Below are 72,089 nucleotides of genomic sequence, written 5' to 3'. Positions count from 1 at the left end.
TGCAGTTTCCTAATGAGGATTTTGAAAGCTGGAAGCAGCGGTGAAGCACAGTTTGTCGTGTGCTCTTCTTATGCCACTCTCATGCGAGACTGAATCTTTGGTGTAGTGATTACTAGCACTGCAGACATGCCGTTTACAAATGAAGAGAAAGCAGACATGGTTCTGGCTCTAGGTGCATGTCATGGGAACAGAAGGCGCGCTGCAGACCTTATGCAACAATGGCACCCAGGCAGGCGGCCAAGTTCAGTAACGATCCTGCGTGCCTTCGAGACGCTGCGACGGATGGGCAGTTTTACGTCCACACGACACAGAGCACCTGTTTTTGACGAGGACTTCGAGACGCATATTTTATCGCTGTTCGCTCTGGAACCCCAAGCAAGCGTGCGCAGCGTGAGCGAGGATACCGGAGTCTCCAGGTCATCAGTTTGGCGAATACTGCGCAAACACCGCCTGCATCCGTACCACGTACAGCTTCATCAAAATCTGTTGCCACGGGACTTCCAAAACAGGACCGATTTTGCTAATTGGATTCTGATAAAGATGCAGGACGACCCGGATTTTTTGAACAAAGTGATATGGAGTGACGAAGCTAGTTTTTCGCGCAATTCACAGGTGAACCTGCACAATGCTCATTACTGGAGCGATTCAAATCCCTACTGGGTTTTACAGACGCAGCACCAGTACCAGTGGTCATTTAGTGTTTGGTGTGGACTTTTCGACGGTAGTTTGATCGGGCCTGTGTTTTTCGACCAGACGCTGACAGCAGATCGCTACACCAATGATATCCTCAGAGGACCCGTTGACGACTTCCTTTCGGATCTACCGCTCGCCAGGGCCACAAATGTGTGGTTTCAACACGATGGCGCCCCCGCGCACAGCAGCGCCAAGGCTCGGACCTGGCTCGACGCAGCGTTCCCGCAGAAATGGATAGGACGACTAGGTCCCGTGAACTGGCCAGCCAGGTCTCCTGATATGACACCTCTGGACTACTTTTTGTGGGGTCATATCAAGGACAAGGTGTACAGCACACCAACTTCCACACCGCAAGACCTTAAAGACAAAATAACGGAAGTCTGTTTAAACATGCCTGAGGCTGTCATACGAAATGCAACGGCTGATTTGGTTACAAGATGCCATAGCTGTATCGTCGCACAAGGTGACCTATTCGAGCACTTTTTATAATTGGTAAGAAACCGAAATGAAATGGAGTCAGGACAACCGCATGCCACGGCTGTCATCGCCGCACAGCCAAGCCATAAACCGCCACTTTTATTTTCTTTGCAACTGGCAAATAAAACTCCTCTCATTTGAAAACTTCGAGCTTGGCAGTCTTTATCGCGACTGCAAAGCGCAGCGCACTCGCTGCAATTTACACCGTCACGCGCGAACTGGCTGACACGGCCGAAGAAACCACCACCAAGATATCGGCCTGCCTCTGAAACGGGGCCGCCGAATGAATACCGGAGCTGATTTCGTTCACTGAAAGCACGGTTGAGAGCAGCACGATCGCGGCGCGCGAATGCGCTCGTCACGTGGTTTTTTTTTGTATTTCGCGGGCTTTCTTTCGAGCTCGAAAAAAGAGGTACACGTAAGGTTTTCTTTATGGCGAATAATGGAATGGGGGTTTCTGAAAGTGCTCTCCAACTTTGCGAATCACACTTAGTGTCTAAAGTCAATATTAAAAATTTAAAAAAAATTATTTTAATTACTAGTTAAGTAATTGCAATACAAAAAATTTCCTGTGGTGCGCCAAATGCCTGTCACCAATATGCAGGTAGTTTCACTCTCCTGACCCCAATATTTCATTTTTAAACCCTTGGTTCAAGTTAGCTGGGACACCCGGTATAACGTCTAAGGTATAAACTTCGTCGCGATCAAAGGCTGGATTTGACGCACGGGGGTGATTTTTTTTGTACGTTTACAGATTTGTATTTCAAAAGCTATGAGAGATAGGTCTGTGTTGTCTGACAAGGCGAGTTGAACAGCAATGTGACATCATCTAATGTCGCGATAGAAAGAAACACGAACACAGCGCTCCCGCCTTTCTTTTCACCATGCTTTTACTTCAGTGGTAGCAAAACGACGCTAGAATCGTCCCTGATGCATTCTAGGAAGATTCTGACGTCTTTTTCTTGGAACCCAGGTAAAAGCGCCATCAGAACGAATTCCAACAGCTGAGCGCGTAGGCACCGCGTTGTTCGGGTTTCTTTCCATCGTGATAGCGCCTAACAGAGCTTAATAATTGGACGAATAGTTAACTGCAATTAACTTTTAAAATTCTATTTTTTTTGGGTGGGGGGGGGGGGCGGGAGGAGGGTGAGAAGCAATGTTATACTAAAAGACTGAAAGCCTTCAACGTCTAAGGTGAGCACAAAGTTTAAGTTTGCTTAATTGGCAATGTGGTCCAACATAACAAACGTAAAAAAGACACATTTGAAAAGTCGTTCAGTTGGCGTTCCCGCATTGCATATTTTTTAACTTGCTTTAAGTATGAATAAACTGCACTCACAGTTTATGTATTTGACGACTTGGAAGAAGTTAACATAATTTTCACGATGCCACCACGTGCAGCGACGTCATTTTACAAATTTACAACGCGAGAAAGTCTGCCCTGCTCAACGAGCCTTCAAATGTGCATATTTGACACTCGATATTTCGTACTATATAAAAGATTAAGAAAATTTATCAACTGACCTCGGCTTCAACGTCGACGCCCTTGAATAATGTGGTACTGTCGCTTAAAACCAAAAATAAAAAAGTTGTGTATTTAAGTTTAAATTGTTCACCTCACTATTGTACTCTATCAAGCAAGTAATGTCCCCCTTACAATCCACCTGCATTGACCGCACTGATGCGTCTCTCGAAAGTTTAAAATTAATATGCGGCACGTGTAAAAAATATCACCCTATACAGGGTGTTTCACGTAACTTGACCCAAGGATTTAAAAAAAAAGCGGTAAACCGCATACCGCTGAAACCAACGATACATTGTTCTCCATCATGTGCCGTTCCTCAGAATATTTTTTTGTTGCGCTCAATTCGTTAATTAACTAAGATGAATTATGCAAATTTCCAAATATTCATTTTAGTGCCAATTCGTTACGTTTGGTTGTAGAGCTGGTTTGTAAACAAGCGATCTAGATTATTGTAGCATCGTATCTACTACGGGGTCCTTTTTTCCGGCATCTTTTTTCCGGCCCACGAAATATGAAAAAAATGGCTGAGTCTTAACTTGGTTAAGCCTGGAGAATGCGAAGCATCATCGTGTCGCGTAATTTGGAGGCGCACAACCACAGCGACGGCGCGAGGTGGGCCCCCGTTTCTCCAGTGTCGTGACGTCAACGTGTCACGTGGTGTGACGTCATGTATCACGTGATTTGGAGGCGCACAACCACAGCGACGGCGCGAGGTGGGCCCCCGTTTCTCCACTGTCGTGACGTCATCGTGGTGTGACGTCATGTATCACGTTATTTGGAGGCGCACAACCACAGCGACGGCACGAGGTGGGCCCCCGTTTCTCCACTGCCGTGACGTCATCGTGTCACGTGGTGTGGCATCATCGTGTCACGTGATTTGGAGGCGCACAACCGCAGCGACGGCGCGAGGTGGGCCCCCGTTTCTCAGCTGTCGTGACGTCATCGTGTCACGTGGTGTGACGTCATGTATCAGGTGATTTGGAGGCGCACAACCACAGCGACGGCGCGAGGTGGGCCCCGTTTCTCTACTGTCGTGACGTCATCGTGTCACGTGGTTTGACGTCATGTATCACGTGATTTGGAGGCGCATAACCACGGTGAAGGGCTGAAGTGGTAGCTAAAGTAGTATGCTTCGCATAAAAATACCACATGACTGCGCTCGTGCGCTACCATATTTGAGCACTCTCAACCGCGTTTCGAGCAAACGGAGCATGCCCGCTGACCGTGGCTGAATGAACGGCCGCCGCTCTTAGGAGCGGCTTGACAGTGCGTAAGCGTTTTCCGCAGTGGCGCGGCGGCCGTTCACTTCGCCACGGTCAGCGGGCACGCTCCGTTTGCTCGAAGCGCCGCTGAGAGCGACGCAATTTGGTAGCGCACGAGCGTAGTCACGCGGTATTTTTTCATATTTCGCGGTCTTTCTTTAGATGCCGTAAAAAAGGACCCCGTAGTAGATACGATGTTACAATAAACTAGATCGGTTGTTTATAAATCTGCTCTACAACCTAGCGCAACGGTCTTGGCACTAAAATGAATGTTTGAAAAATTGCAAAATTAATTTCAGTTAATTAACTAGTTCAGCGCAATAAAAATATATTCTGAAGAGCGCCACATGGTGGCCAACAATGTATCGTTGGTTTCAGCGGGATGCGATTACCGCTTTTTTTTAATCCTTGGTTCAAGTTACGTGAAACACCCCGTATACATAGGTTGTCGTGCGCATGTCAGCAATACGACGTGGTTGGTGGACTATCGCCCCTTGCCGTGACCCCCCATAGCTCCTTTGGCCCCCCGAGGCCCCCCGGGATGCCAAGGGAGGCAGCCAGCACATACTGCACCATAAGTGTCTACCTTGAACTTTAATGCCTCCCATTCGGCCAAGTTTCTTTTCAGCTATGTGGGCGAAACCGGACTTCACGTGGTGCTCCGCCGGTCGACCGCGGAAGCTGCGGATCGACAGACCGAGAGGCCAGTTGTGAGCGAAAATACATGTGCCGCAGACCCATTTTGTCGGCACTATTTTTTTATGCGAAGCATACTACTTAGCTACCACTTCAGCCCTTCACCGTGGTTATGCGCCTCCAAATCACGTGATACATGACGTCAAACCACGTGACACGATAACGCCACGACAGTGGAGAAACGGGGGCCCACCTCGCGCCGTCGTTGTGGCTGTGCGCCTCCAAATCACGTGATACATGACTTCACACCACGTGACACGTTGACGTCACGACAGCGGAGAAACGGGGGCCCACCTCGCGCCGTCGCTGTGGTTGTGCGCCTCCAAATTACGCGACACGATGATGCTTCGCATTCTCCAGGCGTAACCAAGTTAAGCCTCAGCCATTTTTTTTTTCGCATTCAGTTCGGTTTTGTTCAATCCCAGTGAGGTATTCTTTCTAATTGCTCTGTTGCAAGCGCGGCTCTCGTGGTCGGACACGGGGCGACGCTGCGACAGGCTTAAATTCGCCCCCTATACTCCACTCGCGTCGACTCGAGATAGCGCCGACCGACGAGCGGCGCGCATGCGCAGAAATCCATTCGTCCGGCCTGCTGCCTGCGAGTAGCGGCTACCCCATAGAGTTAATACGGGTTACGCGCTCTGCAGACGACGCGCGCGGTGCGTTCCGGGTTCGCGTCTTCGACGCGCCCGGCGCAGAATAGGCACATGTTCCGTTTCGACGCCAGCACCGTAGGAGCGCGCCGAAGCCATGGCCATGAACCGAAGCCATGCACGTGGGTAACCGCCGCCGTGGTGGCCCACATTCTACTTCCAGCCACCGTGCGTGACGGACGCAGAATCATGGGCTCCCACGGAGCGGCGATAGCGGCCGTTGCCGGCCGCGGAAACAGGTTCGCCAGCGACGCAGATAAGGATTACGAGATCGTTCTGCCTACCCTGCCCACCGGACGTGTTGTGTTAAACACGGTTTTTCTGCACGGGGACGTGCGTGTGAGACCCTACAGGGTCGAAGACTTCAGGGACGCCCTAGCCAACGTTGGTGCGCTCCCCGACGTCGTGGCGTTGGGAGCGTACCAGATAAACCACGTGTGGGCTGTGACCTTCAGCAGCGCCGACGCCGCAAAGAAACTGGCCGCCATGAAGGAGCTGGAAGTCAAGGGACGCCGCTGTATCGTTTTTGACCCAGAGGACCGCCAAGTCAAGCTGCGACTGCACTGGATGCTTCACGGCGTCGCCGACGAGGACATCCGTACGGCATTCGCGGCGTTCGGCAACGTGACCGAGGTCACCCGGGAGCGTTGGCGCGTCGCTGGCATGAAGGAGAAGGGTTCCACCACGAGGACCGTGCTCCTAAAGATGAAGCCAGGCATTAAGGTAGACGACCTGCCCCACCAGGTTCGAGTTGCTGGCGAGTTGGCTCTCGTGGTGGTGCCCGGGCGGCCGATGCAGTGTCTGCGGTGTGGCGGCGCGGGGCACGTGCGCCGTGATTGCAAGGTGCCCAGGTGCTCGAAGTGCCGACGCTACGGTCACTCCGAGGCCGACTGCGTGCGCACCTACGCGTCGGCTACCGGGCGTGTAGCGGCGAGCGACTCCGCAGAGCTCATGGACGTTGTCGAGGCGGAGGAAGCAGCCAGCGGCATCGACGACACGGGCAAAACGGCGCGGGTTGAGCCTGCGGTTTCGACCAGCAACACCGACGCGGCTGGCGCAAAGGAGAGCGGGTCGCCCATCTGTGACCAACCTTTGACGCCTCTGGAGACGCCCAAAGATAACCCGAGCCCCCCTGAGCACGTGGAAGCGGAAACAAAGGCGGCCAGCGAGAACCGCGACGAGAAGGCCGACGCCCGCGTGAACACCGGCGTGACCACCCCTGCGAAGCGTCCGCACACCGAGACCAAGGCCGACGGGGAGAAGGCAGCAGAGTCCAGCGTGGAGGAACCGCCGACAAAGACGCCCCAAGCACGACGACTCAGTCTGCGACCGCGCCCGAAGGTTCCGGATGACAGGCGTGGCGGCGGCAAGGCGCCGCCTGACCAGGTCCATGTGCTCGCGCCGGATGACACCGGCGGCGACGGCATCGTCTAGCGATATGCTGGGCGCGGGAGGTAAGCACCATGCTTTCGGTCCCTTCTTCTTAAGTTGAAATGGCTTCCGCAACTCCGTTCAAAGTCGCCACCTTAAATGTCAGAGGCCTGGCAGGCAAAAGAAAACAAAGCCAGCTGTACCGACTTATAACGGAGCAAGATATTGATATATTAGCGGTGCAGGAAACTAAAGTCGATGGTGAGGAAGAGACCGGGAGCATGGTGCGACGTTTCACGTCTAGATATTTTGCCGTTGTCAGCCATGCGGTGGGCACATCGGCTGGTTGTGTCCTGTTTGTCAAGAAGTTGCCGGGGCTAGAGGTACACGGGCATCATTCGTGTTTGTCGGGTCGATACGTGTCCATCGATTTTTCGCTCTGTAACATCGACTGGCGCATTGTTTGTCTGTATGCACCTAATGTGGTTGATGGCCGAGCCGCGTTTTTTGAAAGCGTCGAAGAACGGCTTCGCACGGACAGGCAGCTCATTGTTATGGGCGATTACAACTGTGTCCTTAGTGCGCGCGACAAGACAAGCGTCCGAGGTTTCAGGGATAAAAGCACCGAAGTGTTGTTACGAATGATTGTCAACTGCAACCTCGAGGATGTAGCAGAGTGTCTTGAAGGAACGCGTGCTGTAAGGTACACACGATTCGAGGGCACAAGTCACGCACGGCTAGACCGAATTTATGCATCCGCGGAAACGGTCCCTAAATGCAATAGTTATGTAGTTCTGCCGGTTTCATTTTCTGACCACTGTTTGGTTCAATGCTGTATAGGATTCATTAAGAAGGGGAATGGTTTTTCATGGGAAATGTGGAAGTTAAATGAGAAGCTACTCCAGGACGAATTTTATAACCGTGCTGTAAGGGAAGAAATAGCAAAAATAGAACCAAGTAGTAACATGAGGATTTGGCAGCAGTGGGAGCTCACTAAAGAAACTTTAAAATTAAAAGCAATAGATAGAGCTACCTGTATACGTCATAAAGCAAAAAAAGAGGAAATGGAGCTAAAGGCACTGCTTCAGAAGATGATAAAACAGGAATGCCGAGCGCCTGGTAAATGGATAGAAGACATAAGGAAAACCAAACAAAAGTTACAGCTTATCGAAGAAGAACGTTATCGGGGAGCGCTGGTGAGGGCAAGGGCAGAAGACATGGCCGCAGGGGAAGCGCCAACGAAACGAGCGCTTGGTTTAGAAAAAGCCCGTGCCGAAAGAAACCACATAAACGAAATAGAATGGAGAGGTGTTTCTAAAACGGACATCGATCATATCAAAGCAGCTTTTTTCGAGCATTACCAGGCGCTCTTCGCATTGCATCCGGTAGACGTTGTCACTTTTAAGGAGGCGTTTCTGGCCGAGATGCCGCGCCTGGACGACGAAACTAAAGACAGATTAGAGCAGGCGATAACTCAATTGGAAGTTGAGCAAGCAATAGACAGCTTAAACCCTGGTAAGTCGCCTGGACCGGACGGGTTCAGCGCGGCATTCTACAAAGAATTTAAGCATGTAATTTCCCCGGTCTTGACAGTCATCTTTAATGAAGCCTTTAAACTAAAATCACTGCCTCCGTCCTATGGCTCTTCCCATACTGTGCTGATTCCGAAAACGGACGACACAGACAGATTACGACTGGTATCAGCATATCGACCCATAGCACTCACTAAAGTCGAGTACAAAATTTACATGAAGGTTTTGGCACGAAGGTTGCAGACCGTGATCCATTTATTAGTTGGTCCGCATCAGACCTGCGGGATTAAAGGGCGGTCCATTTTTACAAATATCCACGTTGCGCGCAGTGTATTAGAATGCTGTGATGACACTAATGATCAGGTAGCTATACTCCAGATAGATTTAGAAAAGGCTTTTGACTGCGTTGCCCATGAACTTTTGTTTGCAGTATTAGGCCATGTTAACGTTGGTTCTGTTATTCGCGAGGGTGTGGCCCTGGCATACCGGAACTGCACGACGAGATTGATCGTTAACAAGAGTCTGGGGGCCCCCATTAGCGTGCAGCGTTCGGTGCGCCAGGGCTGTCCCCTCAGCCCCCTTTTATTTTGTATTTATGTGGAGACCCTTTGTTTAAAGATACTGAAAAACAGGAGTATTACCGGATTCAGATTACAAGCCGCCGAAGTGAAGCTCTTGGCGTACGCTGATGACATTGCTGTGTTTGCCGTTGACGAGGGAGGCATAAGCGAGGCTGTTCAATGTGTACGCGATTTCAGCCAAGCTACAGGCAGCGGGGTTAACTGGTCGAAGTGCCTCGGGCTTTGGCATGGAAGGTGGGCATCTACGCCTGAAAGGTTTGCTAGTGTGCCGTGGACGACAACACCAGATAAGTACTTGGGCGTTCCGCTCGATGCTTACCGTGACAGTGAACATTATTGGACAGGACAGGTCAAAGAGACACGGGAGAGAGCTGATAAGTGGAAAGGTACGACCTTGTCGATTTTCGCCAGAGCCACTGTTTGCAACCTGTTCTTTATCAGCAGGCTCTGGTATGTAATGCAGGTGTTGCACTGTTCACGGTTAAGTATTCAAAAGCTACACCGAATTTTCGCCGTCTTTATCTGGTCGTCTGAATGGGAGCGCTGCAGCCGGACCAACCTGTTCCGACGGGTACAAGACGGCGGGTTGGGATTGGGCCATTTGTTTTTGCGACAGCTGGTCAATCGTTTTTTGTTTTTTAGGGACACAAGAGACCCTTTTTTGCGTACCGTATGCCAAGTCAGGCTGCGGCATCTACTTCCAGAGTACATAGTCGGAACTGCTGAGGTGTATAGTAGGGTCACCGGTTTTTACCGGGAAGTCGTAGCCAGTGTAAGGTTTCTTTCCGCGCGATTTTCCAATGACTTTCTGTCCAGTGTGAAACGAAAGAAACTGTACCGTGCCTTGTGCGATGTAGTTTTCCCTGAGCCCTTGTACAGGGCCTTGTACAGTGGAGGCCCAGGCAAAGATGTTTTAAAGAGAGTTAAAAAAATGCAGGTGCCGCCTGGAACAAAAACCTTCTTTTTTAAGTTGCACACCGGGACCTTACCGGTTAAAAAATTTTTAGAGGGAAAGGAATTGTTTTTACCCTGGGGATCTCACTGTTTAATTTGCAGAAAGCCGGAAACAATAGACCATGTATTTTTACACTGTTGGGAAGGGGTTTATTTTTGGGATGTATTGCAGCGAACATTAAAGAAAGAATTTCCACTAGACCCGTATGGCATCCGGTTCTTATGTGTTGAAAATGAGGATGGGGTGCCTTTCGATTTAATAATGCTGACAGGCCTCCACTGTATATGGCGCTCCAGAATGGCAGGCTGGCATTGTGACAGTGCCGCAAGACCTGCCAGAATTTACTTTCGCGAAAGTATGGAGATGTTTCTGGCCATTCAGAAAGCCGCTGCGGAGCCTCCGGAGTGGCTCTCAAGACTAGAGCCGCTCTGTACGTTGCGTGAATTTTAATTGGACGAAGCCAGATTTATGCTGGCTGACCACAAGTCGTGTGTACATAGTTATTGTCTTTTGTTGATTGTTTGTGTTGTCCAGTTTTTTGTGTCAAAGCCAGGCAATAAAGAAAAAAAAAAAGCCGTGGTGGCCCAGTGGTTACGGCGCTCGGCTGCTGACCCGAACGACGCGGGTTCGATCCCGGCCGCGGCGGCTGAATTTCTATGAAAGCGAAATTACAGAGGCCCGTGTACTGCGAGATGTCAGTGCACATTAAAAAGTGCACACTACTGCGAGATGTCAGTGGCCAAAATTTCCGGAGCCCTTCACTACGGCGTCCCTCATAGCCTGAGTCACTTTGGGACATTAAACCCCAATGAACCATACCAACATGGGTGACCGCCGTGACATGACCAAGTAAGACCGGCTGAAGATTAAGCACAATATTTTTGGAATCCCATGGCCAGGAACAACTGCCAAAAACATCATATATAGCTCAAAACGCTTGCTTGCCACGACTTCAGCCAAAAACATCTATCAGCTTGTGGTGGTAATTATTCGGCTGCTTTAGCCCGGCCAACCGCTAATCATGAATGAGGCAAGAACCAAATATCTCTGAGAAGGAACTCATACAATTGACAATATACAGATCAGAAAATATGTTTCTGACGCAACTGGGCCAGCTATTGAACACAAAAAAAGTTTTGCTTTCGGACTGTTGCTGTATAAAAAATACCAAATAAAATTTCACATCCCATAAGGCCTAAAGCGCAAGAAATTCCTCAAAATATTCTCGGACTTCCTGTTTAGCCCAAGTTTAAACGAAACTCTTGCCAATAAATATACGAAGAGCCTGCGGGGAGTCGCATTTCTGATGCACAGCTAAGTGGGTAACTTTTAAGCTGAGTTAGAGCCGCTCTGGCGAATGTAACGTGTTAGCGTCGAGTTAGAAGAGATACGAAACGACGTTAGCAGCCATGTAAAAGGAGGTCTGAGGAAAGAAAAAGCACATATTACTTTCCTTGCCAAGTTGCATGTGGTGGGTCAAAATTGCGCGCACTTCGCAGCAGTAAAAAAATTGAGACTGACGCCGCTATTAACGTAAATTAGAATACCGGGTGAGGTAACTGAATCGCATTTGTAACGGGTCCAGGTTGAAATAAGCGCTAGACGCATTGTTAGTCTTTGGCAACAGTTGACCCGTGTTAAAGAAGCCGCTTAACGCATTCAAAGAGTTTGGTTTTAGTCCTCAGATCCCATATGACAAGCTAACTTACGAATGAAAAATGTAGCAGGCAGCTTTTTCGCTCCTATCTCTTGGAATAAAATTTCAGAAAACAATACGCAATAAAAACTCGTTTACTTTTTAAGACATATCTACTCGCATGCACAGCATCGCTAAGCTACAAGTGAGCTATAACAGACGCTATAGTGTAGAGTTTGCGGATTATCATTAACATGCAGTCTGATCTCAGAGCTCTTGAACCTAGGGTAATTTCTGCCCGGAAATGCAGCCGTCGGCTTCCTGACTCCATCCCGTAACCATAGGATGAGGAGCCTAATGCTGTACCTTAACACTGAACTGCCTGGGCACATTGCGTTGAGCAATTTGTCACTGCAGTTGACGAACCGTTAACTTTTACTATTAGTTTCTTGTAGGATGGGACGCAAAAAATTTTGTGCCTTTTTGTTACGAAAACGCATGCAGCTGCCTGCGTTAAAATAATTGCGGATTAATCTTTGAGTTACGCAACTGTTCAAACCGTTCGGTGATTTGACAATTACGATTACTCAAGCTAGTATGACAGCTAATTGATAGCTGCAGAGTTGGGGTTATAAACATTAGCTTCCGTTACCAACGGGACGACTACAATGATGGCACAGGAACAGGATCCCATATGTGAACTAGGATTTGAAGATAACATTAGCTCTTTTTAATCACTAAAAGTCGGTCCTGGATTCTATGAACCCTCTAGCTTCAATACTTGGAAATTAAAGATAAGCTGCTTTAATTAACCTCTCTCAAATGCAAAGGCGCAGTGCCCACTGCTTTGAAGGTACAGTATATATGTCCACACGTTTTTCGTTTCATCTGAACTGCTGCGTTTGGCAATGAAAATAAAGAGCTGTCATAAAAAATGACCAGGAAAACGAAAATAACCAATTACACTTTATTATTTCTGTGCACGCTGGATGCCATCGTCGCAACAGAAAAAACGACAGGAACTTGTAATTTGGACTTCGATGATGGCAGTGATGAGACTGGGTACAGTGGCAGTTTCTGAAATAGATAATAAACGGAATGAGCACAACTTTATAAAATAATGAGTAAACAAAGTATGCTCAGTACAATATTACAATTAATTGTTTATATTATTCTTTCATCCTAACGTTCTGCGCAGCCTACGTTCAACCGGGGAATATGTCAAATAAAACAAGCTGGATTCTGAACTTACACTTCTTGCGGAGGAGAGCACCGTAGTGGAATGGAGTGCCAAGGCCGTAGCCGTAGTTCAGACCGTAGCCGAGAAGACCGTGGCCGAAACCGTAGTGGCCGACACCGTAGCCGAGGGTGCCAACACCGTAGCCGTAGACTGGGGCGGCGTGGTAGGCAGCGAGGGCTGGGGCAGCGTGGGCAACGGTGGCCACCGCAGGGGCGTGGTGGACGGTGGTGGTGGCAACAGCTGGGGCAGCGTGGACGGCAGCGATAGCTGGAGCAGCGGCGTAAGTGGCGACTGGGGCCGCGGCCACAGTGGCGACTGGAGCAGCGTGGACGGCAGCGATAGCTGGAGCGGCGGCGTAAGTGGCGACTGGAGCAGCGTGGACGGCAGCAACAGCTGGAGCAGCGGCGTAGGTGGCCACAGCTGGGGCGGCGTGGGCAACGGTGGTGACCTTGGTCACAGCTGGGGCAGCGGCGTAGGTAGCGATTGGGGCAGCGTGGGCGACGGTGGCGACAGCTGGGGCAGCGGCGTAGGTGGCCACGGCTGGGGCGGCAGCCAGGCCGGCGCCGAATCCGGCGGTGCCAACGAAGCCAGCGAAGGCGCTGGTGGCAAGAGCCAGGACGATGCAGGCGCGGATCTGGAAAGGAAGGTATATCCTATAAATGAAAGTAGAGTAGGCTTGGAATGATTCATAGCCTCGTGGTAGATTTTAGCTCTTTATTACTGTAGCGCACATTTTTTCTTAGCTGGTACTCTCGTTCCCAAAATGACCCTTCTATGACAGGTTATCTCTGACATTCTTATCCCCTGTGAGAGGCACAGTATTTTCATTGTGTTTTCGATCAATATAAACGCGTTGTTGTGAAGCTACCAGTGACAGCTATTATATGGAGCCACTTTGACTTCTAAAGCTAAGAAAAAGGTTCCAGCGGGTACCTTGCCAGCAGCTGGGAACCTCAGTCTCGTTATGATGTGCTTTCCTGCGCACTCTCCGCCAGTGGCCATAGCAGGCCGTGGCGCTCAATACATTTCATTAATCACGTCACTATCTTATCGAGATTATTCCATTCAACAACTTAAGCTTTTCAGCACCACGTAAGGCATGGTGCTGGATGAAGAAACTATTTTTGCAAAGCGTTTATAATTCAATCCATTATTTCAAAAAGAGAGCAGTTTGGCCAGGAAGATTTATGACTTTGTTACTTCGCAAGTGGCAGCTCTTTTCTTTCGCTGGAAGCTCTGCAGAGTTTAAGCCCTGAGGCAAAGTCGAAATACGTTCACTTCGCAATAATGCAGCCGCCATATTAGGTGTGAGTTGTACAGTAGAAAGAAGAGAAAGTGGCCGTTCAAAGCTAAAACTGGAGCAAGGAAACAGAAGGAAGCACTTGTCCGTTTACCCACGTTCCTGCAATGCGACTCATCTGCGTTTTGGCCAAGGCTGTCGTTTAGAGTTCAAATCAAAATTCGGCATTCAGAATCATAATTTTAAGCTGCGAGTTTCCACTCAGCGTTTGTCTTTCTCTCATACACTACTAAGAGAAAATTCTGAAAATCATAGAGGATAACATGACCATTTCATTTCAGCAAGCTTTTTATACTTTGCTCATTGCTGCAGGTCCACATGCCAGGTAAATGTTCTTCTACTACGGCACTTTTTTTCTGCGGCACTTCATAGCAGCTCATCAGATGTTTATCCCACTTTTAGTGTATCTCAGAGAGCCTAATTGTGCTGCGAAAAATATCCCCGAGGGAACGATTCTTGAATAGGACTGTCACGAAGTGGGAGATTCTCATGTGTGGTCACAACGGCTTTCATTATTTCTGTGCAGGGAGAACAAATATACTTAATTTTTGTCGCTGCAAACTAAGCTTCTAGCTGGCAGTTAACGTCGACTGCATGTACAGGACCTAGTGCGAAAGTTTAACCGTTTATGTTTAAATATTACTGACACCCAGAAATTCTGCCGCTACAGCAAAGTTAGTCAACTGTAAGCATTTTCGAGTCGGTTCCAGGCGTAGGGCTGAAGTACAATCTTTCTCAACGTGCGAAGCATGTGTCATTAAAAGCGCGCGAATGGACAGTCATTGTAGTTCCTTTACATAGAGGAATAAAGGGGTGGCATTAGAGCAAAATTGGTAAGAACTTACCATGTTGACGCTATAGCTGCTGTTGTTTCAACTGCTGATTTCTGCGGAGGTTCGGGCGGCTTTTATACTGAGCCACCAGCGACCGGATTTATGCGTGCGACGTAGGCAGTTCGTGAGAAAGTGTTGCGTAACAATAAGAAAGGTAGAAGAGCATCTTGAAAGAGCAGAGCAGAAGAATAGAGATTACGCGTGCCGAAGGTTAATGATGCTCCACCCTGCAAACATGCAAGGTGGGTTTCTTTTTTTTTTTTTTCAATGTGCTTTGTTTCTCGAGGACAATTGGACGCTTCCAAACGCCATTTCATCGGAAGACATACATAAAAGTGTTGGCCTTGCGCTGCAGGGGGTTGCGTAGAATTTTTAACAAGTAGTTCTTGCAGCAGAGGTCCTTGAAGCAAGCGGAAAATGCAGGTCACGAGGAGGAGCAGGCGATATTTTGCCTTCATTCGTCTCTTCATTTCTCTCTGTAGCGTAAGCCTAAGAGGTTAATGAAGTACCGAACCTCAAAAATGTGCCTTTTACTGCACCCTCCTGCATTTCTGCCGTAACGTGTCAGGATGTGCTTCATTATTAATATAATAAATTTCTCCGCGTTGAATATCATGGTGGTTATTGATTGGCAGCACACGAGGTGCTATTTCTAAGGACTGCGGTATTTACGTGCTATTTTACCAAACAACTCTGATTGGGAACTAAACCTTCGACGCATGTTCTATTATAATAGGCAGCGAAAATCAGACAGTTGCGAAAACATTCGTCTATGCGGCAACAATGTCGTGCTTCTGGTTTTTATAACCAATATCACGTTTGCGAAAGGACACAGCAGTCATTGTAAACACGGAAGACAGGGGAATATTGCTTTTTACGACGTGGTAGATTGGAGGGAGCCCATGACTTGTCGCATGGATTACTCCACGAGCCGAGCTGCCACGGTGGCTGCCTCGCCTTCTATTTTAGAATGCACAGTAGCAGCACCACTGATATATAGACGCCTATGTCCCTGGCGAAAAGAAACCAACCGTAAACTCAGTCGTCCATGAAAAGGAATACGAAAAAAAAAAAACAGATTTCTTGCTGAAAGAAATTGATGCCGAGGGTTTGTTCTGCGCATAGAAATTAAGATCGCTCCTGAATGAAAAGAAACGCTGACATACATGAAGTGCGTTCTGACGCTCATCGTTGTGATTAAACCTGAAAGCGGCATTTCTAGGGCCTCAGTGACCATGACAGCAGAAAAAACTGTCTTGACACTCGCATAATTTTCAGTGGCGGTGCTTAGACGGTAGGAAAAATCATCTTTTTAAGCTTTGATCGCGGCAACATTGACTTCGTCGCTAATTTACTTCCTTTAATGTCTCCTTCCTCGTCGTCATCCAGCAGCTGCTCAGTCAAGGCCTTCTGCTCCAGCTTCTCTGAACCACTGTCCGAGCCTTGTGAGCGGCACACAGTCGGAGTCGAAAGCCGCAGACAGTAAAACCCGAACTTATGGCTAAGGTTTGCTATTGTGGCTCCACGACTGCACCCGACGCCATTCTTAGCGCCCTTATACACTACCGAAGGTTTAAAGCTCGCGGCTTCTTTTGCTGAACCACAAGAGCTCGGTTCTTGGAATTTGTTACTTTAATAACAGTCAAGAGCTTTGGAATAAGCAAGAATAAAGCGTTTTAAATGTAGCTGTAATGTTCGACTGCGGGTAGAAGACGTGGACGCTAGAAACTCTTCGACTGAGATAGAACGCAGCGTTCTCCGCGTTCTCCGCTAGGAGGTGGGCTTTTTGCCAACGTGCATTTGAAGCTCTGGAGCGACCCTGTGTAGATACTAGGTGTCATTCAAGCCTTCTTCTTTTTCGTAAAAGCAGTAAATATGCTCATTAAATGTTTCAAACCGCCAAAGTAACTTTCACTTTCATATTACAATGAGCATCCGTTAGTTGCGACAGTAATCCTCTCTTCACTGCGCTTTTTCCCACAGAAGGTACTGAAGCTAGCGTTGAAGTTGTGCCGAGCTGGTAAAAGAAAGTCATTTCATGCACGCCATATATGCGATATAGTCAACAATCAGCCAGGTCGGCCTTAAGTTCTTCTTCAGAGGTGGTTTTGGTAGAGTTATCGATGCTTGCGCTTCACCTGTGGATTTAGCCATTTTGAAATGCGAAATGAAACATTGCGAACATTTCTCAGGTGTAGGTGCAATCGCTCACATCCTCAAGCAGCGAAACGGATATTAAGGCTGGTATCATATATATTTTGTAACCAGATAACGAAAAGAGCATAGAAGTGAAAATGATTGCCTGCGCTCATATGAGCCACCATGTTTTCTTCTGGAGCACCTCGACGCTGACGACAGCTTCTTTCACGCGGGCGTTTCTAAACCACAGGAACAGCACTGTGTCCACATTTTTACGTAGCTTGTCGTTCTGGTTTAGAGTGGTTTAACGCCCCAGAACGACTCAGGCTCTGATGGACGCCGTAGTGGAGGGCGCCGGGTAATTTGGACCACCTGGCGTCCTTTATTGTGCACTGACAACGCAGAGCACACGGGCTTCTACCATTTCGCCTCCATCGAAATGCAGCTGACGCAGCCGGGACGGAACCCGCGTCTTTCAGGTCAAGAGCCGAGGCCAGTAATCACTGAGCCACCGCGGCCGCTACTTTCGAGTTGCGGTACACTCTGACAGTAATCGTTGAATGCGGAGTGGAAATGTTGAACCATTTCTTACAGCCTTTTAGAATCCACGCAACATTTGAATTGCCAAGGCTTGCCCACAGATTGTTTTCACCATATCCTCGCACGGCTAAAACAGATTGAAGTGCTCGTTACCGCTTGTACTTTCATATATGGAATTTCGAAGCAGCGTTCAGTTCCGTTATTTTGCGCTTCATGCTGACCATTTTAAGGCTTTCGAAGTACTTCGCAACGACCCCGCAATAATAGGCAGCTTACAAACATTTTCTGTATATTCGTGCTGACACCCTTGAAGTGCATCCGTTGTCAAGCTTTGTTTAGGCTTCGTTGCATTTTCCTTCACGGCACGTCACAGGTTGTTTATTAAGTTGGTGGCGTAGAACTCGTCCCCTTTAAGTTTTCTCACCATGCTTGTTTCCGGTGCTCCCTTACCTGAGATCATGGCCGGCCACAAAGAAGCGTTCGACTTATGTATCCGCGAAAGCATCTCCGCACGCAGATTCCAACACGTACTATACACGTATTACAAAAGTGTGCCTTCGGCTTTCTGCCAATCACATCGGCTTGTTGTGATGTCGACGGCTGTGCCAGCTCAGTAAATTTTCTTTCTGACAAATTGATCATTCAAACAAAAAAATGTGTTGCATACTGCGCATCTATGGATAGTTCTCAAAGCGCAACATTCAAACTTTGAACTGTGTATAGCTGGCAGACTATGTGCCGGAAATAACTGCATATTGAGGGTGCTAGTTATGTTAAGGTATGCACTTTAATGGGAGCCCTCATGCTACTCCCGGCGCAGTGGTGCAGTGGTTAAGCGATTCGCCGTTGCCCTGCGATGGACCTTTTTATGTAAGTGAATAATTTCTATTACCTTCTTAATAAGGAGGGACATGTGTGTCATCATATTCCTTCAGGGCTTTCTTCAGTGCCTAGGAATCGTCTTTCTTTTATGGAATACGTGAGGTACAAGGCAAAGGTTGAAAGCTATAGCGTGCCACTTAGTTTCTCCAACCTAAATTCACTTAGCTTTGCAAGTCAACATCCCGCAGTTATTTCTTAAGACATCATTGTGTTACGAGCAGATTTCACACTCATGATTCTAGAAAGTTGCACCAAGAGGTGCGTAGAATTAGCGAACAGCGTAAGCGAAGCGAGAGCACGGTTCACCGCTTTCGACCTGTTGGGGAACACTGTTTTCCTGGAGAATTAATATGCAAAGCACAAAGGTGGCTGTGCATGTTCCTTTTCCTTTTAACTTATTGTAGAAAGCGCCCTGAAAGCAAAATTATCTGAAGACATGGAGAGCGTGCTTAAACGGCTATGAATTTACGCTTAGCGCTATAAAAGTTAGAATCTCTGCTGTGGAGAGGAGAACGGTCACGCGATAGAAGCGAGAACGTAGGGGTTACGTAATGGAACTAGAGAAAACGTGATTCAAGGAGCCGGCCTCGATCTTTTATTCATTCCGCCAGTATTGTAAGCTGCTACGATACCTCACTATCTTTTATTGTTTTTTTTTTAAGTGAGGAAAACGCAGCTCTGTATGAGTAATGCGGACTCGCCGCGATGTATTAATGCTAAGTACAGTATGACCAATAGAAGCGGAATCAAAAGGGCTAGGCACAGGCCGCAAGCCGATAAGCAGAGTCCCAGCTGCGAGAGCACGCAAGTCCCTCACTTTTTTGTCCTCTAGGCGCCGCCTGGGGACACCTGGTGGTATTATTCCCCCTCCCCCTAAAAAAAGAAAGCAAAAACGTGAGCGCACTTTGAGCGAAGGGGAGGAAGTAAGCAAGCGAACAAACGGTCACGTGCCGCTCAACGGCTTCAGGCACAAAAATAAAAAGAAAACGCGGAAGAGGCGACGCCCGTTACTGCGTAAAGTAAGGCTTCATGCGCAGTACGTGCACGACCTCAGGCTGAGGTCGACGGCGCGAACTCGGCAGAGTGCCATCGGGGAGGACTTCATACGCCACATCCGTGATGCGGCGCAGCACTGTACGGTCCAAAGTAGCGGCTCAGGAGCTTCTCCGACAGGCCTGGGCGACGTACTCGGGTCCAAACCCACACTTTGTCGTCGGGGTGATACTCTACGTGTCAATGTCGTTGGTTGTAGGGTTGTGCATCCGTGGCCTGCTACCATCGGATGTGCACACGGGCCAGTTGGCGGGCTTCCTCTGCGTGCCGGGTAAAAGGGCTAGGCACAGGCCGCAAGCAGAAAAGCAGAGTTGTTTTTGTTGTTGTTGTCCTTTGAAAGGATGGCACATACCCACACTGAGGGATCGGCCAAGAATCGGGAGGTAAAGGAAGGAGCAGCAGAGTCCCAGCTGCGAGAGCACGCAAGTCCCTCACTTTTTTGTCCTCTAGGCGCCGCCTGGGGACACCTGGTGGCATTATTCCCCCTCCCCCTAAAAAAAGAAAGCAAAAACGTGAGCGCACTTTGAGCGAAGGGGAGGAAGTAAGCAAGCGAACAAACGGTCACGTGCCGCTCAACGGCTTCAGGCACAAAAATAAAAAGAAAACGCGGAAGAGGCGACGCCCGTTACTGCGTAAAGTAAGGCTTCATGCGCAGTACGTGCACGACCTCAGGCTGAGGTCGACGGCGCGAACTCGGCAGAGTGCCATCGGGGAGGACTTCATACGCCACATCCGTGATGCGGCGCAGCACTGTGTGCGGTCCAAAGTAGCGGCTCAGGAGCTTCTCCGACAGGCCTGGGCGACGTACTCGGGTCCAAACCCACACTTTGTCGTCGGGTGATACTCTACGTGTCAATGTCGTTGGTTGTAGGATTGTGCATCCGTGGCCTGCTACCATCGGATGTGCATACGGGCCAGTTGGCGGGCTTCCTCTGCGTGCCGGGTAAAAGGGCTAGGCACAGGCCGCAAGCAGAGAAGCAGAGTTGTTGCTGTTGTCCTTTGAAAGGATGGCACATACCCACACTGAGGGATCGGCCAAGAATCGGGAGGTAAAGGAAGGAGCAGCAGAGTCCCAGCTGCGAGAGCGCGCGAGTCCCTCACTTCTTCGTCCTCTAGGCGCCGCCCGGGGACACCTAGCGGCAATTTATGGCCATTAACCCATTAAAGCTATCGCATCATACCCTTAAGGCGGAGCTTTAGTGCCCCCTCCAATTGAAGAATGAGCACATGCTTCGCACATGTACTCGGATTAACTACGTTCAACCCCTACCACATTTTTGCATTTTCTCTTACGAAGGATGCAAAACTGACAGATTTCACAAAATATTAGCAAAATCGAGTCTCTCACGTCAACATGGACAGATTTTTTAGCAGAAATCTTGCTTACACAGTAAGGAAAGTAACTGCATCTTTATTATCGGTGCGATAGCATTTAGATTACAGTCACGCAATTTCCGGTTTCCTCGTAACGAAAGTCTCTGATTGATCGAGAAAGGTCACGTGACCTTTTGAAATCCTTACTAGGCACCCCTAGGGACCACCCTGAGTGGTTGAAACATGTCACGTGACTCTGATATAATTACAACCTGCCTACCGCGGCAGGTGGGAGCCTGGCCACCTGAGTGTAAGCAACCTGCCCTCAGTGGCAGGTGGTCGCATAAAATTCTGAAGTCCGCCACTCAAATTTCCAAAGAAACCCCGAAATTTTGGAAGTAGGTTCAGGCTATAAAACGCCTTAAGGTGGATCAGTGGGAATCAGTGGGTGGGTTAAGGTGGATTAGTGCTTGATATTAATATAATCTTCTTGAAGTGATGGCTCTGCATACTATATAAGGACCGAGGAACCAGTTCCAGAGAGATTTTTTGTGGGAAAATTGCGAGAACAACATCAGACACCATAGCAGAAAACCTAAATGCTATCGCGTTTCTGCTTTAAAATGTGGAACCAAAACTGCAGCAAAAAAGAACTATAGCAATACTGCAGTCCTTATGAACCAGATGGCGCTGGGGAAATGCTGCTGCGGCATAAATCTCCTACCGTTTGGCTGAGGAGCGCAAGGATTTCGGATTAAACCCGGGCCGAGGTGGTTGCATTTCCACTGAGGCGAAACACAGGAGACCCGTTATGCTGCGCAATGTCGTAATGCTTACAAGAACCGCAGGTGGGGTCAATTTATGGCGAGGCCTCCACTACTACGTGTACACTCGCCTATTCGCACATGCTGCACCAACATTACGGATTGCACCGCTGGACGCCGTCACCACCTCAGGACAACCTCCGTCAAGAGAAGGGGCCGTCTAGGGCTAACTCCAAACGAACAGTTTTATTTACCTTGCGCTCAGGACACCTTTTTTCCCGCTATTTTTCACCGCTATTCTTCCGACGTGTAGCCCTTTGCTGTTCCAATTAAGAACACATCCGCCTTCACTCAGTAACCACTATATTTCACACCTTCCGGCCCCACTGGAAGCCATCCTATCTACCATGGTCCTGGACGACCAGCGCTCCCTGGTCGCCCTGGTCATCCAGACAGGTAAAGCAAATGCGGCCTTGGTCTAAGGACTCCGCTCTCTGGAGGCCTTCCTCCTACTTTTGCTTGCAATGAAAGCCTTTTTTCTCTGTCATTGCCAGCGTTTGGTTTTGGGACCTTAAAACCCATACAGAACAGGAATGTAGTTTTATAACTCTATTCTATATTGCTGACAACGGTGCTGCAATAACGTTTTCTCGCTAATATCACGTTCCACAGAGATTTGACAAGAGATGCACGAACTGAACTGTTATTTGGCCACGCCTTTCTCTCTGCATGGACTTTCACATCTGTTGCCTGGGAAATAGGAACAAAGCTCGAGATTGCAAAGTCCACTGTACATATCTGCAAATTCCATGGTCGGGAACTACTTTGAGAACGGGAGTGTTTCAGGTGCCAAAACTTGCCGACCGCAACTGGAACTAGCGAACACCTAACAAACTCCTTCAGACATTAAGCAGCAGTGATCGTGTCAAGCACCGTATCATGTAGGTGCGCAAGCATTAAATATTACTTCAGGAACACCTCATACAGTTGGCTGAATGGAGATTTACAGACTATGTTGTTGGTAGAAATGCGCCACTTAGCACATGTGAAAAAGTCAAAGCTTGCTTCAGAGCTGCCGTTACATAAAAAAAAGGTGTTGTGCTAAATTTGACAACAAAACATAGAGATCAGCATAAGAACTCCTCGAAAATGGTCTTTCAGTGCTTGCTGACTCAAAAGTTAAAAGCGTCTCTGCAGGCGGCATATACAGGAAGCCTGCTTAGAGCCCTGCTGTTTGATTCAAAAGCAGATGTGATGTGTAATACCAAGCCTAACATAGCTCACTCGGAACAATTACTGTGGCTCAGTAGCTTCGTACTGCCATATAATCAATAATAAACGATGTTACAGGCTATAATAAACGTAACCTGCAGAAAAAACAGTAGCATATATCAAATATGCAACCCCCAAGTTCTGCCGCCTAAGGAAAATTGCGCGCGTTGGGGGGCAATGCCGCAAACTTCCTATGAGTTCTTGAATTATAAGCATGAAGTTGTTAGGATGAATAGGTGATTACAATAGCCAGTAAGACTGATTCTCAGCAGCTTAGATACTTAGACCTATACTTAGCAGCTTTCGGATGTATACGGGATGAAGTAAATGGGAGCGTTATTGTACGTGTCTGCGAAAACATAACCATGTAAATAAGGCTAATTTGCACACTAATGTCTTTTAGTCAGCATGTCCCAACTGAAATATTAATGAATTGAAATCGACTTCGTAACTATTTTCTGAATTTCTCGCTTGTGCTTTCATTAGCTTTTTCAAACGCATACGCAATAAAGTCTCAACTCTCCGCCATCATCATCATCATCATCATCATCATAATCTCCATCATATATTTGATGGTATGTACAGCGTTCCATAGCTGCGCGCTAATGAAGAGCCAAGCCGCAGTACAGGATGCCGGATTAATTTCGATAGCCTGGAATCTTTACGAGCACATTAACCTGAAAGTACGCAGCCTATAGTAGGATACAACTTAACGAAACAGAATTTGATAACACTGGGCCATGGCCAGCGGCGTACTGCACCTCTAGCCAATCACAACAGTAAAGAGAACCAGCTCTTTATTAAGGTAAAAGCCTTTATAGGCTCATGACTCGCCGGCTTGTGTGCCCGCAAAAGTTGTCCCACCTTAGCTGTCAAACTGATGATGCATCTACATGGCCTAGTATGTCGTAACACGAAATGAATTGTCGCACCTAAGCTGTCAAATAAAACTTATGGCATAAATAACATGGCGTAGTATTACAGAAATTAATTACTTAAATGGTTACTGAAAATTAATCAAAATAATGAATTGAAACTGATGACGTCTACGATTTTAGGTAGGATGTTGTAACACAAAACAATTAATAAATTATTTAAAAATTGCAGAAAATAAAATAATTGCAAAAACTGTTGCCGTCACAAAAGGACGTAGTATGTCGTAACCAGAAACGCATTGCGCATGCGCGTTCTGTAACAGGGGCAGCAAGACAGGGGGAAATGGCTTTCCCCTTATTGCACATTAGTAAGGCCAAAGTGCCTCCAGAATTTTTTGACTATTAAACAAGCCTAATACGAAAATTGTTGAACTTGTAATTTTTTCTTGTGATTAGCTTCTCATTTAGACAACAAAAAAGTTCAACAACGGACTATTTTTTGTCATGGAGGTACTCTGTGCTGCGGTCCTGAATGTGGACGTAGCTTCACTTCCGACTAAAGTTCTATATATCCGACTATAACATCATTTTTGCCTGGTTAGAAATACGGCTTCTGGACCACGTTATTAGCCGCTAGACAGTCACTTGAATTTTTCTCAATAACAATGTGTATTCAAGCCTGGCCGGCAAATACAGCACAGACACACTGTTGTTAAAAGAGATGGTTCCCGTTAAGGAAGAAACCTTCCCAATGCTGCTGCAGGAGGTGGTGTGCCACCTGTAGATGGAGACGAGCAACAACTATCAGATTTTTCGGCTATAAGATTTTCTCAATTTCATGTAAGTGCATAATTAAAATATATAATAGTCAAATCACATTTATTTGTGCTACACACTGCAAACAATGTTTATGTCCAACAAGGTAAAATGTGGATACACTTAACCTGTCTTTTCTTTAGTTTTCTTAATTCCCAGTTTTTTTTCATTATAACATTAGTAAACTAATATACAGAAATGACCATGACGGCATAAATAGCAGATTACACGTTTTTATTTCTGTGCACAGTGGGTGCCATTGTGGCAACAGAAAAAACATCAGGAACTTGAAATTTGGACTTCGATGATGGCAGTGACGATCCTGGGAGGTAGAGTGGCAGTTTCTGAAATTGATGCAAAAAGATGTAACTTATGCGTACCAATGAAAAATCCCAAAGAAAAATGACTACCAGGTACTATATTTAAGCTTGTTGGTTGATAAGCGCCAATATATTGATTACTTTCCAACGAAGAAACTGCCAAAAATATTTGCAGAAAGTTAACAGGCCTGTGTAACGCGACCTTTTCTGACAGAAGTATCTGTGCACTTCTCCGCTGCGCCTCGGCTATCGCAGCACGAAAGAAGGGTATTCTAGCTTTCTCGTTTCGCCGCGTACTTTTGGGCGTAGCTGCTCACAGAGAATGCCGCGAATCTGAGAAGCGGCGGTTGCTGCACACGCGCTAGTTTGCGCAGTAGCGCCCAAAAGGCGACACGAACCGTGAAATCAGCCGCGGCCAGCTCCGTCGCGCACCGCTTATCAACTTTCGTCCTTCCTATCTACTCGCTCGTTTTCCTACGCCAGTGCCGCCGACGCCAACGCGCAGATCCGGCAAGCGCGCCCCAAAGTTCTCTCACTGAAAGCTAACTGCGGTACTTACACTTCTTGCGGAGGAGAGCGCCGTAGTGGAATGGGGTGCCGAGACCGTAGCCGTAGTTCAGGCCGTAGCCGAAGAGACCATGGCCGAAACCGTAGTGGCCGACACCGTAGCCGAGGGTGCCAACACCGTAGCCGTAGACTGGAGCGGCATGGTAGGCAGCGATGGCTGGGGCAGCGTGGGCAACGGTGGCCACAGCTGGGGGATGGTGGACGGTGGTGGTGGCAACAGCTGGGACAGCGTGGACGGCAGCGATAGCTGGAGCGGCGGCGTAAGTGGCGACCGGAGCGGCGGCCACAGTGGCGACTGGAGCAGCGTGGATGGCAGCGATAGCTGGAGCAGCGGCGTAGGTGGCGACTGGGGCAGCCTGGGCGACGGTGGCAACAGCTGGGGAGGCAGCGTAGGTGGCCACAGCGGGGGCGGCAGCCAGGCCGAGGCCGTAGCCAGAGGTGCGAACGAAGCCAGCGAAGGCGCTGGTGGCAAGGGCCAGGACGATGCAGGCGCGGATCTGGAAGTGGTCGCAGATGGTATGCGATAAAGCTTTAGGCTCGGTATGATTGTTAACCACTTTGCAGATATTAGAACTTTATGAAAACAACATATCCTATTTCTTGCTTTTGCTCCAAACAAGGTCCCAACGAAAAAAGCTTTTTATTCTCTAACAGTCCTCCTCTTTTTGTTCTTGGAAGAATGAAAGGCTTTTACCTCCCATTCTTGTGAATTCATGGCGAGCATCATCAGGAAATAGCAGCGAACTAGAAGGCGAACTTGAAACGGCAGTTAAACAAAATATTCGCAACGTTTTCGTTTAAATTGTGTCAAAAAAAAAATTTTTTTGAGCCGAGCAGTCTTCAAACAACTGGCAGCAGGCTAAGCTTCATTTCTCACTTGCTTAGACTGCCCGGTACTGGCGCAGTTGATTATGATTTATTGAATGCGCCGATCCTGCTGGCTACGGAGCGGCGTTTTCAAACTGATAGCCTCTCTCACGGTGCGTTCGATATCGTAAGCTTCGTCGTCTTTCTGCCGTTCATTCTGCCCCGCAAGGTTTTTGAAGAGTGGGCCAGTGTTATCGCGTTTCAAAAAGGAAAATAGGCCTCACGAATACGACGAGAAGCGTTGAACGCGCTGGCCAGTAGGAGCAAGAAAAGCTGTGGCGCTTTAAGTACTTGAAGCAACGCGCGTAAACTCTGCAGAGCCACTTTTGCAAGAAGTCAGAGCATTTCCTTATTTCATTGGCGATCAGCCAGTCAAATGACTTTACGCGCCTATATCCCCTATGCAGCAATATGCCACAAAAGATTCAGATGTGATTTCATACGAATTTCTCTCATGTCGTTACACATCAAGAGCTGTTATGTTGTTTTCATGCATTCCTTGGTGGATGGCACAAAGGCATGCATGAAATAAATACAGCAAGCGCTGGAGGCATTGGGAGGGGGGATTAAAATTTAAGGTTTTATGATAATGTCTGCAGACTCGAAAGAGAGAAATTGGGCACTGGCCAGTGAACGTTTTCTTGAAAAAAAAAACAATAGGCTTTTCGGTAGCTATTTAAACGCTAAGCGGTAAATTCGACTCTTGTTCTTTTAGTGTCCAGTTGAGTGGTCGTTACCTCTGAACGTTTTTCGAAGCGGTGAACATAGCGCGCGGTGACATAAAAACGTGCAACCAGCCAGAGTAAAAGGGAGAACTTTTTTTTCTGCAAAGTGCGAAATGTAGGCTAGGACACTGTCATACAGAAACGAACCACGTAATATGAAAGACTCGCTCAATCGCAGGCTCCATATAGTGCGTCAAGCTGCGAGGGTAAGCGCGCGCTGTTTTCGATAAAACTCCGAACAGTGCGAAAACGAACGCAACAAGAAAAAAACCCAAATGACAAGGATGCGGTGTATCAATGTGCAAGATAAAAAAAGAAGACCGCGCAGTCTCTCGATTTCAGTCACCTCATCAACATTAAAACGTTTCAAATATTCAACACTCACACATTCCACATTCAAACGTTTAGCTGGATTAGAAAGCTGTGTGCAGACACACATCTTTCTAATCCAGCTAATCGCTACCATGCTCGCAGGTTTTAAAGCTACCTAGCGCATTATTCCAGTAATTTATGCACTGGAGCGCAGTTTTGCACAACGGTGCAGTCTGTAACAACAAATAGGAGCGCTAATATAGTAAAACGAACAGCGGTCGTTCTGAGAGTTGCAGATTCTCAAGCGGTTTGATACGGCTAATGCGCCGCCCGTCAGGGCTCGGAATGCGGTTGCACGTGCAACAGGCCTGAAAGGACCGCCTGAACAACGTTGTCTGCACCAAAGTCCCATTTTATGAGCGCTTTCGCATTTAGCGTCCAACTAAATGCCATTGGTGCGGCCCGGATCTAAACAGAAAACATTGTGCTCAGCAGAAGAGCACAATGCAAGCACTCGACCTTTACATTAAAATGGTTGTGGACAACCTCGTGGTGACAGCACGGAATGATGAATATTTCATCTAATGAAACCTGCACGCAAAAGGATACAAAGTATAAGGAACCAGAACTCAAAGGCAGCGCGGGGCAGGGCTGGGGGTGGGGAGGTGAATCATTTAACTCGACCTCTTCTTCAAGGGGATGCAAATACAGAAGCTTCGACTTTGTAATTGTAATCTTTATTCTTAGTCTGAGAGTGTAACTGAGGGAATAAGAAAAATGACCTTCTCTCACACTTGTGCTGTACTGCTTGTTTATCCTATTTGAAAATCAAACAGCCGCTATGGTGGCCCAGTGGTTATGGCACTCCTCTGCTGAACCGAAAGGTGTGGGTTCGATCCCGGTCCCTGCTGTCGAATTTTGGTGGAGGCGAATTTTTAGAGGCCCGTGTACTGTGCGATATGAGTGCACGTTAACGAACCGCAGGCAGTCGAAATTTTCGGAGCCCTTCACTAGGTGGTCCCTCATAGCTTGAGTCGACTTGGGGCGTTAAACCCCCAAAAATCAACCAAAATCAAGTGAAATACGTTTCACCTAAAATTTTGCGGAAAAATTTTAGAAGAAAGTGATCGTTAATTATTTCAAATAAAACGAGCCTCGATGGCTTAAAGGGAAGCTGCATAGGTTATAGAAATCAACGAGCTTAAGAGGGTCGAATGTCTAAAACTTGAAGGTAAACCATGTGAAGTCTTTTTGGGCTAGCACTTGAAATAGTGAAGTAATCGCAGATTAAAATCCGGACGCCCTTCAAGCTTCTCCGCAGCGCTTACGCCAAGTGGGGGGCGCATGATGACGTCATCGAAGGTATCGGTGCATTTCCAACGCACAAACGCCTGCTTTGAAGGAAAAAAAACCAACGCCACCGAAGGCAAACCCTGCTGAGAGTTGTTTGGCAGCGTCTAGCAAGCCAGGGCAGGGTGTGGCTGAGACAGCGGTAATTCGAATTCATACCTTCCGTGACGTCACGCTGAGTTGCTCTACACTCCTCCAGTGCATTGAGGAGAAACTCAAAATTCAATCGTCGATTACGTCATTATTTTAAATGCTAGTACAAAAACACTTGGCATGCTTTACCTACAGCCTATATAGATTCAAATCCTTGAATATCGCAAAATTCTCAAAAAAGTGCTGCAGTTGCCCTTTAATGAATGTGACGTCCGACTGCTGAGACCAAAGAGGCGAGATCGTATATATGCAGTGGTCGCTACATTTGCATGGAGGCGAGATAAAGAGATTCTCGTGTGTTGGGCGATGTCATTTTTTGATAAAGAACGTCAGGTGATGGAAATTAATCAACAAGTATTCACTGCGGCATCTCTTTTAGGTCAGCTGCATTTATGGAACTCTACCCCACATATCATACTATACGATACCCTACAATTTGTTATTTTTATTTTTTTACAAATTTCTAGAGCCACTGAGCGTAAGCAATCTTAAGACGCGTAAAGCAGGCCTCGTACTGCCTTTTAATTGTAACGCGATACCACTAAAGGGCAACCGCAGCACTTTTTTGAAAATTTCGCGATATTCAAGGATTGAAATCTATATAGGCTGTAGGTAAAGCATGCCAAGTTTTTTGCACTAGCATTTAAAATAGTGACGTAATCGACGATGCAACTTTGCGCTTCTCGTCAATGCACCGAAGGAGTGCAAGGAAACTGAGCGTGACGTCACGGAAGGTATGATTTTAAATTACCGCTGTCGTCAGCCGCAACCTGGTCTGATTCGTTAGACGCTGCCAAACAACTCTCGGCAAAGTTTGCCTTCAGTGGCGTTGTTTTTTTTTCCTTCAAAGCAGGCGTTTGTGCGTTGGAAATGTACCGATACCTTAGATGACGTCATCATGCACCCCCTCCTACATGGCTTTGTGCGCTGCGGAGCAGCTTGAAGGGCGTCCGGATTTTAATCGGCGATTACTTCACTATTTCATGTGATAGCCCAAAAAGATTCTGCATGCTTTACCTGCAAGTTTCACACATTCGACCCTCTTAAGATCGTTGATTTCTAAAACCTATGCAGTTTTCTTTTAAGGCCCCCGTGTCGCAGAAAAGCCGGTGTCGTCGTCGGCGTCGGCAGCGCTGGCCATGAGCTCCAAATCCCACAAGCATTAATAAATAAAACCGGGTAGAAAATTGGTCAAGTTGGGAAATAGAACCAGGGCCCCCGGAGTGCGAGACGAGCACGGTAAGCACTCCTCAAACGCTAGCTGGATAGTTTGGATGGAATGAACAAATGAGCGTATAGTGATTGCGGTGTTGTCTTAGAGGGGTGCTTTAGAGACATGCACTTTGGTGTATATTAGTAATTATGAACGTGGAAATCACAGAAGTCGCAGTTCAGAGAGCAGCAAAGTACGTTTCCGCTATTCTTTATTAATAAGGTGACAAAAATATGTGCCTTTGTGCGGTCTCCTTAAGCCTCGGTTGTCGGTATAAAAAGTTATTGGTACTACTTTCTGAACAAAAACATGCCTTAAGGAAGCATAGCGTGTGCCGATTTTCTGTAGAGGCAGAAAATTTCCCGGTACCATAATCTGCAAATAGTAATGATTGTTAAAGTTTTCCGCACATTATGAACTACCGACTACACATCAAAATGACTCCAAAAATGAGAGGACTGACGCTGCAGTAGCGCTATGAACACGAGACTAGCCCTACAATTTAGCAAGTTACATTACTTGGACCAGATATTCCTACGTATGTGAATGATGAGAATGACTCTGTAATATTGACGTACGACGTACTTATACCCTGCTACAGTGGATGACTTAGTGTCATTGCAATCGAAGGGCATTCGATGCATGGAATGTCATCGAGTTACTGTCGGTGTTACACAGTGGTAAATAATGTTTGATACAAATGAAAGCAATAACTATTAGTGAAAATGAAATTAGGGCATAAAATGGACATCTATGAGCATAAAGTGTGCTTGAAAGGTTTGTGTCGTACTTTTAAAGCGGAGACAGCATCTCAATGCCGTATTATTATCATCATCATCATCATCATCATCATCACCATCAGCCTGACTACTCCATAATATTTTTTGCATAATGTATCACCAACTCGCCCGCTTAACTATCCTGCTGACTACTCCCACTGCAGGGCAAAGGCCACTCCCGTGTCTCTCCAATTAACCCTGTCCTTTGCCAGTTGTGGCCACCGTATCCCCGGAAACTTCATAATCTCATTGTCCCACCTAACTTTCTGCCGCCCCCTGCTACATTTCCCTTCTCTTGGAATCCACTCCATTACCATTAAGGACCACCGGTTATCTTGCCTTTGCATTAAATTCCCTGCCCAAGCCCATTTATTCCTCTTGATTTCAACTAGAATGTCATTAACCCGCGTTTGTTTCCTCACCCACTCCGTCCACTTCCGGTCTCTTAACGTTACACCTATCATAATTTTTCTTTCCATAGCTCGCTGTGTTGTCCTTAACTTAAGCTGAACCCTCTTTGTTAGCCTCCACGTTTCTGCCCCATAGGTGAGTACCGGTAAGATGCAGCTGTTGTAGACTTTTGTCCTGAGTGCCGCATTATAGACATCAAATATTTTCACGCCACGCTGCAGCACTTATAAATCGAAAAGCCAAACCAAGTATAAAGTCAACGAGATATGCGATAAATGTAAACAAACAATATGGCTTTTAGAGTGGCGTGGAAAGATGCGCTGAGCGTGGAATTGATATCGAAAAGGTGAAGCCTTATGTTCCACCTATAAGTACTTTCGCGCTAAACGCAAGTAGAACGCCAACCAACAAGAATCACAGAGCCTAAAATGATTGGCGGATGCCAGCTGGGCCGTGTTTCACGCCTTGCTGCTGCTAGGACGAAGAGTTTCGCGAAGAGTTTCCCCCCGAATTCAACGCTTTTTTTGTACAACTACAATGCATGCGTTTTAACTATGGAAGCACGATCCTTTATTTTTTATGTTGTTTTTTTTCTCTGGTGTTTTTCTTAATCGGTGTTTTTGACACAGGGTATCAAAGGGGTATGTAGTGATGGTCGAAGGAAAATGATAGCAAAATAAATTAAAAAGGTTGTCCGACCTAATAAGCTCAAAGTGTGAGTGCTGATGCGATCGTTGCATCCAAGCAGTATATGATGAGAAATAGTTCTGCTACAGACCCGCTGCCTCCAGCTGCCGGACTCTTCTCGCATTAACTGTTGGGGAAACCAGCAACAGGTGGTGGATATTGTCATCAGCATTCTGATATTTCCATATTGACCACCTAGGGAGGCGATAAAATCACGAAATTGAAGTAACCTTCTCCTTACTAGGCTGAGGGCAACACAGACCCGAATCCTCCGAAGCGCAACCTGCTCTGCATGGGTAAGGACGCGGAGGAAAGGTTCCCGCAAAAGGAGGCATGGGAGCGCGTGGGCGGATTACCTGATGTCAAGGGTATACACTCGGTTCAACGTTGAATTGGGATGAGTTCCCAAAACTAATTCGATGCCGTGTTCCATTCGAACCTAATGACATCTAATATTGCTGTGTAGCAGCTAATTATAAACATTTGTTGATAATGGCATTGGACTCGAATGGCGAAGGGTTACAATACTCACAATATGCCTTGCTAAAGTGTGGCGCATGCCTTCTCTTCCTTTATTCTTTATGTTCATTTGAGCACTGTTGTCCTCATTCGATATGTGTGACATGCAGTGCTCCCGCTATGAAGGGAAAAAATACCGGGTGGCAACCGCGATAATGTGCTTCAATTCGAATTTCAGCAGTAGTCTGGAGCAGTTGGAGCTTTCTATAGCTAAAATTTTCGGTTGCACTTCCAGCTAGGACCATGTGGTAGCTATGCATAGATTTCTTGCTTTGAACTGCGGAAAGCACACCGGACTCCAAAAAAAGAGAAAAACAAACGAAAAAGGGGGAGGACATGGAAGAAGCCAGTAACATAGAGCTCCGAGGTGTGTCGTGTATACTCCATGCATAGCTTGTTTCTATACACCTCTTTGAGCTTTCCTGAGTGCCAAGCGTGCTGGGGTATGCTTGTGCTTGACGACCGCGCTGCGCTAAGTGGCATCTTGCGTAGGAAGAAATACAGAAAAAATTGATAACGGAGTGATCGAAGACAGTGGCTCCTCTTTGGAATTAAGTATACTAAAGTGGGTAAAAAAAAAAGGCGAGTGCCACTTTTCTTGTGTATTCTGACGAAGTGAGTCGTTCTGAGCATGAATTCTGGCTCTTGAAAACCGGATTCACCTCATAAGTAATATAAAGCATTCTTTGCACCTCTCATTATCATATTCGTCGAGCCAACTGATGCCCATTTATCTCAGGTCCCCACTCCATTATATGGACGTTTTTTAATTCCTCTTACGGACACCTTCCTTCTCAACGCCCCAGGCTGAGGCGGTTCCGGCATGAATGATGCATAAATACGAACTGTTCGATCAATAAAGAGCTGCATTTGTATGCAGTGGAGACACCTTTTTTTGCCGTAAGAAAGTGGCCGCGCGTATGACTTGCCTGGTTTGTCTGTACACTTGCTTCTGAGTTACAACTCGTGCACTCATTCTTTAAAGGCGGCCCGTCGAAAAATGCACTCGCAGTCAGCGACAGTGGAGATATCGAGAACGACAGATTGCGGCCGCGTCGTAGGTTTCTTAGGGCTCAGCGTTTGTTATAGTTTCTTAAAAACCAAAACGCTTTTTATGCTACAATTCAGATTTTTTTTTCTGCAATAACAAAAAGAATGACTCATGGTTAGCGGTTAGTGCGGGACTCGAGGAGGGTAAAGGAAGCAAGCGAATAGGGGTACCAATTGCCCCAATCTACGAGTGATTGCAGAAAATACGAAGTTCAGCTACGGAGACCTATGAAATAGATTTAGATTTTGCCTTTTTAAATGTTTTGCTTCTTCTGGAACTCTGCTTGGACAAAATTCTTATGTTCTGCTTTATTGTAAAAATGCAAATAACTCACAGGGATACCTAATTCCGATCAGCAGCCATTGATTCGTTTACGTGAAGAGACGTCACATGCGGTCTCTCTCCAGCCAATGGGAACGCTCCTGTCTGATGGCGTCAGTTCTTTCCAACCAATGAGCTAATTTTGTGACTGACGACACAATTTGGTCTCATGATGCTTCTAATGCTATCCCATTAATAAATAAATCAAAGACAAGCTTCTGCGGTTCGCAGTACCCAAGGCTTGAGCGCCAGTAAGGATTTCCACCACCTGGAAGGTGGCCGAGGTGCCACGTGCTCCTCGACGACAGCATGGCGGCGGCATGCTACAAAGACCTATTTTTAACAACGACACTGGACTGCTTTTTGAGGGTGTCCTGGCCTACACTTCACGCAGACTGTGATGAGAGCCTTAAGCCCCATGTTAGTTGTTTTCTTTGGTGGTATTATGACTAAATTAGATGACTTTTGGTCACTGACCAAATGCGCTTACACCTATACGTTGTGAGGTTACACCTATACATTGTACTGGTTGTGAGTGATCCCCAAGTGCGAGTAGGAGATTCCTGATGTGATCCTGTAGGGAGACGGATACCCACCGGCCAGGCTCATTGCATTCCAAGCAACCTGAGCTTGAGAGGAGCGTTTAGAAAATGATAAGCATACAGTAGAAGCAAGAGCTTCAGGATCAGCAAAATATTTGCGTGTTTAAGTCTCCAAAACCAAGATTCCCCCCCCCCCCCCCCCCCCCCCCTATCCCCTCGTATCTTGATAACCACTCCGAACCGGGTTAGAAGTGCTCCGACTTTTGAACACAGAAGACATTCCAGGGCTCTTGACACAAGGGGTCACCTGTCTGAGGTCCTCGTCATCAGGAAAACCATGTTTTCGAATGTGATGCTTTAATAGTGAAAGCACCCAACGCTGTTGCTTAGATGCGACGATACGCAACCCATGAGATCGCCAGATCGAATCCCTAGAGTGTAAGTTTTAGTGAAGGCGAAATACAAAAACGGCCATGCGCTATGTAAAAGTTTATATACTGTTAAGGCCTCTACGTGGCAAAATTAATCCACAGCCGTCTTTACGATACTTACTGATAGTCAAAGAATGGATTGTCGATGATAGGAGTATATTATTTTTATGAAGACTCCGTATATTATCTATTATCTCCATATAGGCTTCGTATATTGTCTAATTTCGAAGCAGAAGGAGGACTCTGAGGAAAGATTCAGCTTATAGGCAATGAGGTGGGCAAGTTATGATGCTTCTTTGAAGAAGGCCAGCATACTTGTGCAGAAGTTTCTGGTCCTTTTCTGTGGCCGTTGATATTGTATATTTTCTTCAGTCAACGCAACGTCACCATCATGCCGCTGAAGCCTTTAGCATAACGTTCTTATGGCTGGTTGGTTGATTTTTGGGGATGGTTCGAAGCTGCGTGAAATGACGAGGACAGGAGGTAAAGGAACTGCACCCTCTCATATTCGTTCCCTTAGCTGCTTTGCTCGTACTTTTGTGCACTCTCTTACCATCCTTGAAAATGATTTTAAAGCTACGTACAGGGCGTATTTACTAAACTACGATATCATGCTTCATATTCACTCTGATGGTTCAAAAGATAGATAGATCCGGAAAATTTTGCCGGCTGCCACTCATTCTAAAAGTTGCTCTATTCAAGGGCCATCTCAACTTAGATCACCACCTTTTTCCACTCAACTTTTCTCCACTCCAGTTTACAACAAATTGAGTACCTAACACATACACAGATTGACTACTAAGGATTTTGTGACGTTGTTCAATATAGCTCCTCACTTTCTCACTATAGCATCCGATGGCGCATAGGCCCAGTACACATCCGCCTTGCGCCTATGAAAGGCTCTGAGCATTGTCTCATTGCTCGCTAGATGTTCGGCCCCGAGATTATGTTCGATGCTGCTCCTATATATAGCTCTTGCCGCCAGGCGACAATAGTGCTGTGCGACATAAGATAAAATGATGTAAAAGATAAATGCGCGTCTCATTTATTACGTATGCAACAGTGCACCACTGTCAGTCATTTCGGTCCTAGTTAGCCTAGTTCTTGATCGAAGAGGGCCAAAGATTATATGTAAGGATAAAAGGCCTAGCGCTGCAAATTTTCGGGGGGGGGGGGGGGGGGGGGGGGGGGGGGACAACAGATAACGAAGTGGGCTGAATACATGGCCGAGATTCTGGAGTGGCGCATTTGAAAGAGGGAAACGCTGGAGGTACAGGTATTAGACTATTTGGTTCACCGCAGGCAACAGCGAAAGCTGGAAACAATTTCTCTTTATTGGGCCATCTAATCTTCTTTCAACACCTTTGGAGTGTACAAAAATTCTCTTTACGAAACCCTGTTTCTGGCGTTAATTTCCTCGAGCACGTTCCTATGCGCAGTCCATGAATTCCAATACGTAGGTGCTGCGGACATGTTTGGCTTAACTCTTCCAAACGGCGACGCTATAAGTTTTGTAGCTCTGACTTGCGTTGCAGCACTGCACCAAGCCGTATAAAAGGGTCTAAGCAGGACTTTGTTTTAGACACTCCGGCTTCACTCCCTACAACGCATCAAATTTTCTAGCACGCAGCTTCGGAGCAGCAATTTTTATCACATTCTCCTATAAAGCCTAGTGCGCACTGGAGAAGCTTTTCACAATATATTAAACTTAATCGTTTAGGAGGCACTCGCCAGAAATGAAATGACAGCTTCATGCTTGATGCTAAAAGGGATATTTCTAAATATCACCAGATTCTTGAGACAGTGCAGGATGAAAAATTTTAGCTCCGCGTGAAGCGGACACCGAATATATTTCCAGGATTTTTACACCACCCGGATATCTTGAGGCCAGAGATTGTGCCCTATATTTGCAGACATACGAAGTAAACAATATAATAAGAAGATCCACATTCGCCCCGCACCTCGATATTGTGTTGCCATATCGCTACGTTATATCATAGCCATGTGGACACGTTATATTATTGTACAGTTAAGCAATTCAGCTGAACCTTATGGCTCAGCAGTGTTAATCAGCGCTTAATGAGCAAATTTTTGACTCGTGACGTTAATGATGGCTCTTAGTAACGAGAGCTGGTTAAGCGGACGCAGTAGAACCACCACCATCTCCATTTCGCTTTTTTGAACGCTTTGTTAGGCGGCCAGTAGTTTGTCGTGCACTCGATCCTAGTAGTGCTTTCAAGATTGTTAGGCGGCGAATAATTTGTCGTGCGCTGGATTCTAGTAGTGCTTTCAAGAATACTTCTACCACGTAATGATCTGAACTCCCTTTTGTCAACTGCGGTTAGTTAAGGCAGGATACATGCCTTGGCACCATAAACTTTCTCATCTGGCAGGATCATTGTCAGAACAATTTCTGGAATAAACATCGAGAAAGTATATCGTCACGTCGTGGTGACGTCATTCCGACAGCCAGTAAGACAGCGAAAATGGCTTTAGAAAGGACCTCTTCATTGGGCTGACTCGCGCACGTGAAGAAATTAATGACTCAGCGGGAGCGAAAGCAATAAGCGTGCTCGGCGGTCTGCGAACAGAATGCCCGCCGATCTCAGCTGTGCTCAATTTAAACCTGACAACGTACTTTCGTGGTATGAGATACTGCGTGCAAAGTAACATCTGAAAAAACGTAGAATAGAGATAAATCCGGTCTCATCTTGCAGTTCAATCAGAGCTGTAAAACCGCGTTGCGGCAGCTTTGGAGAATGAACAAACGACCATTACAAAGCTTCGCGTCAATACGGAAACATCACTCATGCAGCCGCTTTGGACTAACTCAGAATACTCCACCTGCCTACAGGGCAGGTGGTATACGTATAGAATCACTTCTTTGCTACCAGACGTCTCCGATACCCTTATCAAGAAAGCTTTGGGGCGATTTGTTCCTGTAGAATGTACAGCACCTAGCTGGTTATTGGTACCGACAAGTTGAATATTTTTTATGTCACTCTTGCGTGGCTCCAGCAGTTTACTGTTCATGTTAGCTGTCTGGTGGACACAGTAACCCCATGTTCATTCTCCTGAAACAAGGGCAGAAAAACGTACTCAGTTAGCTATTCCAAGTGCATGATAAGCCTGAGTGTATGAAACGGCGCTTTTTGATTATTACGCGCCGGCGTTCGTGGGGATTGCTCCGTCCCACGCGTCACTGCCGCAGCTGATGCTTCTTACAAGGGAATAGGCAGTTAGCATTCTAAATGTATCACAATATGCGCCGTTGACTATTAGCTCATGCTGTCAAGGCACTTCAACTATTGCCTCTTACTTGTGTCAAAAGCCCGCATCCTCCGAAGATTGTGAGACCCTTATTCTTGGGGTGTACTTAGGCTCTTTGAATGTCCTGCTTAATCGTACTGACAAGGAAGCGGACAACCTAAACCTTATGAAACTTGAATTTTGAAACCTGAAGTTCAAGACAAATAGCAGCTTCCTTGCATTGCATTTCTGCAAGATCGCCGCTATAGCCTCGCTTGAACATGTATGAATCAGCTCGAATGAAGCTATTAGATTTCAGTACACACTCAGAAGATATTAAACGTGGAATAAGAAGAGCCAATTGAACTTTATTATTTCAGCACAATTTGGGCTCCATCGTCGCGGCAGAAACCACGATTGGAGATTGTAATAAATTATCTTGCCAGCGTGACTATGGTGAATCCTGGTATGGCAGCAGTTTCTGAAACATAAAGAAATTGAAACAAATGTTACCGATGAGGAAAACAGGTCATAAAAATTAACAACAGTCTAGTCATTGAGAAAAAGTCACCGTTATTAAGAAAAAGGTTACAAAAGCCTGGGAAATCGTATGGACCTGCGAACTTAAGCGCTCCCAGTTCGCACAGATACTGTAGCAGCCTCGCAAATTACGTCATCAGTGAAAAATAAGCTCAGATGCTAAGATAAAAGGACATGTCAGCCGGACCATACGAGTTGGCCCGGAAACGGACGCTTTGTTTCAAAAGCTAGCTTAAAAAGACAAGGCGTAGGCAGTTTAAATAGAGCGTCATCGAAGATGTCATTGGCGTCACTGAGAAAGAGGGGTGCGAGGAGAATTAGTCGCACCACTTACAGTGCCCAGATCTGTCCTTTTCCTAGTATATAACTGACAAAATACTGAGCTCTAGTCGAACAAACAACAAATGGAAAGTGAACTCACACTTCTTGCGGAGGAGGGCACCATAATGGAATGGAGTGCCAAGGCCGTAGCCGTAGTTCAGGCCATAGCCGAGGAGACCGTGGCCGAAACCGTAGTGGCCAGCACCGTAGCCGAGGGTGCCAATGCCGTAACCGTAGACTGGGGCGGCGTGGTAGGCGGCGAGAGCTGGGGCAGCGTGGGCAACGGTGGCCACAGCTGGGGCGTGGTGGACGGTGGTGGTGGCAACAGCTGGGGCAGCGTGGACGGTGGCGATAGCTGGAGCAGCGGCGTAGGTGGCGACTGGAGCGGCGTGGGCGATGGTGGCAACAGCTGGGGCAGCCTGGACGGCAGCGATAGCTGGGGCAGCAGCGTAGGTGGTGGCAACCTTAGTCACAGCTGGGGCAGCGGCGTAGGTGGCAATGGCTGGAGCAGCGTGGGCGACGGTAGCGACAGCTGGGGCGGCAGCGTAGGTGGCAACTGGAGCAGCGTGGGCAACAGTGGCGATGGCTGGAGCAGCAGCGTAGGTGGTGGCAACCTTAGTCACAGCTGGAGCAGCGGCGTAGGTAGCGATTGGGGCAGCGTGGGCAACGGTGGCAACAGCTGGGGCAGCATGGACAGCAGCGACAGCTGGGGCAGCGGCGTAGGTGGCCACAGCTGGGGCAGCAGCCAGGCCGACACCATAGCCGGTGGTGCCAACGAAGCCAGCGAAGGCGCTGGTGGCCAGAGCCAGGACGATGCAGGCGCGGATCTGTAAAGTAGAATTAGTGTCATGTAAGAACGCGTGAGTAAGGAAACGCCGCCCTTCAGAATCTTCCCGAAGTTCCTTAACCTCTCTTATAGCAACATTCTTCAGTATCGCAGCGCAGTCATCCCCACAGATTAATCACGGTGTGATCTAGACCCATGTGGTTGCGCTAAGCCACCCGCTTCGGTGATGCAGAGGAGGCTTGCAATGGCACCCGGCACGTATTACGATGTAGCGCATTTTTACACCTGATCATTCTGCAGTTAAACGAATGGTTCGTAGGGCCATGAGAATATAAAAGGCAATTTGCATAACCTCCTCGCACTAATCTGTGCTCTTTCTGGCCTAAGCTACAGCGAGAAGAGCTTTCTGGACATCAACTTCAGGTTTCCACATGCCATATAAGTGTCGTAGAGTGCGTTGAAGAGCCTGGTGCAGCTGGGTTTGCCCTCCTCATGCAGAGCCCGGATAGTGTTTGGACTGCCTGAGATTTATAAAGCAATCACATACCCGGGGGCAGTGCAAGTGACAGTTTGTGGCGCAAGTGAATCTTTAGATTGCCCGCTCAGTCGGAGAGTCACCGTTTGGTCGAGAGTTGACTCGATTACACATACCTTCGTTGACTTAGAATATCTTGCTTGACCCATAAACAGGATAACCCTTTGAAATATAAATCACACGTTTACTTCTTCTCTGTTGCGCCTGATGTCACCTAACCATGCCTCTCGCACACGTCGCGGAGCAACCCTGGCTTTGAAAGCCAGTAGTAGGTTTTTGACTGGAGCGGTTGTATATGCCCGTAAATAGAGTAACGTCATACTCTTTACGATAAAATATGTTACGAATGCTCTTCGCCTAATTCATCTTTGTTTCTAAACGACGTAAATAACTTAGCTTGAAAAATAGAAATATGGGCTTAAGAAGGATACCAGCAGTGGGGTTTTGACTGGACCGGTCGTATACTCCCATGAGCAGAATCACAGGATACTCGCTACGAGAAAGTTTGGTACGGATACTCAATGGCTATTCTACCCTTGTTTCAAAATAAAGCAAATACCTTACTTGAAAAATTGAAATAGGGGTTGAGAAGGATACAAGCATTCAGGTTACAGAGATGACGTGACAGCAGAGCTCTGCACATTTCCAGTAAGTAGAGGTACAATCTGGTTTGCGTACTGCTATAAAGCGCCCCGTACCTGTATCGTATACAGAGTGATACAGGTTATTTTTTCTTGAAATATGAACTGCAAGAGGAGTGAGACTCTAAGCGTGGTTTCTACTTCCGGCCCTTACGAATTCTGTTTAGCCACCAGCGAATATTCGATATCTTTAGTGGTAATAATTGCTTTTTGGTGTTGATTCTGGTCTTCAGAGTGGGTAGTTTTATTGTGCAAAATTAATTCAGTAACCTTGCACATGATGTGCATTCAAAACGTGTATCGAGAATTTTTTCTGTCTTCTGAGAATGTGACTTATACATGGCTCTCATTAAGTGACGTTTTTCTTTCCCGTGGTTACTCAATGCGGTTTGTGAAAACCCAAACCCACTGAAGCTTCTTTTTTAGCTGTTTCTGGGTTTCACGGTCGACTGGGAAAATAAGCGTTGATATCCTTGCGTTAGAAACTGACCGATGCGATAAAATCTTCGAAATGCCTGACAGAAGCGTGATGACAGCAAGCAAAAATATGCAGCATGACTAGCTGACAGTATGGGTTTCGTTACAGTTTTTGCTTGCGTTAATGGACACTTCTTTCGCTGCAGAGTATCACTAAACTCCCGTTGGAATAAATGGACAGCAAAAAATACATGCAAAGCAGAATAGTCTTAGGTTGCCCAAGGCTCTTTCAAGATATACAAAGGCTGCACTGAGGCGTGTAGCTGGAGTAGCTTACCATTGTGACGTGAGAGCTGCTGTTGGGCGAACTGCTAATTTGTGTGGAGCTTCGAGGCGCTTTTATAGGGCAACCAGTGCTGGTCTCCGCGAACACAATAAGCATTATGGGCGAGGAGGTCTTGAGTCACCGGAGGACTGCGAAATGACTTTTCTGCACTGATCAGTCTTGCAGAGGCTACGCGCCACGCAGGTTAACGAAGCGGCTTCGTGCATGCGAGAAAGACGTTTTTTTTTTACTTATACTCGCTCGAATGATCGCTAAACCAGAACTGCAAAAAGAAGAGAGCAGTTTTCTGATTTGGCGCCTGAGGTGCTGTTGCCTTGTGAGGGGCCTGACTGCAAAGCTAATGTGCACTTGAAGACAGAATGAGTAATGAACTTTTCTAAATATGATAAGTGCGCACTGTGCTTCAGTTCACGCATATAGGGGCCAGCGGATGGCATAACAAAAACCCCATCTGTACCAGCAGGACGACGATTGCAGCTCCTAGGAATAAAATATCCCATTCGTTTGCTTTTTTATTGTCGGAAACTTGTTATGTTACCCAATCCCTACTGTTCTGAGATGATTGAGAGAATGCTATGCTAATGCCTCGGGAATAACGGAAATTGTGAAATAATAAAATTAAGAATTAGCGAAGACAAAAGAAACTCGAGCTCTAAATTTCTTGCTGGAGGAAGTGAGCCCCTCACGTAGCAACTAAAGAAGGTGATATTACAGGCCACATTTACAAGGACGCAATCGTTTTCACGAAGGCAAGAAAGTAAAGGCTTCGTTACTATTAGAAAATTAAATAATAGATTTAGCACCGGCAAGTTACTACGATAAAGTAAAGGGGTCAGAATTCGTCGTCCAAGCATGCGACCTGCCGCAACATCTGGAATCGCGGGTTCAATGTGATTTATTCTCCGAAAAGAGTATCGTCATCATCAACGAGAAAAAAAAGTTAATTACTGCCAGGCCGTGAGAGTGCAACAAGGAGAACGCAATGGTTTAACACAGTTGGACGGTGTCAAAAAATGTATTAAAATTCTAGGCGCTAATGAATCGGATCCTACTGACTTCGGTATTCTGCAATAAGGGCTAAATGGCGGTCCTGGCAGAAATAACCAGGCATATATCTAAAGTAGCCAGTTGAGAAAGCAAAATTCTGCTCTGCAGTGCCGTTAGTTGGTTTGCATGTAATTCTCCAGGGTCAACGCAAGGATTGAGGCATTTCAAAACTTTTTCCTGAAAAGTCAACGTTTAATGAACTCGAATGTTTCACAGAGACATGAATTGCCAAAATACCATATTTACAGTTGAAGAAAACTGTAAAAATGTGCTATTTTGCTGCTTCTACAATGTCTCCGGGTGTAAGGTCCACCAATAAGTATCGTTACGCAAAACTGAGCTAGAAGTGAACGCATCGTGCTGCCCTTGAGAATAATGATAAAACTGGTATTCCAAACAGGCTGTGTGACGCGTCAAACTCAGCTGCAGTGCATCATACATAAAATATAAAAATTACATAGAGAAGGGTTTGTAACCGTTATGTAACTTGTACCTTCGCCACCAAGTCAGATGGGGGGTGTAAAGTGGAACTTTCCTAGGGCTTGGATGCTAAACAAAGCTGCATGCGTTGTTAAAAAAATATTGCCGTCTACTCTGTGCTGCATTTGGACCACCTTAGTGGAGGAATAAATGCGTGCTCCACCGTGTTTTGTGGCCATGCATACACATCGGCAGCTGTCAGCAAAGAAATGCGAATGCACTCGGTTCGTTGCACTCATCTTGTCATTGGTGAATTAGGTCACTTTTTTGTGCTAAGCCGCCGCGGTGGCTTTGTGTTTATGGTGCTTATGGTGTTTATGGTACCGGACGCAGCAGTAGTATTTCGATGGAGGCGAAATTCTAGAGCGCCATGTACTGTGCGATGTCAGTGCACGTTAAAGGACCCCAGGGGGTCGAAATTATCCGAAGCCCTCCACCACGGCGTCCCTCATAGCCCAAGTGGTTTTGAGACGTTGACTCTTACAAACCAAACCTAATTGGTGCTAGTTACATCTACAAACCTTGCAGGGGCGCAGCCGATGCCGCTGCCGCTCGTCGTGGTGCGCTGGAGCGCTTTGCTTTCTAGTGGGGTGAAAAAAAGTTTCTCCAAGGACATTTGTAACCACAACATTTGTTTGGCGTCGATGCTAAGGTAGCCTCAAAATAACGACCAGTGTGTCGAATTGGCGCGCAATGCTGGCTTAAGCTACGCTGTAATGCGGAAAATCCCTAGCATGATCGCTGTGATGCCCCAGATAATGAGTCGAAGTTTACCCACAAACATCTTTTTGCCTCTTCTTTTCCCTTCTGGTTTTTCTTCGGCTGATGTCGATGCAGCGAACTTTTTTATCGTGGTTGAAACAGCGTTAATCCCTAATCTCTGTATATTTCGTGCCGTTTGTCATTTTTGCCATGAAGCCAGCGCTTTCCTGCGCTCATCGTAGGCAACTGTGTTTTTCAGGTGGAAATTCTGCCTAGAAAGAGCTACCGGTGGTTTCTAGGGAGAGTCTAGCTGCTTATAGAGCCGCAAACGCGTTCGAGTTTGCTCCCAAGGGGTCTAGGTTCAAATCGCGGCGCGACTCAAAATTAATTCTGGCTTATTAGATTTTCGGTACTTCTCTAGTGATGTAGTCGCACTGAAGAAAAAAAATGGCGGACAGAGCGAGAATGAAACGCACACGTTTGCTGATTCATGTCGAACGTTTTCGGAAAAAAATCTTAATATTGAAAAATTGCGGAAATATTTAAGGCAGTGGTACATTAATCCGATGTGTAGCAAAATCTTTCTTTTACGATTTTTCCATCACTTGCCTCGAGCAGTTGAGACTCCCATAGAAATTCAATGGGGATGGTTTTGACGACGGCAAGAACGTCAATAGCAAAAAAAAAAAAATGCTTGCCTCTCGTCGGGAGATCTGTGGATGTATTGATTGCTATAGTGAAATCTTGCAATATGTGAAAAATTCCGTTCACTAACTCTGTATTCTTCAAAAATGTTTTTTTTTTCAGAAGTTTTGTGTATGCAACAATTTCAATTTCGCTATTTGTTTCTGCATATAGATATTGAAATTAATAATTTCATCTTTAATTTCTCTTGATATTTACCCAATTTGCATATGAACTATTTGTTTCTGCATATAGATATTAAAATTTATTCATTCTAAAACAGCACAAAAAAACATGAACAATAGGAATTAAGCAAACAAGGGAAGGGGATGAGGGGCTCGTGATAAATATGACAGAAGCCAACAGCCACAGAAACCAAGGGGCACAGGGGATTTTTTTTTTAGTTATTTTATTTTGTGGTGTTGATCAATTTAGAATATTACTGAATATGTTATCGTTTAAAGATAACTGATTAGAAAAGCAGAAGAAAAAACAACCACCTGCCGCCGGTGGGATCCGAACCCACGACCTCCGAATTACGCGTCCGGTGCTCTACCTCTGAGCTACGGCGACGGCTGTCGATTCTTCTGCTTTTGGGGGTATTTATGTTTACAAGTAACCTAACCTTGAGAGTGTTCATCAGCGCCACCCACGTTCATAAGCGGCGGACGTAGAACGTCCTGAGTTACCGCAGGTGTGACGTAGAACGTCATCGAACGGAGAGGGTGGAAGCTGCGTGAGAACCCTCTTATGCTTCCTAAGGCGTCAAGGCTGCCAGAATCGAGGCCCTCGCTAAGCAATTAAGCAAACAAGGGAAGGGGATGAGGGGCTCGTGATAAATATGACAGAAGCCAACAGCCACAGAAACCAAGGGGCACAGGGGATTTTTTTTTAGTTATTTTATTTTGTGGTGTTGATCAATTTAGAATATTACTGAATATGTTATCGTTTAAAGATAACTGATTAGAAAAGCAGAAGAAAAAACAACCACCTGCCGCCGGTGGGATCCGAACCCACGACCTCCGAATTACGCGTCCGGTGCTCTACCTCTGAGCTACGGCGACGGCTGTCGATTCTTCTGCTTTCGGGGGTATTTATGTTTACAAGTAACCTAACCTTGAGAGTGTTCATCAGCGCCACCCACGTTCATAAGCGGCGGACGTAGAACGTCCTGAGTTACCGCAGGTGTGACGTAGAACGTCATCGAACGGAGAGGGTGGAAGCTGCGTGAGAACCCTCTTATGCTTCCTAAGGCGTCAAGGCTGCCAGAATCGAGGCCCTCGCTAAGCAATTAAGCAAACAAGGGAAGGGGATGAGGGGCTCGTGATAAATATGACAGAAGCCAACAGCCACAGAAACCAAGGGGCACAGGGGATTTTTTTTTTAGTTATTTTATTTTGTGGTGTTGATCAATTTAGAATATTACTGAATATGTTATCGTTTAAAGATAACTGATTAGAAAAGCAGAAGAAAAAACAACCACCTGCCGCCGGTGGGATCCGAACCCACGACCCACTCGGGTCGTGGATCCCACCGGCGGCAGGTGGTTGTTTTTTCTTCTGCTTTTCTAATCAGTTATCTTTAAACGATAGCATATTCAGTAATATTCTAAATTGATCAACACCACAAAATAAAATAACTAAAAAAAAAATCCCCTGTGCCCCTTGGTTTCTGTGGCTGTTGGCTTCTGTCATGAACAATAGGAAGAGGCGTAAAAACAGCCGCTGACTCACAACTCGGACTCACAACTAAGAGACACCCCATTATATATATATGTGTGCGTGCAATAAAACAGAAAGTAGTGCGAAAAGACGCAAAAGAAGAGGGAGTGAAATAATGAAAGCATCCAATAAAGACACATGTGTAAGTGCGCCATCAGTGCTTTTATCTGACAAAGAAAGGATGTATCTTTCTGCTAATCTGTGAAACCTTTAACGACAACTATGCTTTCATTGTTTCACCCCCTCTTCTTTTTTGTCTTTTCACACTACTTTCTGTTTTATTGCGCGCCCACATATATATAAGGTGTTGTCTCTGCAATCAAGTCCCAGTTGTGAGTCAGCGCCTGTTTGTACGTCTCTTCCTCTGGTCCGTGTCTTTTTTGCGCTGTTTTAGAATGAACAACCGCCAACTCAGCCAAGCTTTTACCTTAGAAACTTTTAATTTCTCCTTTAATTCCTCTGAATTCTTACCCAAAGTTAAATCATGAGCTTGGTGCTCAATGTTGCACCATTAGCTTGGCTCCAATTTACCTTTTTTTGGCTCTCCTCACCGAACCCTGGCCTATCCTCCTTGTGGGTATGTGCTATGCCACTAAGGCAACAACAACTACATGCAGGGCCTGCTTGTATAAATTGTTTCGCTTGTTTCCTGTGTCATGTCCGTCATTATACGACAAAAATTATTAATATTAAACAATTTTAAGGTGCTGTTATGGAAATCTTGTGATATGTGTCAGAATATTTCTTTTTTATTGTTTCCATCCATCTCATAGACTAGTTAAGGCTGCCATAGAAAACCAATGCGGAGCGCTTTTGACGATAGCAAAAGGCTTAACAGAGAAAAAAATTGAAGAAACTCGTCGCCAGATCTGTCGATATATTGATTGTTATAGTGAAATTTTACATTAATGAAAAAAATTGCGGTCATATGCAGTTTCCCGCTCAGATACGGTTTTGTCCAATATTGTTGGGTATACTTGTGCGGTTTTCTGGAATGTTATAATATGCTGTATTCATTTAGGACTAACCTGATGCTCGAACCAGCGTTCTATCTTCTTCTGTCTGCTGAGCCTTAGGCTGCCCGGTGGCGAAAGAAAATGCGGCTGTTTGCAAATATTTTGCTGCACGTTAAAATTTTCAACGTATTGCTTAAGAGTGCGAAGCGCGGCACCAAGCCATGTGTCATCACCCGCAGTAGTTTTGCCGTAATGCTGCTATTTTGTATACGCTTTCTGTGCTTCTGTCTTACTCGTCTGCGCCAGGTACATGTCCAACATATGTGAAAAAAAAATTTAGTATTGGGAAATTTTGGAAGTACTGCTATGGAAATACAGAAGGTAATGCTCCATTCTTTCGATGTGCAGTAATATCTTTCTTTTAAACTTTTTCCACAGCTCGCATGGAGCAGTTGAGCAGTTATATTTGCCATAGAAAACCAATGGGGAACGCTCTTCATGATCGCAAAAACCTTTAGAGGAAAAAATGCGAGCCTGTCGACGAGAGATCTGTGGATGTATTGACTGTTATCGTGAAATCTTACACTAGATTACAAAACTGCGTTCATGAACACTTTCGCTTTCAAAAATGTGTTCCTCCAGAACTCTTGGTTATGCTAGTGGTTTTCAATACCCTGCGAATAGTGTTTTCTATACCTTCTTAGTTAATTATAAAGTAGGGAACGATGCTTTTCTCTTCTATTCGAAAATTAAAGCTGCGCTAAATCCGGCAAGAAAATTATAGCAACCAAGTTTTTTAAGAGTGAAAATGCGCGCCTGTATATCAAACTTTCCTCTAAGTTTTGTGCATGGTAGGTATCAGTTTTTAAGGGCACTTAAGGTTTTTTATATGAGCACAGCTCGTAAAATCAACGTCATAGTAACTTCAGAATCTGATGCTTATGCAGGTGGCCTCCAGATGATATGCGGTTGTTTAGAAGAGCGCATGAATGAAATGTCATTTTGTTTTGAATTATTAGTGCTCGCGAAGGCAGTCTCAGAGATTTTTGCAAAAAGATGGGCATTTCTCTTTGCTGTTTGATATGCCATCTATCGCTTTACAGCATTACTTGTTAGGATGCATATACATTTCCACCAATGTGTTTTAACTACGCACAAAAAGCTACAGAACATTTTTGCGATGCGTTTGGCAACCCTGAAAATTTACTTCCGACATCCACTGGCTTAATTGACTTCGCGAACTACAGAACTCCCTCGGTGTTCCTTATATGCTTTTTGATACGTCTGTAAAGTACTTTAAAAGAGACAACCCACGTCTAGCATACCTCTTTCCTCAGATTACAACGAGTTAGTTTCAGTACGCTAAGCATCACAACGTTTATAGGCTTGGGTTGTGCTTTGTGATGATGTGAACCGAAGAAGCATATAATAAATTTTTTTGCAACGCACGTCCTTGTAGATATCTAAATCTTTATGAGGTGTCTCTTTCTTGGGCCGCCTGGGCACCAGCGAACGACCCTGAATGTGCCCAATAACATCTTTGAAACAGAGGATAGATATTTTTGTCCTAATAGCAAGGTGGCAGATCAAAACAGTTTGATAATTTCAAAACTTTAAAAATTAATGTCCAGTAAATTATCAGTTCCGTTTTTCGCTCGAAACACTATAGTTCCTGAAAAGCTGCAGTTAGAAAGTAAATATAAAGCTTAAAATTTGCATCTGCAAAGCAGGTGTATGATGTGCTGAGCTTCCTACAAAAATCTGTGTTCATTTTGTTCAGAAAAATCGATGTCGCGAGATTAACTATTAAAGCTTTCAATCAAACGAAGATTTGTGTCTGTAAACTAGCCAAGCCCAATAGTCGTGGACGAGGGATTTTACTGCCGCGATCTCATTTTCCGTGCACGAGAGCGATGAAAGAGGCGTGATCCAAACAGGCCATTATCCGGGACGTTGCGCATGCGTCAACACTGAAAAAAAAAAAAACAGACGAGGATGGCGGTAGTAAAGGAGAAAGGCACAGAACCATCGGTAACTGCATCTCAAATAAAAGAAATGCTACGGTTCTCCTCGCCGTGAATTCAATTAAAATAACAACTTGAGAGAATGCTCCTGAACAGATGACATTAGAAAAAGTGTGTAGTATTCAACGGGAGTAAAGCGGGTTGTCAGACGTACAGAACACAAAGCTAATATGTTCTCCGGATCGTGGTAAGACTGGAAAGACGTTCGTTGCGACAGATAGGAAGGGGCGTGTAGAAATTACTAAACACTAAGAGCAGGTAAGGCCGTGGCACTGGGACCGGCACAGCCTGCGTGTCCCGCAATAAAAGTAAGTGCAGAAAAGAAAGACTGAGGTGGCTTTTTATGTGAGCAACTCCTGGCGTTTGAAAAAGGCAAACAATATAGCCAAATGATATTGTGGATTGGTGTCTTTGCATTCATTCCACAGTGAGCGGCTATATTATATTTGAGTTGCAGGGTTTAGTCACAGGGCATAAACAATCCCTTTCTGTTTCAATAAACACGAGGAGTTTTACACATGTAACCGAAAATTAGGAGGGGAAGGCAGCCTTTAGAAAAAGCCAGGCTGCACAGTACAGAAACAAGGTAGAAGAAAGTAAATGCTGAATGACCTCTCTGTGCAATTCCGCCAAGAAGGAAATATGAATAAACGATTTTTTTTGGGGACCTTATACATGATGGTTTATGGTTTATTGTGTTTAAAGTTCACAAGCGACTCACACTATAGGGACTACAAAAATATATGATTTATTTTCTTGAATATAGATCGACATGAATTCCATACGCATAGATATACACACTATATACTTTATACAATGCTATATACGCACTAGCCTAGCTCTTATACCGTATATTCTATTCCAATGGACGTGCACAAAATGGCATGCAATATTTTGAGATCGCTGCTATTTTATCAAAACGAAATCTGCAACTGGCATAAAACGGTGTTAACTGTTCTTCTCATAGTCAGTTAGTGGGCTAATACCGAGCGGGGACGCGGCATTCCCGATAAATTGTGTATAGATGGTTCCTAACTGTCGTTCACATGCACGCCTTTGACCGTACGTGGTCCTGTTCACATATCAAAACACTTGAAGCTACATAGTTTTCGTTTTAGCCGTGTCGCTCGGATTTTTGCGCTCCCGCGAAGCTTGAAGTTTCTGAGGGGTTGAACTCTCCTCCTCCCGTCTTGAAGAGGCTTGGTAGTCACTAGTGTCTTGATTACTCCACTATACAGAATAAAAGAAAACCGTGTAACGAGCCAATTTTAGATCAAGACTCTAACTGCCCTTCTTCGTGCCCCCTTTTCACACCCTTGATTCGTTCCGTACGGGCAAACTTCACCTCGTTTTTAAAAGTGAAATGCGTGAAAAGAAAAAGACACAGAAATCGCATGGACGATGCATATCTGATCTTTTATATTTTTGCTTTCGCTTTTGAAGTTTTTGCTTCCCGTTTGCCTACACGAAGCTACGCCGTAGTGGCCCGCGTGATATCAGCTGACAGGCCCATTGATCTCAGTTTCTTGTACTGTGCTGGTGGTACTAGAAGCAAAGCTCCCGTATCTGTTGTGTTTCTCTTGTTCGTACTTGGACGCAAAATTCATTTCAGGCCACCACTCGAGGTTTCTCGTACAGTGGCTCCGGACGAAAAAGGTTACGATCAGAACTTTTTCCATTACTTTTTGATTGATTACCGGAACGTTTTTATAGAAGCTGGCGCCTTGTGCGCCCGCACGTCGCATGCAAGTGCCACATGTAATCGAATCTGCTCTCCTTGCACCCGAAAAAAAGCTCAGCGTGTCAGCAAAACCGAAAACACATTTTTATAGCGGTGTATTCTCTTGCATGCGAGCCAAATGCATCCACACAGCTTTGAGAGCTTTTCCACATAATTGTTTTCCACTGAACATTGTATATGCCTCAAGCACTTATTGGATTGTGTGCTATATCTTTTACCGCGCGTGCACTTAAACACAAATTCAGAATAGTATGCATACAATTTAGAAATGCAAGTTACGGTTTGGCGGCTACGCAACCGCCATGAGAATACAGCCAATAAGATCAAAAAACTATGTTTGAAGGCGGGTAAAAGCTTTCTTTTCCTGAGAAGTTCGTGGCAAGTAGCAGTACTCGTGGGATTTCACAAGGTGTCCTTATTTTCGGAATTCGGTTAACTGCAAGGCCGACTTCATATTTAAAAATAATAAATAAATCTTCTCTACTCTACGTTGCACAACGCCCTCGACGAGAATATTACGCAGGAACCTTTCGAGAAGTTCACGGTTGGCAGACACAGTTCTGTCTCGTGATTCTTGTACAGGTTCCAGCCAGGGTGCTTCGCTATGAGCTGAGTTTTGGGCATTTCAGTCATATGGGGGGAACAGAATTACAGAACGGCGCCGCTGAGAAATTTCCTAAATATCATTTTGTATGATCCGTGTAGCTTATGCACATCAGTATGTAGTGCCGATCTCGGAAACAGTAGGCCCAGTTAATGCTCTTTAGCCCTCTTGCTTCCACATAATTGCAACATAAAACCATCACGAGCATTCTAGGGGAGATGTCGATTGCTTGAAACCTGTCTCTTTGTAAGTATGTGGTTTTCGAAGCGGGTAGAAATAATCCCCTTTGTGTTACACTGTGTACCATATTAATTCGCGCTGCACAGGGACACCAATAAAAGCTAGGTGAAGAGGAGTAATAAAAGAGCTTATGCAAACAGTACGTAAAGAGCCTGCTTCTGGAGCCCTTGGGCCGTCTGTCGTTAGTTTAAATTCGATATTTTCATTTTACTGGTTTCTACACTTCAGCAGCCAGTAGATCCTGTGCGAAGGAAGAAATGTGTATAAAGAATTTGAATGGGAAGGTTTAGAAACAGCGGATACCTGCATGCACGTTGTTTCTCACGCCTATTTGGCCCAAATAGTTCTCTGCCCTAGAAATAAATGTTCCACAATACAGCGAAAGGGGAACATAATCGGCGCAGTGGTAGCCTCAGTTGTCTGCTATGTAAAATGAAGAGCGTCGCTGTAAGAAACCAAGGTTGGTGCATAGACAGAGATCAGTAACGAGTGCATGAAGAAAATTATTTATAAAATTATTTATGTATAATCAAATGCTATATAATTCCTAAACTACGCATTGTTTCCCACGATATTTCTACACATACTAAAAGCAATCATTCGTATGGGAGACCAGGTCTGGCAGTGCAGTTTGAGCTTTTAGCTCGCAGTCTCAATGCTCCCCGCGATTGCTACAAGGCGTTAATCAATTACCTTAATATCAGCCAAAAACAACAAACCTTCCTACAGCACGGAGGGCTAAGAAACATTTATTCATCATGCAACGATGCTTGCTTTTTTTTTTTTTGGGGGGGGGGGTTCAACAGGTTTCACTATACTAGAATAAAAGGAAATAAAAACGCTTGCCGAATGGACAGGAAGCCAGCGCGTTTTACCGCAGTAAACGTTGAGCGGAGGAGCTATGTCTCCGGAATATTAATGTAGTTTGATTTCGTATTTATGGTAATTGGCGTATCTCTGTCATACCGAAGACAGATCTCCAATTTACACGCAGGAGCTTTCAAGGATCGATTCTCCAATTGCGCGGTGCAGCTAGCTGTTTAGTATGTTTCAGATTCAAGGCGGCATTTATGACTGCAGTTTAAGAAGACCAAAGCAAAAGTAAAGATAAAAAAACTGCGTGCATGCTAAGAAAAGTAAAAATAAGACCACTAGATGCGACTTACATTCGACGAACTACTGTCTCCGTTTTGTGGAACTGTGTGCTTCGGAGAACGTGTGTATTTTTTTTTTGCAAGAAAAACAAAACACTTTATGGCAGCCAATACACTTTATTGAGAGATTCATTATTTCAAGGGCTTCTTCTTTACAAAATCTTGTGATTAAGAAGCATGTACTCAGAAGCAACTGCGCCTTTTATGCGACAGCGTATAGAGCTTGTTCGATCGAGAAGCCGTCGGTGTCGTAATACGAGTAGTTGTGAGTACCTCGTATCGGATAAAATCGTATCATGCAGACCGTTCGCCACAGAATGTTCCAGATGGTGTTATACGATTAAACGTCCCGGCTTCTGTCTTTTTTTTTTTAATTCCCCGCAGGCGGTAGGAGGAGTCGACCAACCTTTCAACCAGTCACGAGGCGGGTGGCCGCTCTGCCATCGGCGGAGTGATACGTAGTGATGGGCGAAAGAAAGGACTCCACGCGTATATTTATTTCCAGGGGCCTAATTTGCAGCTATGTAGTGTCTGATTATGACTGTTTATTCACGGAAACCTAGAGACTAAAAAAAACAAATAAAAGTGAAAGCAAAGCCACCACGCGACTACTTGAAAGGCACTCCATACGTTGGTTGACTCCTCCCACAGTCTGCAGGGAATTAAAAAAAAAAAGGCGGGAGCGGACGTTAATCCGATTTGTATTAGGAAACTCAGCCGCACAGGCCAATAATTCCAAGTTTCTAAGAATGCTCGGAACGTGTAGATCTAGTTCCCGCGGTATAAATGCGAGTATAGATTCCTCTTCAGTGCACCTTTAAAGGAGAAGCTTCAGCGTACTCCAAATTTTTTTCTTCTGCCGGTGAAATCAAACGTGATGACCTATGTGTTGCTGTGAACACATAAAAATGGCACGTGCCTGACATTCAGTGTTGGCAGCCAAGGAAACGAGGACACACGGATGTAGACACTCAAGAGAAAAAGAGACCGATGTTCTAGAAATGTGATCGTACTAGAAAGAATTGATAATGCCTTCACATTAATACCCATTGGAGAAGACACAGACGCATGTTGACCATTGATGTACTTTAGAGGAAGACACACATAATAAGTATGTACAAATGCATGAGCACTCAGGAGCAATCAGGCCCGGTGCTGCGGTCCTTTGGGGTGAAATTTTTTGAAAATCGATTTTCAACACCACCTTGAGTTGACGAAAACTACCATGTACCACGACGTTCCTTGGCCACAGCTGTACTTGCGTCATTGAATGTCAATCTCCTCATCAGTCTTGGGATTGTACTTTTTTTTTTGAAGCTGGAACCATTAGATTAGCGCCCATGCCTCTAAAAGCACGCTGGGATTACTGTGCATGCTGAAATGACCTATGTGTTGTTCGATAGCCCGTAGGCTTTCTGTTCAACTAAAACCCCACTCTTTAAGCAGTTGCAATTACTTTGTTTACATTTGTCTTTAATAGGCATGACGCCATCCGCGTTGCTCCAGTGCCTGTCGTGGTTTAGGACGACTTTTGCTATGTACATGCTCTTTCGTGGGAGGCTACGCAAACGCCGTTTTAACTCCAACACCGCGCACTCGAATGTGCAATACGATAACTACCTGAGTCGGCGAAAGTAACTCCGCCCCGTATCTTCGCCTCGTTACACCTGGGCTGAACGCCAATAAGGAGAGCTTGCGTATTGAATGGAATCTGCTTTTCAAGAGGGCCTAAATTCCATTAGCACAGAGGACAAAACACATGTCTAGAACGACCGAACTGCGTGTTACGCACCTTCTAAAGCCACTGCGACCAGGAAGGCAAAATATGACAATGAAATCCATTGAGTTTAACTGCACAGGCTTACATCCCGACATTTTTCAACCAAATTTTATCGTTAGATATCGCGTGTTCAGCCTGAAGCACGCCCAGAACGTGTTCTAGGCAAATGTTTTGCCCTCTGTACATGAATGTTAAAGGGCATAAATACAGTAGCAGGCGCGACGCCTGTTCTTAAGTGGTGCTGGCAGTTTGATGCGGTGCACCTCAAGGCCTTTAAGTGTAATTTGAAACAGATCGCATCGTCAACCTCTTGTCAGAGCCTGTAGTGCGTTCTTGGCAGCTGTGTTTTAGAGTGAAGATTTCTGCAAGGAAAGTAAAGCGAACATTTCCGACTTCAAGCAGCCTTAATCTCTTACTTTTTTCAGATAAACCGACCAGGGCGAACTGTCGGATTCCGCCACCCCATCTTGCTACCTTCGACCCTGTTTCCTACCTTCGATATGACGTGAAAAACGCGACCAGAGACGAAGGTGTAACTACCAATTTTAAAATCTATGTCGCAGGGCCTAAAAAAATAAGCTGATGCGTCAAAGAATAGCAACGCCGCCGCGGTGGCTCAGTGGCTATGGTGCTCGGCTGCTGTCCCAAAAGACGCGGGTTCGATCCCGGCCGCGGCGGCTGGAATTTCTTTGGAGGAGAAATTCTAGAGGCCCGTGTACTGTGCGATGTCAGTGCACGTTAAAGAACCCCAGGTGGTCGAAATTTCCGGAGCCCTTCACTACGGCGTCTCTCATAGCCTCAGTCGCTTTGGGACGTTAAACCCCATAAACCAAACCAAACCAAAGAATAGCAACGCAAAATAAAAACAGATGACTCTTGTCTCCAGGAAGCATTGCGAGAAAACAACGAACTGTAGAGAAAGTTAGCATTGCCAAAGCTATGTATTTTTGCGACAGGGCCGGGAAGCCTCTCTCAACGTGTTTGCAGTGAGCTCTAGTGAAGATATCATGTATCACTTCGAACTGCACAGTGACTAATAATAAGCATGAAGATAACAAGATACAATTGAAATTCTTTATTTTAGCACAATTTAGGCTCCATCGTCTTGACGCGCAAAACAATAGGAACATGTAATAAGTTATTTCTTCTGCGTGACTGTGGTTGTGGTGATTCCGGGTATAGCAGAAGTTTCTGAAAGCATAAAGAAATGAAAAATGCGTTAGCGATGACGAAAAAGGCTGATAAGAGCTAAAAACTCCGTACTTATTAAGAGCATACTATGATTATGAAGAAGTCAAGTGGACACGTCTGATAAATCACATCGCACCACCGAGCTTTTGCTACGAGCACACGGACTTCACTCAGACAGTGAGTCCGCCTCAAAACGGGCGTTGTCAGTTATAACTCAGCTCAGCTACTTCAATTTTTGATGCAAGGAAGTTCGAGGTAGACTAAAGCGACTGTGCTAGCCGTTTTTGTGACGCAAGTTAGTAAAAGGTTAAGACAACAGCAGTAATCGGCTTTTAAATAAGGCAATAGAGTGTCAGCAAAGCAATATATATGATGACCATAATATCAGTGCTAAGGAGGCAAGCGCTATTCAACATGCGGTCCACTGAACATGCCTTGATGAATACTTTCCTCGGGAAACTAATGACAGATCCAGAATTGCAATGAAGATAACAGCCGATTGCTTCATAAACAGAGCACTAATTTAAAGCGCACTCACACTTCTTGCGGAGGAGAGCACCGTAGTGGAATGGAGTGCCAAGACCGTAGCCGTAGTTCAGGCCGTAGCCGAGGAGACCGTGGCCGTAGCCGTAGTGGCCAACACCGTAGCCGAGGGTGCCAACACCGTAGCCGTACACTGGGGCGGCGTGATAGGCAGCAAGAGCTGGGGCAGCGTGGGCAACGGTGGCCACAGCTGGGGCGTGGTGGACGGTGGTGGTGGCAACAGCTGGGGCAGCGTGGACGGCGGCGATAGCTGGAGCAGCGGCGTAGGTGGCGACTGGAGCGGCGTGGGCGACGGTGGCAACAGCTGGGGCAGCCTGGACAGCGGCGATAGCTGGAGCAGCGGCGTAGGTGGTGGCAACCCTGGTCACGGCTGGAGCAGCAGCAATGGTGGCAACTGGAGCAGCGTGGGCGACGGTAGCGATAGCTGGGGCGGCAGCGTAGGTGGCAACAGCTGGAGCGGCAACAGCGGTGGCAACTGGAGCGGCATGGGCAACAGTAGCGATAGCTGGAGCAGCAGCGTAGGTGGTGGCAACCTTAGTCACAGCTGGAGCAGCGGCGTAGGTGGCGATTGGGGCAGCGTGGGCGACGGTGGCGACAGCTGGGGCGGCGGCGTAGGTGGCCACGGCTGGGGCGGCAGCCAGGCCGGCGCCGAATCCGGCGGTGCCAACGAAGCCAGCGAAGGCGCTGGTGGCCAGAGCCAGGACGATGCAGGCGCGGATCTTTAAAGTGGAATACGTTCGCATAACAACAGGTTAGTAAGGAAACATCGCTATTTCGCGATAAGGGGTTCTTTACTTAGCTCGGTAGTGACGTCAACTGTATCGCCATTCAGTCGGCCTTTTGAAAAAATTATGATTGCCCATCGTGACCCGAGGGGTGGCTTTAAATCGGCGCGCTTTGATGCGCAGGTGTCTGGCAACGATGCCGTGGGCTAATACGATTAAATTACATTTTAGACAGAATAATTCTTTAGCAAGACAAAGGTGGCGGTAGTTGGGATGACATAAAAGGCGCCTTACATTGCTTATTCCTGCTAAACATTGCTTTCTCTTTATCTTCAGCGAACAAGATTTTATCAGTGCCTCTGTACGATAGCTCAGCTTGTTCTCCAGACTTCGACATGACATATCAGTGCCGTCGATTGTAATCCAGAGCCTATGGTTTCTTGGGCGCACCCTCCTGTGTTAGGTTGCGCATAGTTCTTGGGTTCCGTGCGTTTTATAAAGCCAGCAATGTAGGGAAATGTAGTGTTCGAGTGCCAATTTGAGGCGCGAGTCTTCAGACTTCATGCCATGGCTAAGAAAGGTGCGCTGATCCTTTAAATGGTAACTGTTTATAAAGTGTGTAGCAAGCTTGATCTGAGGATCAACCTACAGGAGAGAATTACTTCTTCTAAAGCAAATGAATTGGAAATCTTGCTCTGTTGCTAAAGTAACGCTTTCAAGTCTAGAGGTCGCCGGAATTTTTTCAGTGGCACTACACATATCTGAACCGTGCCACTTCTACACACTGCAGCCCCACTATGCCTTTAAATCTCGGCAGTGGCTCTTTCCCTTGCCATTTATACTGTGAGCCACGGCGGGATTAATAAAATCGCAGCAGCAAGAGGCTGTTAAATTTTTACGAGCAGATATTGCCTCAGGCACCTTTTCATTTAAATAAAGTAAATGAGCCTTAATTTCAGAACTGGAATAGGTGCTTAAGAACGTTATGAGCCTTAAGGCTAGGGAGAGTTTGCGTTTAGAATAGTTGGTGCATGATTTGAAAGCGCCAAAAACCTTTATCATCTATAGAACGTAATCGATGTTTTGTGCTTGTACTGTAAACTGTAAAATTACTTGGACTCTACGTCAGGTTAAAACGTACGGTCCTTAAAAATTTCGCTCCTGTTTCATTAGGGGCAACAGCTGCTCTTGTTTTGTTGCTTTTTTCTTGTGAAATTTGGCAATTTTTATTCTGGAAAATATTTCCAGTATCTTTACAGAGCATGCTTTCGAAGTTGTATTCATATATTTTTTTATATATTCCGAGAATGATACTTCTCTATGCCTCTCCTTCAGTAGTTTTTCTTCCCCGTCGTTACTTAGCCCTCTGCAATGAACTTAAACGTAATTATGCTGCTTCTGTAGTTGTTTTTCAGTTCCTCCCTTCTCTGGGCTAATAAATGAAAGTTTTCTTAGGTTCCTAACAGAAAGTTTTCTTTGGTTCCTAACAGATGCTACAAAATTTTTTGACCGCTCGGTACAGGTGCAATAACAGCAAGCATGAATATTCTGCATGAATTTCTCACAGCGTCTCTTACATGACAGTTGTTGCCCAAGCTAGAGACCCAGCTGCTGCTGCCGCGTACCACTAAATTTCTGTTCGAATAAACGAGCAGCCGAAATAGAGAGAAAGCAAAAGTCTGCGACAGTCTCGTGATCTTAGGAAATATAAAATTGCCGCACTGAGACCTGCAGGCAGAGTAGCTTACCATTGTGACGTTAGAGCTGCTGTTGGGCCAACTGCTGATTTGTATTGGGCTTCGAGGTGCTTTTATACGGTCACCCAAGCTGGAATTCGTGACTTCAAGAACTGTGGGCAAGGGGGTCTCGAGCAACCGGTTGACTGCGAAATGACTTCATAGGAATGAGCAAGCTTGGACGGGCTACACGCCACGAAGGCTAACGAGGCTGCACCGCCTTCAAGACGAGTTCTTTCCTATTCTTCCCATTGCAATTGTTGCAAAACCAGAACCCCAGAAAGTCGCACGGAGATTTTGGATTGAGTGCTTCAGGTACTGTTACGTAGTGAGAGCCATGCGAGACTAAAGGGCACTTGAAGACAGAATGAGTAATGAACTTTTCTCCGCATATGCTAACTGCTTTCTCAGCTTCAGATCACGGATATAGGTAAGAGCGGTTGGCAGAACAATAATCCCGTCCAAGCCTGTGTAAAGAATAATGTATCTTCGAGGAATAAAAGATTGTATGCTGAGAGAATTTTTTAAAATGTGGCTTTTCCTCTTGCTATGGCGCTGAAACTTAAGCTTTGATACCCAACCATACTGGACAAGTGCATCTTTGAGCGAGAAATTATTTTTGAACGCTGTTTTTTTCTGTAATATAAGATTTCAATATGACAATCAGTATATCCGCAGATGACCAGCATTTTGCTTCTGTTAACGTTCTTGCTATCGTCAAAAGCGTTCCACATTGTCATTCTACGGCAGTCTTAACTGTTCAGTGCGATTAATGGGTGAGATTTTAAACGAGGTATTTTGCTATATATCAGAAGATTGGACCATCACCTTGAATATTTTTTTAAGATTATCTTATAATTTTTCGATATTCAGAATATTTTTTTCGAGAATGTTTGACATGTTGATGTTGGCAAATAACGGAATCGGGTTGTAGAGGAGCCTAGTATAAAAAATAGTGGAAGATATATGTAGCGGCTGCACAGCATCCGAAAGCAATCCGACAGAGACAGCAATAAAATTCAAATAAGGAAGGGTGTCGGGCAGGGAGACACGGTGTTTCCAGTTCTAGTCACCACCTGTTTAAAGGAGGTATTAATTGACCATGATTGGGAACAGTTTGGTAGAATAGTTGATGTCGAATACTTTAATAATCTGCAAGTCGCTAATGACATTGCATCGCTTAGGCACTCAGGGGATGAATTGCGATACATGAACGATGACGAAAATAGGCGAAAGCAGAACGGTGGTTCTAAAAATTACTGCGCGGAAACGTAAAGTATCGGTGAATACTTTCGGAAGAAATAAAGGAGTTTACGACTGGTAGCAAGGTACCGGAAGTGGTATGAGAATACGTCGACTTATGGCAGGTAATGACCGCAGATACAGATTATGAGAGTGAAAAACTAGAATAATAAGAATGGGGCGGTGCGCTTTTGGCGCGTCCTCTAACATAAGCCCAATACGACGCAGCGTTGCTTGAAGACTGTGTATCGCTGTGGTTGGACAGTCCACTGTTGGCTATCTAAGGTGATCATTTTTTTATATTTTGCAAATAAAATCTGGGCCACTACGAAATTTATTTGGCCCTCATATGCGACTGTCTAACCCACGTCCCCAGGAAAACTTTGACGAACAGACTTTCACTGATGCGGCAGCGCGATTGCTCGCTTAATTATTTTCGAGTGCTGGGAATCGTGGTTAAGTCTGATTCTGACGCATTAACCATCCCAGTTTTCCACCTTATGACAGCCCACCTAGAGCCACTACTCGATGCATATATGTGAGGTTGCGCTGTCGTGCTTTAAAGAACCAGTTCATAAAGCGTTTGAGGGGCAAACATCAGTATAAAAACAGCGTCGATGTGACAGGCAGAAGTGGCGTTCGTCTTAAATATTGTGCCATGCGGCTTAACTTAACCTACCCTATCGCCGTGCTGCTTTTTCCCCGTCCTCTTTTCTCATTCTGTTGTTTTTTTCCCTGTGCTGTTTTGTGCCTGTGCTCTTTTTCTGGCATGCTGTTTTTTCAGTGTGATGTTGTGTCAGCATGCTGTCTGTTGTGTGAAGTTCTGACGCGTGCTCTTTGATCGAGTGCTATTTCTTCTGGTCGCCGTTTCGCAATCTCCCAAATGATAAGAGTATATACCAGCTGTATCGTGCTGGAACTCTTTACTGAGCAGAAACGTAGACGGCGACGAAAAGCGTTCAAATTAAATTCAGGACAACGCAGCGAGGTATGGAAAAAAAATGATAGGTAAAATGTTAAATACTGGAAGAGGGCAGAGTGGGTAAGGTAATAAATGCATGTTAACGACATTGTAGTCTAAATCAAGAAGGGATAGGCATGAACAGGGCGTGTTATGCGAAGTCTAGACAACCGCTGGTCTTTTAGGATAACGGAGTGGATTTCAAGAGAATTAAGGCAAGAGTAGGAGGGTGTGGCAGAAAGTTAGGTGGGAGGACGAGACTAAGAAGTTCGCGGTGATAAGGTGGAGGCAGCCTGCAAAGGACAGTGTTAATTGGAACCTTATGGGAGAGGCCTTTGTCTTGCAATGGGTATAGTCATGCAGATGGTAAAGCTGGCGAGAACTTCTTATTCGCGCAATCACCATTCCGCCGCGTGGACAAGGAACGTACTGGACTCCGAACTCCGGATTTATTCAACCAGATAAAAAATGAATTCGCAGCCAGGAAAGAAGAAGGCATATCGATAATTTGTTTCCCATCCCAGGATGCAAGCACGTCGCGTGGTTGTGCCACGGTGATATAACAGGCCTCATTTTCTAGAAATGAATTATTTGTGCGTAAAAAGGCAAGAATGTTAGTTCTATATTGATATTCCCAGCATGTAGCATAGAGTTAGCCTAAGTAAAATCCTGTGGTAAATTAAAGCCATCGTAACTCCAGAGTTCACGGCGGTCTTTTTCCAAACATCTTAATTCACAAGAATTGAGTTAATTAATTGCGAGTTGCTTTATGAAAAAGATTGCAATTGACCTCAGAATGAGAAAACAAAGCAATCACTGTATTGCATAACAATGCAACCGGGAAGGCCGAGTGGGTAGCGTGATGATGGTTCAATTTAGAAAAACGGAGCGAGCTATGGAAATGAATAAAATATAGGTGTAACGTTAAGAAACAGGAAATGGACAGAGTGTGTCGGGGATCAAACGCCGGTTAATGCCATCCTATTCGAAATCACGAGGAAGAAAGGGGATTTGACAAACCATCTAATGCTGAGGCGAAATAACAGATGATCGTTAAGGGTAACGGATGGCATATCAAAATAAGGTGAGCGTAGCAAGGGATGGCAGAAAGTTAGGTGAGCAGATTCTCGAGATTATGAAGTTTACGAGGATAAGATGGCCGCCGCAGGCAGAGGACGGGGTTAAGTGGAGTGCTGAGAGAGAGGCCTTTGTCCTGCAGTGGGCGTAGTCAGGCCGGTGATTTAACTTCTGAAAGCATTTTCTTCATTAAATGTTTTTCTTAGGCTTGAACCAGCATTCTGTCACCTTTCGGCTGCTGACTTCTAGGCCGCGGTTCTCGTCACAGCGACAGAGAAATCATTTAAACGGCGGTGAAAATTAACGGAACATTTTTAGAATGATATGGTTTAACTTTAAAAATCGGTACACAAGACAAACTAATGCGGAGAGTGGCACTACGGAGTAATTTTATAACCTACCGTGGATGGCCTTTCGTATGTAATCTGTCTTACTCTTCTCCGTGCGGTTGGAACGCAAAAGCGTACCGCTCAAACACTCCAGAATAATTCACAATGTACTGTACATATGGTTCTTTTAATTACTCTCTGAATAAGGGCTTAGCATCTCTTCGTGGGTAATAATCAGTGGACACTGATATTGTTTTCCAAAATTTCCGTTTCGTTGACTTTGGAGAAATGAAAAAAAAGTCGCAAGCAACGCCTAGGGGATTGAAATTCAAAGTACCTATACTAAGCTTCCCGCAGTGAGTCATAAAAAAGTGGTCCCTTAAGCAGTTTATTAATATGCATTTGTACTGCAACATAAATGCGGACATTTTGTTCACTTTCCCCGCGGTTTTCGATCAATATATCTGTACAAATGAACTACAATATTATTGCAAATATCTGACGCATGCATGCAGGTGAGTGCCATATGATAATCGGGCGTTTAATGAAACACTCGAGTCAAACAATAATCAATGAAGAAGATATGACTATTTGCCCACGCCAACGACGACGAAGCTCTTGAGGCGGCCGGCTGACGCTCGCGCTGGAGAACTGCTCCTTGTGGCCCGGCCCCTCGTCCGCTGCTTCATCGTTAACTTCTGCAAGAGCCTTCTTGTCCCATGTCCAAACAAACCACCTTTCAGATATTTGGTTCCGCATACCCAATGGCCCTCGAGGCTAGTGCGAGAATCTGCGGTGGTAAGATGGGCATCCCGGTTTCTTCTGAGAAATTACTGCCTTCTCTTTGCAGCACTTCTAGTTGGAACGGATAGTATCCATCCAAAGTATCCAACCTTGCCAAAACCAGCTGCAGAAAGACTTTCTGAAAGTTTTGGGAGCAATGAAAATTTGCTTCCAACATCCACTGCTCACCTTCTCACTCCCTCGAGGCAGCTGCTAGCCTTGTTGATACGTTATTCATTTCCTCAGCCATCATTTTAGGCTTCCGTTTGCGACGCAGTACTTTTTAAGAGGCCATTAACCTGTGCCATATATCTGCCTCATTCTAGTTTTGTCATTTCAAAATTCATTCTGAACCTGATGTAGGTATTGTCAACCGAACGCGCATTCTAGACAAGCTTCTAACATTGCACGACATTTCAGTGTTATCTTTTAGGAACAAGCAATTTTTACCATGCATCTCGTGTATATCGTTTCAGTCGTCCCTTCTGATGGAGACCACTGCTTCTTGCAGAGCAACGGCACAAAGAAAGGACCCTGAATGTGTCTGAAACCTTGTCTGAAATGAGGCTAGATATTTCTCTCCTAATTACCGTGGGATAAATGAGGCACACTTTAGAGCGTCACAATTGTCCCTAGTTAACTTTGAAAAATTGCAGAAACCCCATCGCAACACTTGTTCTTGGGCTAGTTGGTAGGACATGCTTCTGAACGATCCAGCGCAAAAAACACAACGGACAAGAAAAAGGCGGAACACGACGGACAGGAGCGCTGATCGGAAACCCTATTGCACTTTAGCTCAAAGCGCTTCCTATGTGAAGTTCCGCAAAAAGTGGCTTTAAATAGTGCTTATAATACATCTTTGATGTGCTGTCGAAACGGGCGTGCATTTTGAAAACCTTTTTATGCAACGTTGTAAGTTAATTCACAAAATCTGTTAATGCGAGAGTCACTCTTTCCGTAGCCGAGGACAACAGTGGGGGATAAGGCATTGTGTGGCCGCGATCTTGGTACGCGTGCGAAGGTGCCACGACAGAGGCTCGACCCGGAGATGATGTCAGACGGGACGACGCGCTCGCGCTTGCCACCATTGGCAAGTGAGAAGAGAGACGAACTTCGGCAGTCAAATAGACAGGCGCAGAAGCATTGTTAACTGTATTTTAAGCAGAAAAACTGCGACGATTTTCTTCCCGGGAAGTTTCGTTTTACAAACTGCCGAAGAACACAACGGTTCGGGCCAGGCGACTCTAGCGGAATCGGTTCTCGCTCTTCCAAAGAAAAGCAATTTGTCGGACACGCCGAACATGAATCAGATAACTTCCCCGTATCATGGAACCACTGAGAGGATCGTGCGCAACGCAAATTCAGAAAGAAAGCAGCGGGCTTTTAGAGGCCATTAAACGCTAGGAGCACGTACAGACGTTGAAGTGGCACCGGACGCAGCACGCGTGCCGCGCAAGGAAAGTGTACAAAAAGAAAGGGGTGAAAGCGGCTTGTAATACGAGGAACCGGTGAGACTCTACAGAGGGAAACGATGTCTTCACAGAATAAAGTTATATTACATTACAGTCGCAGGTCAAGATTGAAATAAATGAAAGGGGTTCGGGTGCGGGAATAAGAAGACAACCAATCATTCAAATACTATTTGTGTATTACGCAGACAAAGAAAAAAAAGTAACCGCAGTAAATTAATAATGCGCACTCCAGGCGCTGGGAATTAATACGAATATCTGATATTTCAACACTAATATGTATAAGCATCCCCATATATGCATACAAAGGGGTACGCCGTATTCTGTATTGAAAGGGGCGAACAGAAAGCGGCAACCTATATATTAGCTGCAGAAGAACTGAGGATTGGGCGAGTTGGTGGTGATCCATCGTACAAAAACCAGCGCTTACGGACACGGACAGAGGACAAGGTGAAACTGTCTGTGTAAATGTATAAATTGACTGCCTACGTATTAATAAAATTCAGTTGTAAGTTCACCGCCGTCAGTCTGTTTCACCTTGTCCTCTGTCCGTGTTCGTAAGCTCTAGTTTTGGTACGATGGACTATATATTAGAATCGCAGCAACCATTAACAACAAAAATATCCGCAGTATAACAGCTCGGAAAACAAAGACAAACGAAAAGCCAGACAACACGGGCTCTGACTTTCAACTAAACGTTATTTTTTGTAGGGTGCCTTCGCGGAGTTGTAGGTCTAGATCAGGATTGATATTTTTAAAATTAGCCTTTGCAGGAAATGTATAAATGAGGGCAAGTGTGTGTGAAGTTTAGTTTAAAGTCAGCGCTCGTGTTGTCTGGTTTTTCATTTGTCCTCGTCTTTGGCGCTGTTAAACTATGGATCCCGATCAAGTTACCCAGCTTTCTGTTTGTTTCTTTATTGAGGGTTAACGTCCCAAAGCGACTCAGGCTATGAGGGAGGCCGTAGTGAAGGGCTCCGGAAATTTCGACCACCTGGGGTTCTTTAACGTGCATTGACATCGCACAGTACACGGGCCTCTAGAACGTCGCCTCCATCGAAATTCGGCCGCCATGGCCGGGGTTGAACCCGCATCTTTCCGGCCAGCAGCCGATCTCCGTAACCACTGAGCCACCGCGGCGGTGTTATCCAGCTTTCTGTCCTTATCAATAAAAATATCTGCGACTGGCTTCGTGAACAAATCGCTCGAAAACACTTAGATGTGCCTTCCTCACAGGCAACTGGAGGATGAGGTGGTGATAAAACAGAAGGCGGCTTTAACTGTTTCACACTGGGTCATTGAAAGTACCGCAGGGTATCCTGTAGAGAGCGCGGCGAATAGTCAGCTGGATCATGACACTCTCTGGGCCACGGATAGATGGGTGGCGCGTCCCCTCTGCATAATGCGCATGGAACAAACATGAGCAACCTCTAAGACATTATCCGTTGAGGCACACGGGGCAGAGTGTGATCTTTTCATATAGCTATCTCCCTTTTTATGATCTTGCACGCCGTGCTCATGTACGCAGAAGAACTTGCTTTGGGGCTAGTTGGTTCATGATTGAAGTTCAGAAAGGCGCCAAAGACTCACACACAGGAAAGACACACACACAGGACGTACTCATATTGACCGCTTTGTGCCAACTGACCACCCAGCGCAGACCGTCCCCTGCAACGACTTAATGCTGCTTGAATCATCGGTACCACCGCTCCTCTATGTCTAGTGTTCCTCTTTGAATACAAAACGTACAGAAGACCGCTCCTGCAGGTTTCATCTCTAGTGGTTTCGAAGAGAACAGGTTTCAAAGAGAAAGCTAGTTGTTCTATCACGTTTCTGTCATGCTCCTAAATTTTTTGCACACGGTTGCATTTCGCGTCTGCGGGCCGCAGATATGTCGTGAGCTGCATCCTCCTTATACTCGAAAGACAGAGGTGTGTCAGAAAAAGAGAAAAAAGTGTTATTCCGGTTTATTCTCTTCTATGGAAGAATAATTTATTCGCGAATCATCATTCTTTCGCACAATTTTTGACCATGCTCAGTCGTATATGTCTCTAGGCCGTCATAGATTGGACGTGTTATATTTTGCCACAAGTGCACGCAGGTATAAAAATAAAAAAATAGTACCGACACCTGTTTCTCTAAGAGCTGAGCAGCATAAATGGTCGCATAGGCAACAGGCTAGGTCCTCCATGTTATGGGAATTTTGCATGGAAGAAGGGCTAGCTCAAGAGGGAGACAGCGATAGCCTAAACCGAATAAAATAGCCTCTGTCAGCAGTTAGTAAGAAGCAGACTTTGCAGCGCTTGTGCCATGGTTCTTGTTAAAATCCTATATTTTTATTTAACTAGTTTACGCACTTGAGCAACCAATAGATCCTGTGCGAAGGAAGAAATCTGCATCAACCGTTCTAAGCGGCTCAATTTTGAAACAGCAGATATCCGCATGCAGTTCTTCTTTGACCGTGACAGAAAAGTACCACGATAAGCTAAAGGGGGAGGATATATTTTCCGCATTTTGTGCCCTGTGTGGACTGCGACACTAAAAGAGCGCCGTTGTAATAAACGTTGACTTGTGCATTGACAAAGATCAGGGACGAGTGCGTGGTGGAAAATATTTATTATTTTCTTTAATTATAATACAACGGCTCTATAATGCCAGAATTATGCATTGTTTTGAAAGAGCTTTCGACATGTGCTAATATTATCCATTCTTGTAGGAGGCTAGATTACGCAGGAAAATTGGAGATTTTAGCTCGCAGCCTCAATGCCTCCTGTGTTTGCTACACGGGACCAGGTAATTACCTTATTCTCAGCCGAAAACAGCAAGAATTTGTATCGCACGCTTGGGTAGCAGGCAAAGGTGGTTTAGTATTGGGCGGGTGCCTCCTGGAAGGTGGCGTTGGTTTCACAAACCAGCAGGCGGACTGATTTTGCGAAAGTGAGGGTGGGAAGTGGTGACTGGAAGGTGACGAGAGTGGGTGAGCGATATCTGATCTTGTGTAGGACGTAACTGGTTTGGCTAGTGCTCGCAGGTGGCCTGTGGACAGTGAAGTTCAAAGCTTCTGGACAGTGGGAATCAAAACTGGCTGGGTTGCGGGTGGAGACTTTTTGAGGGTAAGGGTGAAAGCGTGGTGAGGCTTCTTGAGGGTGATGGTGCGTTCTTCGTTGATGGGAAGACGGTTTTGGATGTCGTAGGTGGGAGGAGGCTAATGTGGGTGGGGACAAGGTGGAGGCCTCCTGGAGGGTGGCGGCAGGATCATACAACACCAGGCGGAGAGATTTTGCAAACGTTAGGTCTATAATACAAAAGCATTAAACATATTTGGAAAGAAGACGGAAAGCACATTGCAGCTTTAATTAACGGCAAGCACCCCGCCTGGCTCTTGAGGCTGAAAACTTCCAGATACCCTGTGGCGAATCTCGGGCTTTGTTTAAAGCGTCTCCAGGTGAGAGGTAAGTTGGTCACTGAAAACGGAAGCGTAGGGAAGGCTTTTTGTATAGCAAGAAACACGGCAGGGAACCTCTTTCTCCATGACTTGGAACGCTCGAGGTGGAACGCTTTCTGCAGTGTAATCAGGCTGCAGACTGTAAACACTCGGGAAACAATGCCATTTTTTGTCGTCCCTCAAGCGTTCCTGAAATGCCCGAGCATCGGTAGACAAAAGCCTGTTTTTGATTTAGCGGTACACTTAAACACTTAAAGGCTCGGGTTTCAATTTTTATTGATAGGATCACTCTGATGACGCCTGCCTGCGCGCACCTCGCCATCATTAAACTGTAATAGATGGCTAGAGCGTGCAGAAGAACCTAACAATCAGTATCAATTGGTACCTCGTAATTTCCAGCCTATTAGTAATTCGCGAGACACCTGCTGCATACATGTATACCCAATTTTAGTGTGTGGAACATTCTGAATGTAACATTTCTAACAACTATGGCTTGTCAACTTGCCATGATCACCTTGTCGGTGTCGTGGCTCGTCTTATGCGCTCAACGTGTATGAAAGTGAAAGCTGCTCTAGTTGCCATACAGCCCTGCATTATACTAAATAATCTACAGCGTTAGCCAAAAGACATTAATTACAAAGTGAATTGGTTTGATAAAAGTAATTTTAATGGCTTCCCCCTGCCAACTGAGAACAGGGTGGGCATCTGCCATGGTTGGAAAGTGACAAAGCGGAAAGAGAAATTATCCTTTTCACATTTAGGGGAAATTAACGAAAGATAAAAGAGGAGGGTGAGAGGCGATGGGTATTCAGATCAGATTTAAATGATTAGCATTAGCACAGCTAGGCTTTCTCTTACGACAGAAGATGTATATTCCACGGCAAAAATGCGAGGCCAAAATTGCTAAACTAAAGCTGTAACAGCTTTCGCTTATTAATTCGCTAAACCGGCAAGCTTGTAGCTCAAGATTTTGTTAGGCTGTCATTCGCAGTCCCTACGGTGTACACACCTACATTAATTAGCGAACTCTGCGAATTGTCTGGAAAAAGTCATCAAGTGCTGCTCAGTTTTATTAGAAAAATTTCTCGCACTTGCTTCTCATTGAGAATTATTTCATACTGTAATAGAAAAAAGGTATCTAAACTACACGTTGAGGAGGCATCGTGATTTCGAGATTTCGCTACAGAGCCCAGTGCCACGGGATGCAATCCGCCCTCGGCAGCCCCACTCCGATGCAGGCTGGCGCGAAAAAGAAGCCTTGGTGGTGTGCGACGTCAATGCAGATTAAAAAAATGCTGGGCAGTACAAATTACTCCGCAGCCCCACTCTAAACAGAGCTCAAGTGTTGTTTCAGAATGATAAAGAACACACAACTTGCCTCTCCTAGCGCTACATAATCTCTCTGTGTCCGCCACAATGCTGGAGTTGGTGGAAAATATGAAACCGATTGCAGTCTACACCGATAACGTTCACTTGGATATCAATTCGAGCGGTCGTATAACGTAAGCCCTTTCTGGCAGTTGCGCTGTCGTCTTTCTCTCGGCTTCGCTTTTCTTGGCAGGCGGATTTCTGCTGTAACCACACATAAGAAGGAAGAAGACGTGTTACTCTGCACCGCAGCTACATCTTGTCCAGCTATTCACCCAATCCCCCACCGTGCTTATGTGCCATTAAGCCTGAGGACATCATCATCATCTTGTCCAACAAGAATTCGAGTTTCTTTTGTAGTCCGCGTCCGCAGAGCTCCCATCAAACTCCTGAAGAATAGCATAACGGCCAAAAAACCTGTGCATGGCAAGAAGGCGGCCAAAAATGCAAACCCGACCGGTAGGAGTTAGCAACTGCCGACGCGGCTTGGCTGCTAGGATGACTGCGACTACGGTGAGCCTCATCGCAGTCGAGGTGTCAAGCATGGGGACCCCACTGGACCTTTGGGTCATCGCTGCGACCTCTGCAGACACAACAACAAGTACCGGACCGGGTATTTACATGACCGCCGCCGGTTACGGTAACGAGCCAACACCTGGAGCGATCACCTTGTAGCAGAGCAGCGTGGAAGACAGTTAGAATATGAGGACAGCGTTTGGGCAGCTACCCGGGCACAGAGATTCACTGCAGGCTAAGGAGGTTCAACAAGAAGTCACCATTAACATTTCGCAACCACTACAAGGGCCGCCAGTCGCGGACAAAAAGGTAAGGGCTGCCCCTGATTATTCAGAGTGCTTATCCAACACCAGCCTTGCAACATTCTCTCAGAGAGCCCATCACAACAGTACGGTTTGACAGTAGAAAGATACCCAAAAAAACTGTACAGAGAGTGACAGACGCAGCACATAGTATCACAGGTTACCAGGGATATGTAAGCCAAAGGACATCTAACAGCGCAACCGTAGCCACACTAGCAGCACACAAAATGTGCACAATAACTAAGATTCCAGTCACAGCCGAGGACTATCTTTCGGTGCAGATTTACTTTTTGTCGAGTCTAAACACTCAACGATGTGTCATATATATGACCCAGACCAACATGATTCCCGGGAGACGGCGGCAAGAGACCTCATATTAGGAACACATACTGTGCTCGCCGCACGTAGTATGGCGAACGGGGACACTTTTCTTGCCACATTGCAAGGATCAGATAAATTCTACTACAAAGGCTGCACAGTGCGCTCCAAAACGTACAAACCTGGTCCGGCTCACTGCTGCAGGTGCTACAGAGATGGGCATTTGCAAAAATTCTCTCCATACGGAGTTAGCCTAGAAAGCGTGACAGAATCCGGCGGGGCAAAAATCAAAAGTGAATACGTTTGGGCGTGTTGGTAATACATCGTACCTGAAGAAACAGCGCAGGAACGAAAAAACGTCGACGACGTAGAGACGGGACAAGCGAAAGCTTTGAACACATCGTTTATTGCGGAAAGGAGCTTACATACCCTTTCGAATCAGCGGAAGGGGGAAAAAAGCAGAAAACCACGGGAAAGTTGCTGAAGAACAGGCAAGCCACGTGCTAAGCCAAGATATCAAGCTCTTTCCTTGATAATGCCATAGACGGCCTACTGACACATTTATCCCCTGCACGAGCTATCTCCAAAGCTTCCATGATTTGCCTTGTCAGATCGTTGTAGTGTCGATACAAAGGATCATCTTATCGAACAAGGCATGGCAAGGTGGTTCCGCGTCGAACTTTTTACAATACGCAGCCAGATGGCCATCTGTGGCAATGTTAAAGGCTTCTTTTTTATTTTGCTCTTGAAGACGCGTGTTCAAATATCTGCCAGTTTTTCCTGTGCAGGGCCTTCCACATGAGAGTTCAATTTTGAGACAACCCCCCTCCTGCAGGTCACATAGGAATCTGTGTGTTTAATTGGGCACTCGGCTTTCCGATCTCGCGTGGGGCAGCTCTTTTTGCACAAACTCAAAAGCTTTGTTGGCCCCTTCAACAAAACCTTCACACCTCGAACGTTGCCCTACCTTCCTCAGATTGTAAGAAAGCTTATGCATGTGGGGAATCAAAGCTACCTTGTCGTTCTTTCTTTTTCTTCCCTCTTTCCCTTCTCCTCTGCTCACTGTTCGTCAGTCATGCTGAAGCAACTATCTTTCTGCGATGCAAGACGTAAGGGACAAAAACAATAACATGTTTAGTGTAGCCCGCCGCCTCCAAACGCGTCACCTGCTCATTTACATTTTAATCCATGGCATGATCGCATGACTTACAGAGAGCGCTTAACAAGAAAGAAAGAACAGTGCCTCCCTTGACCAGGTTTGAGTGTGCAGAGCTGTACGCCAAAGAAGGCTTGTTAGCTCCAGGCTCATACAACGAACACGGGTGATCATGGTTACATCGCAGCCGCAAATATAAAAACCTGACGCTGTCTTGCGCAGGCCGTCCAGAGGTAAAAGTAAGCGACCGAAAGCAGGCATTAAAAGAGTCTAAATACGCCAGACAAAAGGGTCAGTAAGTTGAG

General features: G+C 45.9%; 3 protein-coding genes across 3 annotated transcripts in view; all 3 read right to left on the bottom strand.

Moving 5' to 3' along the window:
• Positions 1 to 12,586: 12,586 nt before the first annotated feature.
• LOC149363348 (uncharacterized) lies at positions 12,587 to 41,589 on the bottom strand. Its single transcript, XM_089568472.1, has 4 exons — positions 41,485 to 41,589; positions 39,005 to 39,594; positions 25,507 to 25,716; positions 12,587 to 13,175 (listed from the first exon to the last, which is right to left on the bottom strand). Exons 1-4 carry the CDS (start codon positions 41,587 to 41,589, stop codon positions 12,587 to 12,589), a joined length of 1,494 nt encoding a protein of 497 aa, XP_089424598.1.
• A 14,746-nt stretch (positions 41,590 to 56,335) lies between these two features.
• On the bottom strand, positions 56,336 to 57,103 carry LOC149363347 (uncharacterized). Its single transcript, XM_089568471.1, has one exon. It carries the CDS (start codon positions 57,101 to 57,103, stop codon positions 56,336 to 56,338), a length of 768 nt encoding a protein of 255 aa, XP_089424597.1.
• A 10,628-nt stretch (positions 57,104 to 67,731) lies between these two features.
• The window catches only part of LOC149363346 (uncharacterized), a 21,824-nt gene continuing 17,466 nt past the window's right edge, over positions 67,732 to 72,089 (bottom strand). Inside the window, exon 5 of the mRNA XM_089568470.1 lies at positions 67,732 to 67,884. Within this exon, the coding sequence (XP_089424596.1) occupies positions 67,732 to 67,884 (153 nt within the window). The remainder of the gene's footprint in view (positions 67,885 to 72,089) is intronic.

Source organism: Amblyomma mixtum, chromosome 2 (assembly GCF_055824585.1).
Source record: "Amblyomma mixtum isolate Tamu chromosome 2, ASM5582458v1, whole genome shotgun sequence".
NCBI classification, from domain to species: domain Eukaryota; kingdom Metazoa; phylum Arthropoda; class Arachnida; order Ixodida; family Ixodidae; genus Amblyomma; species Amblyomma mixtum.
The sequence above is the reverse complement of the archived record's forward strand: the minus strand, read 5'-3'. Positions and strand labels throughout refer to the sequence as shown.

Excerpts from the sequence above, each read along its gene's own strand:
- LOC149363348 (XM_089568472.1), bottom strand. The coding sequence starts at position 41,589 with ATGCTTATTGTGTTCGCGGAGACCAGCACTGGTTGCCCTATAAAAGCG. Across the intron at positions 25,717-39,004 it reads GCCTACCACGCCGCCCCAGT|CCTGGCTGCCGCCCCCGCTG; the intron begins CTACGGTTACGG and ends CTACGGCCTCGG. Across the intron at positions 13,176-25,506 it reads GCTGTCCCAGCTGTTGCCAC|GGCTGCCGCCCCAGCCGTGG; the intron begins CACCACCGTCCA and ends CGGCGCCGGCCT.
- LOC149363347 (XM_089568471.1), bottom strand. The coding sequence starts at position 57,103 with ATGCGAACGTATTCCACTTTAAAGATCCGCGCCTGCATCGTCCTGGCT.